The sequence below is a fragment of the Rhinopithecus bieti genome, unplaced genomic scaffold (genome assembly GCF_001698545.2).
Source record: "Rhinopithecus bieti isolate Rb0 unplaced genomic scaffold, ASM169854v2 scaffold_17184, whole genome shotgun sequence".
In the NCBI taxonomy this organism is placed as follows: domain Eukaryota; kingdom Metazoa; phylum Chordata; class Mammalia; order Primates; family Cercopithecidae; genus Rhinopithecus; species Rhinopithecus bieti.
Genome location: NW_016809106.1, coordinates 2,442,211 through 2,512,095, shown reverse-complemented (window position 1 = coordinate 2,512,095; position 69,885 = coordinate 2,442,211). Strand labels below are relative to the sequence as shown.

The following is a 69,885-nucleotide window of genomic DNA, read 5'->3' as shown; positions in this document are numbered from 1 at the left end:
TATATATATACAGTAGAAGGAATACATTGATTTTCAGTTTTAAGCTATCTCCTATCTAACTGTTAATGTGTTTAGGGGCTGGATTTTTAAAATGTTTTTTACTGAGGTTTATTTTTTATTGTGAAGCATCTCAGACAGAGTGGAGTATCATATACTCAATATCAGTATGCCTGTTTCATTAAGTCATAACATGATGCTGTATTCGCTTCACCGTCCTTTTTTCATCTAAGAAATAAAAGGTTGCGGCTTACTGCCTTCCCTGCCTCCCCTCGCCAGGGCTGACAGAACCCACTGTCATGCATTTGGAGTTCATCTGTCCCTGCATGGGGCGGGTTACTCGGTGTATGCTGAATTTTCACAGCATTCTAGTGTTTCCCAGGTTTTAAAATGTGCGTAAATTGTCATGCTGTGTTTTCTAAACAGTGTCACCACAAGCAGTATGTGGAATTAACAGATCTTGAGCAGAAGTGGAAGAACTTGTGCCTGCCGAAGGAAAAATTCAAAGCGCTCTTACAACTGGATCCTTGTGAAAACAAAATCAAGTGGATAAACTTTTTAGCACTTGGGTGCAGCATGCTTGGTGGGGTATGTACCTATAAATGCATGTCAGTCATTCTGTGTCAGCGTGGTCCCAGCTTAAAAATCCTTTCGGTTTCAGTAACTAAAGGAAACACTTCAGTAACTGTGTCTTAGAAGAGCATTTCCCCCTGCTGTAGGCCTATCATATTAATATTTCCGGGCTTATAGTTATTTTCATTTACAGAAATTACTTATGAATGCCTCAACTTAAAGGTTAACAGTAGATGAAAGATATGGATACTATTAAACTATATTTAGGTTTTAGAAGAAAATGCATCAATGACTTTTTAAAACTACAAATCATTTTGTAAACTGATAACTGTTTTCCTCATCTGTGGAAAGAGGCATACAGTTATTTTCTACTTTAGTAGAAATCTATCATTATTATTATTATTTTGAGATGGAGTTTTGCTCTTGTTGCCCAGGCTGGAGTGCAATGGCACAATCTCAGCTCACCGCAACCTCCGCCTCCCAGGTTCAAGCAATTCCCCTGCCTCAGCCTCCCGAATAGCTGGGATTACAGGCGCATGCCACCATGCCTGGCTAATTTTGTATTTTCAGTAGAGACGGGATTTCTCCATGTTGGTCAGGCTGGTCTCGAACTCCCGACCTCAGGTCATCTGCCCACTTCGGCCTCCCAAAGTGTTAGGATTAAAGGTGTGAGCCACCACGGCGGCCTTAGAAATCTATTATTAAAAACTAATAGATACAGTGCAACTTTGCTGATGTTCGAGTATAAGCCAAGCGACTTAGGAGTGAGACATATCCTCCAGGTGACGAGGCGAGCCTGGGAGGTCGGGGTGAGAAGGGAGCTGGGATGATGTTGGCAGGACTTCCTTTGCAAACCCAGAGTCAGTCTTCTCAGCTAAAGTCTTGCTGTGAGACATGGTGATTGGGTGAAGGAAGAGTAACCAGGCATCAGCCATGTGAAGCTTACGAAGAAAGGAGGCAGAGCAAGGAGAACCAGCTCTGACTACACAGATGAACAATTTGATTTTACCCCCTCCCTTCAGTCTGTGGCCCAGCGTGTATAACTGGAGGCCCCTGTGCTTGCTTCACAGCCTTCACTCAGCTTTGGTCCATGCCCAGAGCTCTTTCATTCCATTTTCATTGAAACAAACTCCTTGAAATGGGTGGTGGTAAACACCCACAAACCTACCCAATGTGGTTGCTAACGCACCCACTTCCAACCATCCGTGTCCTCCTCCCGCGTCCTGTCCCCCTGCCTGGTGGCCTGAAGCAATGACATTTCTGAAGCACCTGCTCGCTCCCTGGCCTCTGAAACGCATACTTCTGTGTGTCCCCCAAGAGGTACATTGGGAATTGTAGTTGGTTTTGACTTGATGAAAAGACAATTGTGTTGTTAGTGATTTTCTGAAATGTTCATTCTAAATTATATGACTAGATGTATTCGTCTGTATATCACAGACTGCGTTGTTCATTCCCTTCCTCTGCCATGTCACATCTGAGTGCAGCGCAGCTCACCAGCTCTGCGGATGGCCCCAGTGGGAAGCTGTGTGCCCTCAGGGAGTCGGGTGTGGTGTGGCTGTAGAATGAGCAAGAGTTTTGTTGTGTAACTGCTCAAAGGCAATGGAGGTGCTTCCTGTCAGCCCTGGGCTACTTGTGCCAAGGCCTGGATGTTGGCAGGCCCGGTACCCTCCAGTAGTAAGAACAGGTGCAGATGGCACCAGGGGAGTGTCTCAGGGGTATTATCAAGATAGACAAAGGCAAATACATTTAATTATTGGAGACATTTTTATGTCACTTTGTTAATCTGGAACTCTGTGAAATCTGTCTATCTATCTATCTATCTATCTATCTATCTATCTATCTATCTGATCTATCTATCTATATCTGTATCTAACTATATATTTTTTGAGGTGGAGTCTCACTGTGTCACCCAGGCTGGAGTGCAATGGTGCGATCTTGGCTCACTGCAACCTCCCAGGTTCAAGCGATTCTCCTGACTCAGCCTCCTGAGTAGCTGGGATTACAGGCATGCACCACCATGCTCAGCTAATTCTTGTATTTTTAGTAGAGACGGGGTTTCACCGTGTTGGCCTGGCTGGTCTTGAACCCTTGACCTCAGGTGATCTACCAGCCTCGAGTTCTGGGATTACAGGTGTGAGCCACTGTGCCCCGCCTAAATACATAAATAAATAAATATTTATTTATTTATTTATTTATTCAGAGCCTTGCTCTGTCGCCTAGGCTGTAGTGCAGTGGTGCGATCTGGGCTCACTGCAACCTCTGCCTCCCGGGTTCAAGTGATTCTCATGCCTCAGTCTCCCAAGTAGCTGGGATTACAGGTGTGCACCACCATGCCTGGCTAATTTTTTGTATTTTTAGTAGAGACGGAGTTTTGCCATGTTGGCCTGGCTGGTCTTGAACTCCTGACCTCAGGTGATCTGCCCGCCTCAGCCTCCCAAAGTGCTGGGATTACAGGTGTGAGCCACCTCTCCCAGCCCTGAAATCGATATGTTAACAATATAAAATTGTATGCAATATTTGAATTAATGTTGGTGGTTTCTGCCTCTAAGCTTAGTTGTAAAATTTTGATTTTAACAATGATGAGAAAGTAGAATAATTCATGTTTTTGGATCCATCTTTATAGTTTTCACCTTCCTAATTGTGAAAATTGAGCAATAGATTTAAAACAATTGAACGTGTTGGAAAATAAGGCCTCTTGTCCATGTAGAGTGTGTGACACTAGATGGAGACATTGTGTTAAGGATAGAGCTTGGCCATCTAAACTAATTCCTGGGGAAGAGACATCACACACAGCACACATTCTTTTGTGTTCTTCCTGTCATATGTTACTTGACCCACAGAGAATAAATTGACACCAGGAAGCAGGCTGTGTGTCACTGCGGGTTCCTGCCTGTCTCCTAACTTGAGCCACCTTTGCCAGCAGGACTCCAGGTTTGCCCTTGACTCCTTCCATAGGTGCTGGAGGCCCCTCCTGGGTGTAGAGAGCCACGGTCACCCTCTGCTGTGGTCCTGTGCACCTGTAGACTCAGGGTCAGGTTCAGGTGTGAGAACTGACCTCTCCTCCCTCAGAGGAGTGTGTGCTCGTCTGGGGTCCTTGTCTGCTACCAGGGATGCCTGCTCTGCCCTGGCTCCCGCGGCCCACAGAGTGCTGAGCACGAGCTCAAACCCCTGTTTCGGGGTGTGCCGGGTAGACAGGAGGGGCTCGGACCCGCCAGGCCTTGGTGTGGACACTTGTGTTGTTGACCTTGTTGGCCCTGGGTGGCTTGGAGGTGTACTAAGAACACAAAGCTGTGAATTCAAGGAGGGGTTTCATCATGTTGCTCGGCATCATGAGCGTTCATTTTTATGCTTTAAAAAATACCTTCAAAAAGGAGGAGATAAAGAAGTGAAGTGCGATGAGAAGAATTTGTAGTGGATTACCGCCTGCGGATGTTTACTTCACATAGGGTGCTGTGTCATTGGTGGCTAGCCGCTGCCTGCGTGAGTGGGATAGATGTCATTCCTGCTCCCTGCGTCTATGGCAGGGCATGGCTTGTGGCAGGTGTCATCTCTGTGCTGTTACATTTATTTCTCTTAGAAATCACTCGAGTCAAATTCGTCGAATTGAAGCTCTCCAAAAAGACTGGAAATCTGTTTTAATTTCTGAGTCATACGTATCATTCATTCCACAAATGTTTACTGTGCATTATTTTGTGCCAGATCCCGTTCTAAGTGCTGAAGGTTCTGGAGTGAACCAAATGGGCAAACGTCACCAGGTTATTGGAGCTGATGTCCTGTTACATCCTTGAATCCCTGAACACTGCTCTAGTTATTACGTCAAAAGCCATCAATTCAGGTGAAGGGGCACTGTGAGCTGCCCCAGGCAGGTGATCAAGGACATTAAATTGCCATCTGGGTGTTAAGAGATTCCTGTCCTCTTTCTCAATGTTTTGATGTGCTTGCATGGTGAAATGACCATATTTATATGTTGTGGCTTTTATTTAAATTTTTTTTTTTTTCTATAAGAGACAGGGTCTCATTCTGCCACCCAGGCTGGAGTGCAGTGGCATGATCATAGCTCACTGCAGCCTCAACCTCCTGTACTCAAGCGATCTTCCCACCTCAGCCTCCCAAGTCACTGGGATTACAGGCCTGCGGCACCACACCCAGCTAATTATTTATTTTTTGTAGAGACAAGTATCTTGCCATGTTGCCCAGGCTGGTGTCAGTTCCTGAGCTCAAGCAGTCCTCTCGTCTTGGCCTCCCAAAGTTCTGGAATTTATAGGTACAAGCCACAGAGCCTGGCTGACTTTTATTTTTCCATTTCTACAATGCCATTAATGATCCTGAGCATTAAAGCTGTGGATCAAAATGTTTTGTTTTGTCTTTTAAGCATGGAGATCTTTTTTTAAGATAAGAAAATTGTGAACCAAGTCTTTCATCCCCATACTCACACTGACAGAGTCAGTCCGTTATGATCAAAACAAATAACATAGACTTCAGTGAGGCTTTTTTTCTTTTTTTTTTTGAGACAGACTCTCGCTCTGTCGCCCAGGCTGGAGTACAGTGGCGCGATCTTGGCTCACGGCAACCTCGGCCTCCGGGTTCACGCCATTCTCCTCCCTCAGCCTCCTGAGTAGCTGGGACTACAGGTGCCCACCACCACGCCCGGCTAATTTTTTGTATTTTTGGTAGAGATAGGGTTTCACTGTGTTAGCCAGGATAGTCTCGATCTTCTGACCTTGTGATCCACCCGCCTCAGCCTCCCAAAGTGCTGGGATTACAGGCGTGAGCCACCACGCCTGGCTAGTCAGGCTTTTAAACACATTTGAACTTTCTTAATCACAGAAGCATCTCTCTTCGTTTACAACCACAGATGCACACATGTCTAGCGCAGCTTTCCATCTGAACACGGTGCACGCAGTGGGCATGATTTCTAGGGTTTGACCATGTGAGGGAGTGTGCAGAGCCCTGAATGTGTATTCTCTGGAATCCTCCCAACAGCTCTTTGAGGAAGGCACCGTCAGGTTTGCAGGCTGGTGCCCCAAGGCAGAGAGAAGCTGAGTCACAACAGGTGACTTGGAAGTGGGGAGAGGAGAGGATTCCTCCTAATGGCTCCGTAGCGCAAGGAGTGTGCAGCCCACAGGTTAGGACCACCTTATTCAAGTTTACGCCTGAGATTTCCTGTCTTGGAGAAGAACAACTCCTTGGGACAGTCGTCAAAATCATTTTGTGTCCTGAAGTGATTCATTCCCTGGAAGGCATTCAACCTCGGCCTTCTGACAACACACACTTTGGAGCTCTCAGAACATCGCCCCATCCAGTCGTGCTACAGCATGTCAGATTCAGTGACTGACCTATCACAGTACCCTGTCCACCCGATGTGATGGCCACCTGTGCCAGTGACAGAGGCTGCATCCTGGCTTACTCCTTCTGCCATTTCCTTCCAGGTTTCCCCAGCTAGGGCTCGAAAGCCCATTTGGACATGTCCAAGAAAGACCAACAGAATTCCTCGTAGCCCCTGCAGCTGGTGGGAAGACACAGCCATGCCCCCACTGCTCAGTGGGAGCCTGAGGCCATAGGCATGTTTAGGAAGCTGTCCCTGAAGACAAAGGAGCTGCTCGGGCTCCTGACTCCCCTGGCCCCAGCTCCAGTTTCCCTGATTGCTCATGTCCCTCCCTCTGTGGGAAAGAGGCAGGGCCACACTCCATTGACCAACCTTGCCCCTTCCGCTGGAGATTCCCATGGGCCGCTGATGTGGGTCGCTATGGCCTCCCCACCCCTGTCCTGGACAGGATATCACACCCTAGCCACGGGGTGAACTGCTGCTTCCCATTCGGGGCCTCCTACCCTTATCTGCTGTCAGCCCCCGAAATGGTTTTAAATTAGAAAACTCTAGAGGATAACAGAATTCGATGAAAAGGCCCTTAAGCTTTTGAAAATGCAGTGCTGGGTTAGAGGCTTTTGAAAATGCAGTGCTGGGTTAGAGGCTTTTGAAAATGCAGTGCTGGGTTAGAGGCACGGCTTCACTGGAAGTCCAGTCTCTACCCCCAGCACAGGCAGCCATGCCTCGGAGGGGGACTTCTTTGTTCTGATTCTGTGTAAAACGGGCCTATTTTCGTTTCCATGCCAGCTGAGAAGTGCCCTTGGGGAGGTGTGAGGTGACTGTTGAGGGGCCCTGTGTCATCATGAGAGCAGCTATAATTTGGAAACTGAAAAATCCCACAAAGTTGGCACGCCGAAAATGCCCAGAAAATAGTGGGTGCCCCCGTGCCTGTGTTCTTCACACATCCCCGTTTGAATTTCAGATTATGGATCACGTGCAAATACTTGGTTAAAAACTAAGTGCTTGGCTGGGCGCAATGGCTCACGCCTGTAATCCCAGCACTTTGGGGGGCCGAGGCAGGTGGATCACCTGAGGTCAGGAGTTCGGGACCAGCCTGACCAACATGGTGAAACCCCCGTCTCTACTAAAAATACGAAAATTAGCTGGGCATGGTCGTGGGCACCTGTAATCCCAGCTACTCAGGAGGCTGAGGCAGGAGAATCACTTGAACCCAGGAGGTGGAGGTTACAGTGAGCTGAGATCACGCCATTGCACCCTAGCCTGGGCGACAAGAGTGAAACTCCATCTCAAAAAAAAAAAAAAAGCAACTAAGTGCAGCTTGCCAATCACCTCTGCCCAGCATGTATCGCACACAGGAGAATAAATCAGCAACACGGCGGAGGGCAGCATGGGGCATTCATGCCGAGGAGAGGGTCTTTTGGCTGGTGTACAAGTGACTGTGCCACCCACAGGCCTTTGGAATTGAGAAATAAATTTGAAGAAATGTAACTCTCTGCACAAGATCAAGCAAGTTGCCTTATGAATCCTTCTGGATATAAAGATTGCTGCAGATCTTATTGTCAGAAGTGTTGACGTGGGTAGTGTCATCATGCCTTTGCAGAGGCAGTGATGCTCGAGTGTTTTGATGTCTTTTTCCTTAAATACCACTTCCTCTGAAGCCTTGGAACAGCACGTTACACAGATCTCATCTGCCTGCTCCATCCACGCCAACTCCTTCCTTCCCGACTCATCCTTCCTGAGGCCCCGCAATCCTGCACACGGTGGTGATGGACTTCCATTTGTGTCGGGTGTAAAAGCAAATCCCGTCATAACAACATGTCTTTGAAAGTTTCAAGCAAGGAACATGGATTGTGAAATACACGACTCTACTTTGAGCAAGTCCTCTCTTGGGGACAGTCTTTTAGGGGAGCCACGTGTGCAGCGGTCCTGGAGCAGTGCCTGCAGCTCCGCAGAGCGGGTTCTGCACTTTTCCTAGAGAGAGCATCATGTTGCCCTGGGGGCTGCACTCACCTGCTAACCGTGCTGTCCACCTCAGCAGCACCACGTGCAGCCGCCAGCCCACCGGCACTGCTGGCGTGGGAAGGGGGTGGAAATGGGAGGAACTGCCCCATCAGGCTGCTGGGGACGGGGAGCTCAGTTCTGTTCAGGGCTCCATCTCCTGCAGCCAAATGTCTGGGTCCCCAAGTAGGTGACGTCTCTGCCCCGGGTCTTGTTCCTGGAGCCCACCTGGCAGCTGCTAGACATAAAAAAACAGAGTAGTCACTGGGATGAGCTCAGAGGCCCACCAGCTGCGCTCCAGTCCTGGCTGGGTGACTTGGGTGATTGCTGAGACCCTCTGGGCCTGGCCAGGGTGTCTCTCTGTGCCTCACAGTAACCACATGAGGTGACTGTCGTTATTCTCACTGCCAGAGGAGGACAGCAGGCTGTGTTATCAGCCTTGCTGTGACCACGGTATTCTGTAAGGGAGGCTCATTTTGTCCCATAGCCTGGAGCGGGCTCAGAGCCCTTTCCTGTCCCTGAGGATGTGGGGTTTATTCCTGACACAGCTGCTGTGGAGCCAGACAGGCTTGGCCTTTCCCTGCGTCTGCAGGCCCTTTCCCTGCGTCTGCAGCTCTCCTGTGGGGACAGTGCTCGGTGCTGGCCCTACTGTGTTTGTTTCTTGCGCTTCCCTCAGAAGCACAGCCCCGGATTCATCCCTGCAGGCGATTCCCCAGGGATGCCAGCCGCCTCCGTGGCTGCTGCAAGTCGGAGCTCTCAGTCTGCCCTCACACCCCACCCCAGCAGCGTGGAGGGTACCAGCCTGCTCGGGAAGGTCCTGGTTCTCAGCCATGTTTGCCAAGTGATGTGGTGTAAATACTCCCACTGCAGCTGAGTTCAGGCTGCCAAGGTGAAGTCCTCCAGCTCACACAACTGCTGGAAACTTCGCAGTTGGCTCATGAGCCGGCTCCAGCACAGCACTGGTCTCCGAGGAAATCCTGTGCCACCCACCAGCCCTTGTCCTTCCCGGCCTGTCTCGTGTGCTTTGACACAGGAGATTGCTCTCTCCACCAGGAAACACTTTTCTTCACTCACCAGCAGCCTCCCTCCTGGCCGTGCCTTCCAGGTCCCCTTGGTGGTCCCTCACTCCCCAGCTCTTGGTGGTATGGTGTGTCCATGCACTGTCCTCCCACCTCGGCAACCTCATGGGGCTCAGCTATATATACCATCCTGCTCATACACACCATCCCCCTGTGTATACCATCCCCCCCATGTATACCATCCTCCCGTGTATACCATCCCCCTTGTGTACACCATCCTGCTCATGTACACCATCACCCCGTGTACGCCATCCCCTGCTGTGTACACCATCCCACTGTGTACACCATCCTCCTTGTGTACACCATCCCCCGTGTACACCACCCTGCCCGTGTACACCTTCCCCTTCATGTACACCATCCCCCCATGTACACCATCCCCCTTGTATACACCATCCCCCCGTGTACATCATCCCCTGTGTACACCACCCCGCCGGTGTACACCCCACCCATGTACACCATCCCCCCTGTACACCATCCCCCTGTGTACACCATCCCCCATGTACACCATCCCCCACCATGTACACTATCCCCTCGTGTACACCATCCCCCAGTATACACCATCCCCTGATATACACAATCCTCTCGTGTACCCCATCCCCCCCATGTATACCATCCTGCCCATGTACACCATCCTCCTCCCGTGTACACCATCCCCTCATGTACCCCATCCCCCCAGTGTACCCTATCCCACCTGTGTACACCACCCCGCCTGTATACACCATCTCGCCTGTATACACCATCTCGCCCATGCTCCCGAGTCTCCTCTGTGAGTGCTAGGCCTACTAAGTAGCCACCTGAGTCACCAGTTCCACTGGGTGCCTGACAGACATGTCAGTGGAAGCCATCCCAAACTCAGCTTCTCTCTGGAACTTCCCGGTTGATAGCACATCTACCCTTGCAGCTGTTCAGGCTCCAAACATTGGAGCCACTTTTCATGGTTCTGTCCCGGCCCACATGCAGCCAACAGCGAGTTCTGGTAACTCCACCTTCAGGAGAGGCTGAGTCCAGTCCTCCCAGTGGCTGCCGCCACCCAGGTCCCTGGCTGTATTATTCCAGCAGCCTCCTCCCCAGGTTCCTGCCTTCCACCCTCATCACTGGGTTCCTGCCTTCCACCCTCATCACTGGGTTCCCGCCTTCCACCCTCATCACTGGGGCCTCCTCCTCTTCACACATCGGCAGAAGGACTCCTTAGAAACACTCACAGTGCTCTGTCTTTGTTTAAAACCCTTTGACACCTTCCCATAGAACCCAGCCAAAGCCCAAGTCCTCCCTGGGTCTGTAAAGACCCCTGTGATCTGCCCCCACCCCATCCCACTGACCTCATTTCCCACATTCCTGCCTCTCCATAGCCTGCTCTAGCTACCCGGAGCTCCTGGCGGTTTCTGGAACACACAGAAGTATCCCTGGAATTCTCCCAGCATCCCACATGACTGGCTCCTTCCCCCTGGGTCTGTGCTTACATGCTACCTGCTCTGACCTTCCCTGACCACCCGATTGAAAATGTCACCCTCCATCCCGACACTGCCTGCCTGCTGCTCCAGGCATGCCCCCTTCCAGAGCACCCTAGAATCCAGGTGTTGTGGCTTTCCCACTCGCCTGTGATCTCCACCTGAGCAGGGGTTAGTCGTCTATTCATTGCTACATCCTGGTGTGTAACAGGCACTTGGCAAATGTGGAGGGAATGAAGGGCTGTTGCCATGTGTGTGTGTTGGCGAGGGGGGTACATTTAAGCCGCCACCCGTGTGAGCTCACCTTCATCAGTAGGCAGCGTGACCATCCAGGCAGGTACGAGATAGCCACTCTGGCAAGGACGGGCTTCACAGAAGGGACTTGAGGTGGGGACTGAGGGGAGGGTCCCATAGGCCAGCTGCGGAATTCGGACACCTGCCCCCCAGCTTACCCTGGCCCGGGTGTTGAAGGCTGCAGGTCATGATGTCTTGGTGCAGAAGGAGAAAAGGAGACCTGGGCTATGTATTTTCTTTTGAAAAGATAGTAATCTTATGTTACAAGGTTTCCCCCGCCTCCTTCAAACAAACACACACACAAACAGCTCATGTTTTTTCAACAAGGATGAATTGAGCAAGTTGGAGGTGGGAGGCCATGGGCTGGCCCGGGGGGGCCCTGGTGCCCAAGCCCTGCAGTTCCAGCACCACGAAGCCTCTGGTCTTATGAAGATGACCTTGGCCTGTTAGCTGCCCCAACCAGGGCCTTGGCTGGGAAGGCAGGTGCTGAAAGCGTCTGCCGTGTGGAGGCAGGAAGGTTGCTCAGAGGATGGGCCTTCCCTCTGAAAGTGGAGGGTGGACTGCTGTCTGAGATGAGCCCAGCAGTTTGGAAGAGTGTGAGGGAGATGAATGGTTTGCAGGGAGGAAATTCAGGTGTTGTCCTGGAGCTAAGACAGAGCCCAGAGCCTTCTGTGTGAACAGGGATGGAGCCAGGACAGAGCCCTCCCTTCTGCCTGGTGCGCATCGGCAGGCACCCAGGGCCTCCTTGTAGGCATGCAGGCTGTTGGCTGCCAGCCCTGCCCTCTGCAGGCAGCACCTCTGGCTAGTGGCAGAGTGTATTCAGCCCCTGGGCACATCCCCGGGTGTGTCTCTGGGCCAGTTGGGTGGCTGCACAGTTCTGCATTAGCTTAGGAAGTTGGTTTTAAAGACATTGATGCTTCCTTTTGTCTGTAACAGTCATTTCTATTTGAATAGAAAATAAGATCTGTGAATGAGAATTTTTTCCTGGTCAATTGCACTCCATTCAAACCTTTCCTTTTGATTTTTCATTATGGCAATTGTACATTCCCCTAGTTCTCAGTTCAGATGGAGAGCGCACTTTTTGGAGAATTTCTGTCAAATATGCTAGAGTGTTGATTCTGCTGGTGCCTGTTTTCAATGTGAGTGATGCCAGGAGTAACTGTTTTTCTACCCACTTGGCTGTGGTGCTCCTAGTCCTTGAACACTGCGCTGAAGCACCTGTGTGAGATCCTCACGGACGATCCGGAGGGCGGGCCCGCTCGCATCCCCTTCAAGACGTTTTCCTATGTCTACCGCTACTTGGCCAAATTAGACTCAGACGTGTCTCCCTCGGAGACGGAATCCTACCTTGCCTCTCTAAAGGAAAATATGTAAGTATGCACACTCTCTAGGATTCAGGTATGTTGACCATGGGAGAATTTCCTGTTTCACTTCCCCCTTGTAGGGAAAACTCAGTTTTCCTTTGCTCTCACACCACAACAAGAATCAACACAGAAGACTGCTATGACCAAATGTGTGGAGGTTCTTCCTCACCAAAAAGCAAGCAAGCAGTCCTGCAGCAGACACCAGCTCTGCTCCTGTCTACCTGGAGATAGTGTGAGATCCCACAGGTTGAAGGCTCCATCCCGGAGACTGCCCCCACCCTGCCGCATTTCTGATGCTAGTTGCAAGCCCCAGGTTATTTTGCCTGTGCTTCTGACTGACTGGCTATAAATCAGGGTTCCCACAACCCCTCCTCGGGTCAATTAATTTGCTAGAATGGCTCACAGAACTCAGGGCAACACTCATGTTTACTAGTTTATTAAAGGATATTTTAAAGGCTACCAACAGTCAGAGGAAGACAGACACAGAGGTCTGGAAGAGTCTGGAGCATGGCGGCTTGTGCCCCCATGGAGTTGGGATACGTCCCCTCCCTGGCCATGAATGAGCTCCTGTTGGCCTTCCTGTTGGTCTCGAGGTGTTTAGCTACTGGGAAACTTTCTAAGCCCTGTCCTTTTAGGGTTTTTTTTTTTGTTTTTTTTTTTGGTTTTTTGTTTTTTTTCTGGAAGCTTCATGATTGATTAAATCATGAAGGCCATTAGTGATTACCTAAGCCATCAGCCCCTCTCCCCACCTCCAAGGTTGGGCTGGGCTGAAAGTCCTACCCCTCTAATCCTGCCTTGGGCTCTCCAGTGACCAACCCCATCCTGAAGCTATGTGAGCCATCAGCCAATCATGAGCATGAAGAAAGAACTCACTTTGGAGATTCCACAGGTTTTAGGAGTTGTATGCCAGGAGGCAGGGTTGAAGACCAAATATATATTTCACAATATCACGTCCCTTGTCTGCAATCACTTTGTCCCAACAAATCCCGTGTTTGGCAGGTTCAGGCACACCTGATGGTATTCAGATTGTGCGTAAGTGGAGCTGCGGATCAAAGGCCATCAGCGAAAGCAGGCAGCACCTCAGAAGGGAGCCGACCTCTCACGTGGCTCCCACCCATGTGCGCTGAGGCTCAGGTTTCTTTAGACTTTAGAGGGAGAGAATGTATCCTTTCATTAAGACTCGTTTATCCCAAATCTATCCTGATTCCTATGTACAGCATGTCAGGTGGTATTAAATTGTAGCATGTTAAAAAGTGAGATAGAGGCTGGGCACGGTGGCTCATGCCTGTAATCCCAGCATTTTGGGAGGCTGAGGCGGGTGGATCACTTGAGATCAGGAGTTTGAGACCACCCTGGCCATCATGGCAAAACTCCATCTCTACTAAGAAAAACAAAAAATTAGCCAGGTGTGGTGGTGGGTGCCTGTAATCCCAGCTACTCAGGAGGCTGAGGCAAGAGAATCTCTTGAGCCCTGGGGGCAGAGGTTGCAGTGAACCGAGATTGTGTCATTGCACTTCAGCCTGAGCAACAAGATCGAAACTCCATCTCAAATAATAATAATAATAATAATTTTAAAAGTGAGATAGAATTCATTTCTCCACAATGAAACATAGACATGGATTACTGCTGGTAGACTGCCTGATGGTAGTGCCACGGACACAGGATCATTTGCAGAAACTTGAGGATGTCACTGACATCAGTCACGCAATTCTCACTGCGACAAACTTGCTGTATGACCCTGACACATTGCATGGTGTATTGTATTTGCACCAGGCTGCATGTGATGTAAGGGTGGTTCTGCTCTGCAGCATGACTTGGAGCTGACATTTGAATATATTGTCCAGTGTTCTGATCACCTGCAACATTTTTTAACAAGATGAATGAATCTTCCCTTTAAAGACAAGATGCAGAGTAAAAAGGAACAAAACTCTTGGGTCCTACGGAAGTTCTCATCTGTTCATTTCTTAAACCACCATCGGGTGCTGACTCTGCACCCTGCACTACCTATGGGGAGGCAGAGAAAGCAGCCCGGGGCCTGTGGGGTGTGCAGAGGCGGTGGTAACAACAGAAGGGCAGGGCCCGGGGGGCTGTGGTGCTGCAGGGTAAGCCTGGTTAACAGAAGAAAGGGCCTTCAAGGTGCAAGGGCAAGAAAGGGCCCAGGTCCTCCAGGCTCCAGCCCCGAGGGAGATGGGGCCCCTGAGGTCTTCCCAGCACTTCCCCTTGGGACCACTGCCCCCCCAAGTGCTGGTTGTGGTTTGCCCCTGAGCCCCATACCTCTCATCTCGAATTGCCCACAGTACAGTTTACTGAGCACCTGCTCTGTGCCGGGCACTGGCGCAGGTGCCAGGGATGAAGGCAGTGAACAGGCCATGCCCCGAGCCCTGGAGTTTTGCCCTGTGAAGCAGACAGACATCAGACAAGCAGATTTTAAGACAGCAGGTCATGCTAAGTGCGGAGAGGACAGTAAACCAGGGACAGGGACTGATGGGGGCTGGTCCCAGGGCCGCCTTCTGGCACAGCACATACCCCTGCTTGCCTCGGCCTCCTGAGAAGCCTCCTGGCCTGTCATCACACCGAGACTGTTGTCCTCTCCTCCCACCCTTTCTAACCGGCCATGGTGCCACCTAGGATGCAGGCTGCGGCACCAGGAGCTGGTGCTCTATGATCCGCCAGCCTTCACCTCCCTTCCTGCCCCAGTGTAATCTGCATCCTGCGCCCTGCCCCACCTGTCCCAGCCTCCGCATCTCCTTGTCCCTTCCACACCGTTTCCTCTCCTTTCTTCAAACTCACATCCCCTCTGGGATACCCACCATGGGCTGAGCCTCTGGACTCCATGGTCCCCCTTTTTCCTCTTTCCTCTGTCATCCACTGTCACTCCAACCCTCCTGTCCTCATGGAAGATGGCAGCTCCCAAACTGTCCCTTCTCTCCACCTTATTCTTGACACCGTCCTGGCTGGTGTCTGCAGTCACACGGATGACCCGGCACTTTGTCCCCAGCTCTCCTCCTGATGCCCACAGGCTCTGCTTCTGCACCGCCATCCGGATCATGCCGGGCCCCTTTTCCTGCCCTATCTGCTCACCTCTTCTCTTCTCTTGTGCTCTCTGACCCGGCTACTCCACCTGATGGAGGCGCCTGGGACACGGATGGTTCCATCTCATCCCAAATCCATGTCCCCAGCCTCCAAAAAACTGGGACCCTGTGCAGCAGCCTCCTCTCCCACCACTTTCCTGAGACCACCAGTCATGAAAAAAGAAAAACCTATGTGTATAGTACCCATCTTTTCACCTAGATATAAAGGTACATTTATTATACGTTTTGGTACATTTTACACAAGAAAATAGAATCCTTTATTTTTGGAGACAAGAATTACTGATGAGCAACCATAAACAGGTTTTTAAAGTAGACTTTTTTTTTTTTTTGAGACGGAGTCTGGCTCTGTCACCCAGGCTGGAGTGCAGTGGCGCCATCTCGGCTCACTGCAAGCTCCGCCTCCTGGGTTCACGCCATTCTCCTGCCTCAGCCTCCCAAGTAGCTGGGATTACAGGCGCCTGTCACCACGCCCGGCTAGTTTTTTGTATTTTTAGTAGAGACAGGGTTTCACCATGTCAGCCAGGATGTTCTCAATCTCCTGACCTCATGATCTGCCTACCTCGGCCTCCCAAAGCACTGGGATTACAGGTGTGAGCCACTGCACCTGGCCAAAGTAGACCTTTTAAATTATATTGCGTTTTATAAAAATGTTACTAAGTATACGATGAGAAATTACTAATAAGCATCTTTATCTGTTTCCAATTTAGAGACACCAGGAGGAACGGCATGATAGGACTTTCAGATTTCTTCTTTCCAAAGAGGAAACTTTTAGAAAACCTTGAAAACTCTGAAGATGTAGGCCATTAATACAGAGAAGAATACATTTTAGTGTCAAAATAGTGCTCTTTAAAATTCTGGCATCAAATACAACTTATCCTGAATCACATACATGTGTAGTGTGTTTCTCTTCATGGGAATTTAGTGTGACAGTGCTTCATGGGGTCTGCTTCATGATTGCTCTTCACTGTGCCTTTTAAGGACCTGAAGTATAAGAAATTGTTGACAGTAAAATAATCTCTTTTAGTAAATAATCTATTTGGTGACTGCAGAGTTGGAAGTAGGGCTGGGCAGTTTTAAAAGTGGCTTTTTGGCTGGGCACAGTGGTTCAGGCCTGTAATCCCAGCCCTTTGGGAGGCTGAGGTAGGAGGATGACTTGAGGTCAGTAGTTCGAGAGCAGCCTCGCCAACATGGTGAAACCCCATCTCTACTAAAATAATACAAAATTAGCCAGGCGTGGTGGTGGGCACCTGTAATCCCAGCTACTCAGGAGGTTGAGGCAGGAGAATCGCTTGGATCTGGGAGGTGGAGTTTGCAGTGAGCCAAGATTGTGCCACTGCACTAGAGCGAGACTCCATCTCAAAATAAAAAACAAAGTGGCTTTTCTTCTCCTTGACTCTAAGCTGGTGGAGGGGCTTGCCCTCTGCTCCCTGCCCACCCTCCTAAGACTCCCTGGGAAGGGCATTGGCAACTGAGGCTGGATCTTTTCTATGAAAGGTGGACCCCAGGGACCTTGCTGTCTGGCCCAGCGTCCGTGGCTGGAGAAAGTGTACTGGACAGCAGCGTGATCCATTTGAATGGAAATAAGCATCCAAGATCCTTTATTTGCTTTCCTTTTATAAAGTCTTCAAAAATACCAGTACCAATGAATACATTTCAGGTTAGCTTCCAGGCCAGGGCTCAGGCCATGGAGAGAACTCATGCCAATGCCTGTCTGGAGGCCCAAGGAGTGAGCGTGGGCCTCTCTAAAACTTAAAGGGACAGATTACATGACGACTTTGGGGACAGCTTGCTAAGTGTCCATTTGGCAGCACTTAGGATGAGACATGCTTTCACCGTGACTATCTTATAGGGAGGTGATGGGGGAGGGTGAATAGAGTGCCTGCTTCCTCTAACCCTGGAGGCTGCCCACATTTACCAAGAGAACCTCATCCAACTGCTGACCAGCTCCGCATGCAACACAGCATCCCTGGACCCAAGAAAAGACATTTGGAGAGGAGTTTTGTAAGCGTGAGCATAGATGAGTATCACTGTAGATAAACGCCAACGTGAAAATCTGAATCTATAAAGTATAAATCAGGAACAGCTTTTCACTCAATCGAAAAGGCATGTGGTGTTTCAGTAATAAAAATCATGAAGTGTGGAGACTTGGGGCAGCGCGGGTGTGATTAGGCCCCCTCCTGCTGGTGAACAGGCCCTGGACTTTGTCCCTTGAAAAGGCTTTTGTCTCAAAAAGCGGGTTTTTCTTGGGAACGACTTGGTCATAGAAGGAGAAATAGCATTCTGTATGAATCGGCGAGGGCTGCCAGAACAAAGTACTGCGGACCCAGTGCTTATGTAACAGAAACACTTCCTCACTGTTTTGGAAGCAGAAGTCCAAGGTGAAGGTGTCGGCAGGGCTGGTTTCTCCGGAGGCCTCTCTCCGTGGCTGGTGGATGCTGTCCTCCTCCTGGGTCCTCACTTGGTCTTCCCTTGTGCCTTTCCGAGTCCTCATTTCCTCTTCTTAGTAGAACACTGGTTATACTGTTTTAGGGCCCATGCTAATGACCTCATGTTAACTTAATTACCTTTTAAAGATCCTGTCTCCAAATACAACCACAGTCTGAGTTACTGGGGGTTTGGACTTCAGCTTATGAATTCTGTTGGTGGGAACACAAGTTCCTCTATACCACATTGCTTCTCCCAGCCCCTAGAATGGTTTTAGCCTGACTTAGCAAGTGAGAGCTCTGAAGTTCAAACAGAAAGATTTTCACATAGAAACATGTACTGGCGCTACAGGTATAAAAAGAAACCTAAATAGGAAAAACAAAACAAAACAAAACATGAACCTGCCTTGTCTAGTTGACACTGTAAACCAAAAAGTATGTGAGACAGATCTCAATCAACTTAGAAGTTTATTTTGCCAAAGTTGAGGACATGCCTGAAAGAACAAAACCATAGGATCACAGAGGCAGTCTGTGGTCTGTGCCTTCCTTCAAGGGCGATTTCAAGGGCTTCACTGTTGAAAGGGGAGAAGCTGGCTGGAGGGGACGGGGAGGGTGTGGCCTTACTGAATCCACAGGCTGCAAGGGAAAAGGAGCAGACAGGAATCCTCAGTTACGTATTGTATGATCTTGTGCTCAGACGCATCGTGTGGTCCTGTGCTCAGTAAATCCGCGCGTCACCCAAGATAAGGTGAACGCAGAGCTGCTACCTGAGGAAATTTTAACCTTTTCCCTGTAGCTCTCTGCTGAGGAGCGAAAGGAAAGGCAGCTTCCTGCATGACTCAGCTTTCAGCTTCATTTGTTTTCCTTCTGGCAGAGTGAACTGGGGTCCCAAGTTTTTATTTTCCTTTCATGACACTGTCTGAACACCTGTGTGACACAGTGGTGACCAAAATGCCAAGGCCTCATTCGGAGGATAAGTACTTATCTGCCCAGCCAGACCCAAAGTTTCAGAAAGCTCCTGAGAGTGAACTCTGGGTCTGGAGCAGAGTGGGGGTGGGCGCCCACCCAGGTCCTGTCCCCTGAGTGCTGGGCCGCTGGCCAGCTCAGCACGAGACTCAGACGCACAGCCTTAGATCACCCACACATAGGATTCTCCTGCTTAACGCTCTGTCCCTGTCCCTCCCCCCAACACAGTTGGGGATCTTCGTGTGGTTCCTGGTCACTCTCAGCTCAGTTCCAGCCCCCAGAGGTTGTCCCCACCTCACCACTGGGGCTGCAAGTGCCCAGAGGCCAAGCTCGATCAAGGGTGGAAGATGAGCTAATTTCATAATTAACAAAGCATAATGGATCACTCTCCATGCCATTTAGTCGGGGGGCTTTAAATATCTTGCTCTAACACCTGATTAAAGTGCCATGCTTCTGTGAGCAAAAAGTGGATTGTTTGTGCCTCATAAACCGGGTTCCTAATCTCGGAATACCCAGGCAGAGGGTTTCCTCTCATCAAGGAAAACGCGTTCTGCTGTTGATTTTGACTCTTCTTGTTACAAAGCTGAATCATCTATATTCCCCTTCAGAGCCTGCAGTTATTTCTTGTTAAAATAGCCAGAGGTAGTTGGGCTTTCAGCCAGATTGTTACTTGTCTTTAGGGGGTAACTCAAATGGTTTATTTAGTAACTACGAGCTTTGTTGCAGATATCATGAACTGGTCAAGATGTTGAATAAAATAAACTGTTCAGGTGGCTGGTGTGTTTGAAGAAAGTGGCTGTGGGAGGAGAACAGCAGAAACTCCTTTGCTGCAGTGAGGATGGGAGGGGGTGCCTGAGGACCCTAACGGGGTTGGTGGGGCTCCGGTACGAGAAGGGGGGATTTGCTGGCACATGAAGAGAAAGCCACATCTGGATGTAGTACCTCGAGAGACAAAGACGATTTTTCCAGTTGAAGTCACTTTAAAAATAAACTCTGAAGATGATGGAGCCTTTGCTGGCACCATGGCTCATGCCTTAATCCCAGCACTTTTGGAGGCCAAGGTGGGAGGCTTGTTTGAGCCCAGGAGTTTGAGACCAGCCTTGGCAATGGAGTGAGACCTCTTCTCTACAAAAAATAAAAAAATAAAAAAAAATTAGCTGAAAGTGGTGGCATACGCCTGTGGTCCCAGGTTCCTGGGAGACCAAGGTGGGAGGATAGCTTGAGCCCAGGAAGTTGAGGCCCCAGTGAGCTATGATTGCACCACTGCACTCCAGCCTGGGCGATAGAGTGAGATCTCTTCTCTAAAAAAGAAAAAAAAAAAATCCTTGGCATTCATATGGTGTGACTTTGAAAAATATCTGCTTTTCCTTCATTGTAGTGTGGGGAGGGGGGTGGTGGGAAGCAGAATTGAAAAAGCTACAAGATGCAAATCAGTGGACGGTGGTTTTATCTTACGACTTAAAGAACAGTCTGTCCCTTTGAAATATATACCTTAAGTCTTTGTCCAGGCAGCAACAACCAGTGACTTACTTGGCTTCAGGCTAACTTTATTTGTTGGCTTCTGTAGTTTTCATCTCTAAAGAAAGTGGAGTGTATTTCTTCTATTGGTTTATGAGGTATAGGAAAAGAATGAAAGCAGGGATGACTCCAGAAATAAGTGCTTACCCAGCATGGTGGAGTTCTGAGGTGGCTGGGTGGGGCCAATGATTTGCTTTTGAAATAATTGTGCTACAAGTCACTCAAACTTACGATTGGTTATTATTTCTTGGCAATCACTAGCATACTTGTGAATTCTCATAGTGTGAGAGAATCTAACTTACAAATCGTTTCCAAATGTAGTGAGCTTTTTATGTATACTCAATTTAGCAATTAATGAGGAATGAACACAAATTAATCATTTATTGAGTCTGATTTTGCTATTTCCATAATTTGCAGCCAATAATTTTTTTCAAGTCTTAAACATTCTCAGAGGTCGATGAAACCCTTGTAGGCCTGCGGCTTTGTGCCTTAGCGTCTCAAGAATGAAATGGGTTCAGGTCCCCCGTCCCCCAAGGAAAATCCCAACTCTATTATGTTGCTTTGTACAATCGGGTTTTCCTGGTTATTGAAGGGGATTCCCCACCAGGACTCCGTGAAGTGCACAGAAGTAGGATTAACCCCCCTTTAGAGGGGCCTGGCCTAGAACTAAGATGCCAGGGGCAGCCAGGTCCTCCTTCTGCCCAGGGTCCAGGCCCACCCACCTGGCCTCACACTCCCATCCCTCTCAACTCTTCCATCCAACAGCATTCCCCGTATCTGCCCCATTTCCCCGTTCTGGCTTTTGGTGAGGTCAGGAGCCCCCACAGGTGAGAGGAACTGGATGGGCGGGGCTGGGTTGATGTGCACTGTTTCCCGGAACCTTCATGCCTTCCCCGAGGTTGGAGCAGGGGTCCCACGCTTTCCTGTGCTGAGTTGGAGCCAGTTGGCCTGGGATAGAGAATGGCTTTCCGGGCACATGTCCCACCTCAAACCCCAGTCCCATTCTCGAATCTCACGGAAAGTATTAGCAGGGCGTGATCAGGAGAGCCACACAGCGTCCATGAAGTGCCCTGGCCGTGGGGCCTCAGGGCTGGAAGGACATTTGGGTTGGGATAATATTCAGGCTTAGGTGAAAATGCATTTACCCAGCACCTGCTAAGGGCTGGACTCCCTGCCATGTGCGGATTTTGCAGCTAATTAAGTTCTCGTCCCAGTGGCAAGGAAGGCTGCTGTCATTACCCCTGTGTTATAGAGGCACACTTCAGCCATTTCCCTGGTTGTAGTCAGTTGAATAGTGTGACTCCCAGAAAGATATGTCCATGTCTTCACTCTGGAACTTACAAATGTGGCCTTGTTTGGAAAAAGGGTCTTTGTAGATGTCATTAATTTAAGGATCACAAGATGTGAGCATCCTGGATTTAGGGCAGACCCTAAATCCAATAACTGGTGCCCTTAAAAGAGAAAGGCAGAGGGGAGTTTGAGACACCAATGCAGGGGAGAAGGCCATGTGAAGGCAGAGACAGAGATTGGAGTGATGCTGCCATCACTAAGGAGCGCTTGGAGCCACCAGAAGTTGGAGGAAGCAAGGAAGGAAGGATTCCCTCCTAAAAGCTTCAGAGGGAGCACGGTCCTGCTGACACCTTGATTTTGGACTTACAGTCCCCAGAACTGTGAGACAAGAAATTGTTGTTTGAAGCCACCAAGTTTGTGGTAATTTGTTTCAACAACCATAGGAAATGAGCATACTTATTACCTCTTTTCATGTAAACTGAGTCCAAAGGGGGCACCAGAAATGGGACAGAGCCCTGAAGCAAGACCTGGGTTTGGTTTTCTTTTGATTCTGAAAATAAAAGCCCTTTAAGGAATCAAGAGGTGGGGGAGAGGTTGAGGCTGAAGAAAGTTGAAGAACAGTGAAAGAATCTTGGCTCATTTGGAGGATCAGAGAGAGTTCTAGAATGGAGAGAAGATGGACCTGCACTAGAAAAATTTTCTGGCTGGGCGTAATGGTTCATGCCTGTAACCCCAACACTTTGGGAGGCTGAGGGAGGCGGATCTCCTGAGCTCAGGAGTTCGAGACCACCCTGGGCAACATGGCAAAACCCCGTCTCTACTAAAATGCAAAAAATTAGATGGGCGTGGTGACACATGCCTGTAGTCCCAGCTACTCAGGAGACTGCGGCACAAAAATCACTTGAGCCCCGGAGGCGGAGGTTGCAATGAGCTGAGATTGCACCACTGCACTCCAGCCTGGGCTACAGAGTGAGACTCTCTCTCAAAAAAAAAGGAAAATTTTCTAATTTCCACAGGCTTTCAATGAGTTTCTGCCACAGACAGAATCCTAAGTCCTAAGGTGGCTTTCAAGATTCCGTCCACTGGCAGACACGTCCCATTGACTCTCCTTCCTTGAGTGTGGGTAGGCCTGTGTACAGTCAGGTACACAACGGGACAGTACACGGTGGGACCACTACCCCCTCACTTGTGGTCTGTGACATGACTCAGCAGTAGGAGACTAGAGAGGGGTTCTCACACTGGCTTCGAAGACATAAGCTGTCACTGCGAGGGCGCCAGGTGCTGAGGACCTGAGGATGGCCTCTGGGATTTGAGAGTGACCTTCAGCCGACTACCAACCAGCCAAAAAACGGGACCTCAGCTCTACACTGCCAGGAGCTGAATTCTGCCAATGACCTGGATGAGTTGGAAGCGAACCTGGAGCCTCTGCTGAGATTGCAGCCTCGGCCCACGCCCTGACAAGCTTTCTTGCCAGGTGAGCAGAGGACTCGGCCAAGCTGGGCTTGGACTCTCCACCCATGGAGAAGGTCAGATGATGAATGTGGATCATGTTGCTAAGTTTATGATACTTTGTTATACAACAATAGAAAAGGAATGCAGTTTCTGAGCAAAGTTCCTCCCAAATTGTAACTGAATAGGAGCAGCTGAGCTTGAGCCTTGACTTTGTGCTTTTTTGCTGATTTGGTGGTTTTTTTATGACCAAGTATTAAAAATGGGTGTATATTTTAAAGTCATATTTTGAGACAAATCACACAGTTAAAAAAAAGTTTAAAAGGCTCTGAAGAAAACAGAACAGATGAGCAAAAGTTGATCATTGGTTAAACATAAATGTGTTCCACATGAGAATGGAAAATGTTTATTTCCATCGGTGTGGCCAGCAGTTCCCCTCAGAAGCCCCTCAGGTGAATTTGTAGCAGAAAACCTCCAGAGAGACATCTTCCCACGGACGCCTTTCCCTGGTGCCATCTAGAGGGCAGACTTCTAGCAAGTTCCACTAGCATGGTACCACCGTCACTTCTCTGCAATTCTACAAGCCACAGTCACACCCTCTTCAACAAGACCTGGATCTCAGCCCAGGGCAGGGGGGTTTCTCTGGGTGTACCATTCGAGTCCTTGGGGTAATGGCTGTTATTCATATCTGCTATTAATATATTCTGTAAAATTCTCTTTACTTCTTGCCAGCCAATTCCTCGTACCCCGACCCTGTTGTAGTTACTGATCATTTATATAAAACTTTCCCTGTTCAAATCACTCAGTGGTTTCTCTCTCCTGATTGGACCCAGACTGATGCACGTTCCGAGCAGCAAGTGGCACTATGTGCCAAGCACCAGGTGATAATTTCAGAGAGCTGAAGTGACACAGGCCTGTCTCCAAAGAGTACACACAATGCCCAATTCAACACTTGAGAAAAGAAGGGAGAAGTATAAAATAAAATATATATATAAATTAAAAAATAATGCCCAAGTTAAGCAGACAGAGCATGGGGCTACAGGGTAAGAGACTGGATTCCAGACCTGATTCTGCAACTAAGTATGGAATCTTAGTTGGGGAGGACTGTCCAATCACTCTGTTTCCTTGTCTGTAAACTACAGAAGGTAATGGACTCAGAGGCTTTCTGTTGGTTAGAGTAAAGCCAAGTAAAGCCAAGCTGCAGTAACAAAGTAACCAATTACACAGTGGTTTAAAGCATATAGAAGTTTATTTTCTCTCAAATACCCGTCCTCAGATGAAGGATCCTTGGTGATGGAGCTGCTCTGCTCCACATGATCATTCAGGCATTCAGGTTCTGTCCATCTTGTTGCTTTGCCATCATATGGACTTTCACTCTCATCTGCATGGGTGCAGTTCATAGGAAGGTGAAGAGCAGGGAGGAGGTCAGTGTCTTAAGGCCCAGACTTAGGAGTGGTGTCTATCACCTCCACTCACATGCCAGCAGGGGGTGCACTTAGCCACGTGACCACATTGAATTGCGCAGCAGGTTGGGAAATGGAGTCTCTAGCTGAGTAGACACGTGTCCAGCCGCACCTTGATCACATGGAAGAAGTGAGAGTGTGTTAGGGGGCAACTTTCAATGTCCCCGGCCCCTGTTCCAGCTCTGCCAGACCCCTCTATGTGTTATGGAACATGACTGCATGTAAACTCCAGACTCCATTTAGGTAAGGAAGGAAAACATCTCTGGCAAGGTGGGAAATACATGCCTCATCATTCTGCTTTTGCATTTCAGAATCAAGATCTGAAGAGCTTGCAAAAAGTTCTTTTAGTGCTGAAAAGTAGGAAGGTGGCAGATGTGACTAACAAAACAGTCCTTGTGCATCTGCTAGGGAATACAGATTTTTTTTTTTTTCTCCAACATAACAAGTTAGAATCCATCTGGGATTTGAGAAGTCTGAGCTAAGGTTTCCTGGATCTGTTTGCATGTGGAACAATGATGAAAAGAAGAAAATGATAAGTCAGTTTTAAAGAACTTTTCTTGTGTTTCAAGTAGAAAGAAGGCTTGAGAATTTTTTTACATTTTACTCTGGTGTAGAAGGATGGTGATATTTAAAGAGAAAGAATGAGCATTAAAACGAAGACATGAAAATAATTTAACCCATCAATTGTATTTTTATATGCTGGCACTAAGACCTTAAAATCATAATGTATCTAATTCTCACAAAAATATGTTAAAATAAGGACTATCATGTCCATTTTAAAGAGATGAAATGGAGGAAGATAATTTGTGTAAAGCCAAACAGCTAATAAGTCTTGCATCTAGGAGTTGAAGTTAGATCATTTGGCTTGAGTCCGTCAGAGATGAGCAACCCTTTTCTGTAATGCATCAGATAGTAAATGTTTTGGCCTTTGCAGGCATGCAGTCTCTGCTGCAACTGCTCAGCTCTGCTGTGTGAGAGCAGCCATAGACAATGTGAAAAGGAGTGAGTGTGGCCGTGTTCCAATAAAACTTTATTAATGAACATAAAATTGAAGTTCATAGAATTTCACATCATAAAATATTTTCTTTTTGAATTTTTTCAACTACTTACAAATGTGAAAACCATTTTTACCTTGTGGGCCATTGTTTGCTGCCCTTGGGTCTATGCAGTTCACCTTGACCTTTTTCAACATGTTAAAGAGGTTAACCCACATTTACCAAGTGCCGCTACTCTGGGCACTGCGTAGGGCACTCCGTGTCCTGGTCCACCAACTTGCTACCTGTATCTAGAGGTAGCTCCTGCTACCATTATTCACACTTTATAGATGAAGAAAGCAAAGCGGTCCTACCACAGGTGGAACAAGGACATGCAGCCAGCCAGGAACTGGGCTGATATCTGTTGATGGACATGAAGGAAGGATTTGGGTTGGCCATTAAGACTCTCTCAGGACCTGACGAAAAGGGTGGGAAACTTAGGCACAAGATGGCAGGAGGACAGATGCTCCATGAGGATGGCAGGACGAGGACATGAATGCTTAATATTCTGGAAAATCCTCTGAGATAAGGCTGGGCACGGTGGCTCATGCCTGTAATTCCAGCACTTTGGGAGGCCAAGGCAATCAGATCACTTGAGATCAGGAGTTCGAGACCAGCCTGGGCAACATGGTGAGATCTTGTCTCCACTAAAAACACAGAAATTAGCCAGACATGGTGGCGGGCATCTATAATCCCAGCTACTTGGGAGGCTGAGACAGGAGAATTGCTTGATCCCAGGAGGCGGAGGTTGCAGTGTGCCAAGATCGTGCCACTGCACTCCAGTCTTGGCGACAGAGTGAGACGCTGTCAAAAAAAAAAAAAAAAAACCCTTGAAATCCTCCGGGATAAAACTCTCTGTTGAAGGAAGCTTTGGTCAGCAGTGAGCACATCGGGCACACTTGTCACTGCCCCTTCTCATCCCGCCTTCTCTGCTTTGGTCAGGTGGTGCCCTCCTTCCATGGGTGGAGCCAGAGATGGCGGGTTCTGGCTGGTCAGATGGGAGTGGACAGAGAGGTCCGGGATCCTACCGGCTTTGTGACTGCATTGTGTGTCTCCTGGGAAGGATCAGGTGCAACCAGAGAAACCTTGAGCCTTCTCCAGATACCTGAGCGGCAGCTGAGTTCCCACAGCCTCTGCGATCTCCCTTCTGAGGCTCTGGCCCCCAGTTTCCCAGTACCCCCTCTGTATTAGCTTCCTGGGGCTGCCCCGACAAAGTATCACAAACTCAGGGGCTTCCGCAACAGAGATTTATTCTCTCACAGTCCTCTTTGATTTGGACTTCTAGCCTCCCAGACCTGACTGGCAGGGCCACACTTCCTCCTAAGGCTCTGGGGTGGGGTGGGGTCCTTCCTGCCTCTTCCAGCTGACAACCCGTGGCATTCCTTGGCGTGTGGATGCATCACTTCAATCCCTGCCTCCCTCTTCACATGGTCTTCTCTGTATGTACGACTGTGCATCCTCTCCTCTTGTAAAGGGCAGAAGTTGTTGGGTTTAGAGCTCACCCTACTCTGGTATTACCTCATCTTACTTACATCTACAACAGGCCTGTTTCCAAACAGGGTCACATTCTGAGGTTCTGGCTGGACATGAATTTTGGGATGGGGGACACTCTTCAACCCAGTACACCTTCCTCCCCAAATCTTGCTAGGTTTCCCATGCCTAAAAGAAGTGCTAATTGGAGAAAATAAGAATAGTTTTCTACTTATCTCAGGAGCACAGAAAGATGGCAAAATGGCATGGCCAGTTTTGGAAAGAATATGTAGTGTGTTGTAAAGATATGTGATGATGTGGAGGATGATGTTTTCACTGATATTTGCAGCCTCTTGTCCACACAGAAGAATTAGAGAGATTAACGCCTTCGAAATCAGCTATATTTTGGCACTCTCTTTTTACTCTTATGATGATTATCCTAGTGTCCTTGTTTTTGAGGTGGCTGCTATAATTATGGTAACTTGTGTGAGTATGTTAGAAAGATGTTACAAATGATTAAGCTAGAAATTAGTCACTTTGGAGTGTGTAATAGTTCTTTCAAGTCCCCAGCATGTAAGGGAAGGTGACGCTGGTCTACAATGACTGTCTCCATGCATCCATGCAGAAATTGAGACCCAAAGAATTGAAAGACTTGTCCAAGTTCTGTGAGTGAGTCAGTGCTAGAAAAATCTTGAGCCCAGCGCCCCAGATGTGATGACTAGTCTCTTTCAAATATTTCTACAGGGTTAGAATGGGGGCTCAGGCTTGGCTAAGACCCATATCTTTAGGTGAGTGGCTTTTAAATTGCCACTTGGTCACCCCCACTTGAAAGAGCTGCAAACACGGGCTGCAGAGTTCAAGCCCGCACCCTCCTCTCTGGAAGTGGAGCGAGAACAGGGTGGGCAGAGGTGGGGCCGCCACACTTGCTTCCCTGGAAACCCGAGGGAGAGCACAGGATGCCAGGAGAGCACAGGACTCGGCTGGCGGCTGCTTCAGGAGCAGCCCCGCCAACTCTTTAGGCCCACCCTTGTTTGCCGTCTCACCTTGTGACTATTTCCTGGGCATTGTGGGAGAGGAGGTCTCTTGCTTGAGCTCCTGTCCCTACTGTCTCCTCTCACTAAATGCACGGCATGGCTTTGCGGTTATAGGCTGAGACATGTCAACTCTTTTTTTTGTTTGTTTGTTTGTTTTTGAGATGGAGTTTTGCTCTTGTTGTCCAGGCTGGAGTACGGTGCGATCTTGGCTCACACAACCTCCGCCTCCTGGATTCAAGCAATTTTCCTGCCTCTGCCTCCCAAGGAGCTGGGATTACAGGCATGCGCCACCACACCCGGCTAGTCCTGTATCTTTAATAGAGACAGGGTTTCTCCATGTTGGTCAGAATGGTCTTGAACTCCCGACCTCAGCTGATCCGCCTGCCTCGGCCTCCCGAAGTGCTGGGATTACAGGCGTGAGTCACTGCACGCAGCCAACATGTCAACTCTTTAGGAGAGCTTGGAGACAAAAAATAACCCAGGTCTGAGCATGGGAGGCGCAAAAATAGGAACTTCTCAGCTTCCACAAGAGCAGATAAACGAATACATAGGCCATAAACCAATGTAGTGATTTCGGCTGGGGGATTTATTTTCTTTTGATTGTCCCCTGGAGCTACAAAATACACAAATACAGATTGATAGATTTTTTTCATTAATTCGAAAAGCATTTAATGGCTGTCATCTGTGTGCCAGGTAACTGATGCACAGCCAGACTTCCAGGAGGCTGGAGGGGATCCAGATGAACCTCCTGGAGTAGGATTATCAGGAGGGGACTGGAGACCAGGGCCATCCTGACAACCCCATCTTTGTTCCAGGAAATTCCTAGGGTCCCCTGGGAGGCACAGCTTTGAGAATCCTATTTTGGTGGCTGAACGGATGCACACACTGGAATCGAGGCTGCGTGTGCTCGGGGTGCGTCGGTGAGTGGGAGGCAGTGGGGTCCGGGTGGGAGCCATACGGAAGCCCTCCCCTCCCCCTCCTCCAGGCATGCCAGTGAGTGTGGCCTTACGTTGAGTGTATCTTCCAGTGTGAGTGGCTCCTCCGAGTGTGGTCCAAGGAGGACCCGCAGCATCGGCATCCCCTGGGAGAGCTTTGGAAATGCAGAATCTTGGGACCCAGCCCGGACCCACAGTCAGAATCAGATTCCCAGGCGATTCATGTGCGCGTTGAAGTCTGAGAGGATCTGCTTGAGAACTCCACAGCTGGGGCTGACAAATCCTCCTCTGACCTCAAACTTCCTTCCTCCTTCTAAAAAACCCAGAGAACCCAGCTCCCTGCCCACCCATAGCTCTTTCCAGTGGATCCAACTTCCTCTCACACCCAGTTTGAGCAGGGGGAGACGGGAAAGGCATCTTCTCTGCTTCCAGATCGTCTGTTTCTTCCATCGAACGCCACAGTTCCTGTGAAACCCACAGCAGTAGCAGACCTGGGTCTTGTCAAGAGCTATAAAGGGTCTGAGATTTTACCTACTCCTAGGCTAGCAGTTAGCCTGCCAGTTTGACAAATGCTGCCTAATGATGCGAGACTCCCGGGGCAGAGACAAAGGACTTTGCTACTCACAGCACAGCAAGCAGCATAAGTTTTGCTATAAAATATGGTGTATTAATGCAATATTTGAGTTACAGTAAGGCCAACAGATCAGGGGATGATTGTCATTGAAAGGACAGTTTGTTACTCCCAGCTCCCAGGAGGAGGGGCCACGCTGAGCTATTCAGGGCCACATGCGTTGTCAGCAGGCTCAGGAGACAGCGGACATGTGGGCAAAAGCCTTGTTGTGTCCCTACCTGTCTGGTACTTGCTCCCAGGGTGATTAGGCAGGTGGATAGTGGCCTGGAGTGTGAAAACCCAATAGAGGAGGTGTCTGGGGCATGGGCTTAAGATTGGTCAGTTTGCATTTGAGAAGCGTGTTGGCAGGAGCCTGGTTCACTATCTCTGGGGATGGGCTAGTACTGGGTGGGGCAGTCCCTCCAGGGTCAGCAAGGTCCCAGATACCAGAATACAGAGGATGGAAGACATGGTTAATACAAGCTTAATGTTTGCACTGGTTTCCTATGTCCCAAAAACCCCATGGGGGTGACGTGGAAGGCCCAGGTGGATGCTGCCATGCGGTGAATTTGCATCACCGAGGGAAAACCCTGAGCTCAGGGGATGCAGATGTTTTATAATGGGTGGTAAGAAAACACACCTAACCTTTGCCCCAGAGGGAGACATTATCTTTAAAATATTAGGTAATAACCAAACCTGCTCTCTGTGCTGTAGGGAGACACCACCTCTTTCCTTCTCCAAGGCTGTTTGCTGGATCTGAAAAGACAATCTGGAACAAGAGGACAGTCAGGCCAGTCATGGTGGTTCCCAGCACTTTGGGAGGCCGAGGCAGGTGAATCACTGGAGGTCAGGAGTTTGAGACCAGTCTGGCCAACATGGAGAAACCCTGCCTCTACTAAAAATACAAAAATCAGCTGGGTGTGGTGGGTACACCTGTAATCCCAGCTACTCGGGAGGCTGAGGCAGGAGAATCGCTTGAACCCGGGAGGTGGAGTTTGCAGTGAGCCGAGATCGTGCCACTGCACTCCAGCCTGGTGATAGAGCGAGACTCCGTCAAAAACAAAACAAAACAAAAAAACCTCAAACCAAAACAAAACAAAAATGGTTAAAATGCTACACTTTCTTATATTTTACTGCAATTAAAATCAAAACAAAACCTTAAAAGATATAAACCTTTCCGAATGCTGCTGTTCTTTTCTGTCATAAACAGTTCCTCTTATGAAGGCCTTTCTGGTGTGTTAAAGACCTGCTCCAGAGAACATAAAATGGATCAGAAGAACAAAAAGTGGATGTCACTTCATGGACATTTTGATAACATCAATGTCATGTACATTTCTTTCCCATAAATTCTGGGGAATTTTTAAGTGGCATGTGGGGCTCTGAAATGTTGGGAGAGATCAGATTTTAGGGGAGTGGGGAACTCTTATGTAATGGTCCAAGGGCCCAATAAACTTGGGTGCCAGGGCCCTGGCATGAGGGCAGAGAAGGGGCTCTTGGAACTGGGGTCCTGGCAGTAAGGGGAGGGATGGACACGGTAGTAGGTAGAATGTTTCCCCTCAAATTTCAGGTAAACTCGGAATCTGCGAACGTGATCTTACTCGAAAGTACTGTCTTTGCAGTTGTAATCAGTGAGGAATCATGAGATAAAATCATCCTGAATTTAAGGTGGGCCCTGAATCCAATGACTCTTGTCCTTGTACGAAGAGAAGGATGACAACACTGAGTCACTCTGAAAGCTCAGCGTGGTGGAACTTAGTAGCATGATCCAGCTGTGAGGAAGCAACTTCCAGGTGTGCTGCCAGCTGCTGACCTAGGGGGTTCACCAAGAGGGCCCCTCCCTGCCCAGTGCCCTGACTCGGGTCCAGGGCTGCACACTTGGATGACAGAAGGACATTCTCAAGCTCACCTGGCTGCTCAGAGAATACAACCAGACAGTTGGCACTGACTACTCACACGCTCATGTTTATTAAGAGATTCTGACTGGTGGGAATTGAGTCATGAGAGCCAAAAGCACGTGTGCAAAAGAAAACGAGCGTTTTCACCTTTTAAGCGAACACTGGGGGCTGAAAGAATGCTGGAGCCTGTGCTAACTCCCTGAGCCAGCGCAGCTGCCGCATGTCCTCTGCAGGGGTCTCCACCTGGTGCTCCCAGAGAGATAAACCAGGGATTACATCTAGACGGTCAGAGATCAGCACCTGTCTAGACAGAGGCTCTAAACTGGGGCAGTGGGGGTGAGGTTGGAAAGAAGCAGATGGGATAGATACACATAGTTGGAGGGAGCCTTCTTCTATTTAGGGGCATCTCAGCAGATCTTCTCAGCTGCCAAACAGCCAGCCCCAAGCATTTCCCTGTTGCAGAGGTGGGTGCCCATGCTATCCAATGATTCCCTCGGCTGACAGACAGGGATGGGGTGAAGAAATAGCAGGAGAAGATGAGAAGGAAATGGTGAGCGAAACAGAGAAGGTGGGGGAGGACAGAAAATGTAAATGACACACAAAATGCTCTGAGATGCTTACTGGATGCCAGACACTGTCCTGAATGTTTCGCGGACACTGAGTCCTCCTGACAAGCCCATGAGGGAGAGCTTTTATTTCCTGCATTTTCCAGAGGTGGAGGCTGAGGCAGGGAGGTGGGTTATGGCCTTTCTGAGAGTATTCGCAAACATTCACCGAAACATAGTATGTTCACCAACACGGAGTTCAAAATCCACACTGAGGGGCTGGGTGGTCCATTAATAACACGTGTTGGGCATGTTCTATGATCCGAAATCCACTAGGACCCTGGGCTACCAGGCCCAATGTCTCTCTGGAATGCCTACAGCCTAGCAAGGGGACAGAGAGATGCTAATTGTAAACAATGAGATGGGATAATGTTGTTGTCGAAGTGCCGACACTTGAGCCCAGGCGTTCTAGAACAGCTTGGGCAACATTAGTGAGACGCCCGCTCTCTACAAAAATTCAAAAATTAGCCGAGCGTGGTGGTGCATGCCTGTAGTCCCAGCTACTTGGGAGGCTAAGGTGAACAGACTGCTTGAGCCCAGGAGCTTAAGACCAGCCTGGGCAACATGGCGAAACCTTGTCTCTACACAAAATACAAAAAATTAGCCAGGCATGGTTGTGCATGCCTGTAGTCCCAGCTACTCGGGAGGCTGAGGTGGGAGGATCACCTGAGCCTGGGAGATCAAGGCTGCAGAGAGCCATGATTGCACCACTGCACTCCAGTCTGGATGACAGAGTGGTACCCCGTCTCAAAAAAGAACCACCACCAAAGAACTGGAAAAGTCCTGCAGGTAGTTGGAATTGCTCAACAGGCACCCGGGAGAGCCTCACAGGGGTCTGGAATAGTCCAGCAGGTGCGTGAAAGAACCCTGGCTATATCTGTACCTTGGAAGAGTCAAGTGCAAGAGCTAAATTTCCATGGGAAGAGGTGAGGGACATGGAGTGAGATTGGAAAGGTCTCCGAATGGCAATAAGGAGGATGATATCCTGTACTCCAACATGGCTGCTATCCGAAGATTTCCAAAATGGAAATGTGTTAGGACTTTTTCTGTTGCAAAAGTCAGAAATCAAATTCAAACTAGTTTAGACAGAAAAGGGAATGTGTTAGGACTCTGGGGAGCTCTAAGAACTGTAGTGAGTGCAGGGACATCAGGAAGTATAACGTGGCTCTGGAATGGAGCCCAGATGCCCTGCGGCTCCGACTTTGACCTAGGTTTCTCTGTGCCTGGTGTCATTCCTCCCCCTGCAGGTGGGCATTCTCCATGTGGCAGGGAACCTCTGTGTGGCAGAAAAATTCTGCAGGGCAGGGTACCAGGAGGCAGGTACCTCCATAGGGCAGGCTACCATGAGCCAGCACCTCTAGGTAGCAGTACTTCTCTGACATCATTGCAGGTTAGAGATCCCTGAAAAGCAGACAATTTCTCACCTTTGACTTTAAAAGCCCCAGGGAAGGAAGAATTCTGATTGGTCTAGTTTCAGTCACGTGTCAACAGCGGACCAATCAACTGTGGCCGGGGCACAGATGCTTTACAGAGGCTGGCCTGTGTCATGTGACCACCACATGACCTGCATCATGTGATGGGTGGAGGAGAGGGTGGGCCTGCTGTGATTGGTAGCCTCCTCCCCCTGGGAGGAGACCTTTTCTAAAGGGAAGTGAGGAGAGCCATGTGGACAAACAGCAGATGTTCACTGCAGGAAGGGCCCGAACCAGATGGGTTTTGGAGATTACTGGGAAGGCAGCCACACAGAGGGTGGGTCTGAAGCTCCGTGATCAGCCGCAGAAATGTTTCTCAACTTTGTTCAACACGAGCGCACTCCAGATAAGAAAAACAAGCGAAGCCTTTTTAGAATGTTATCTGAAATTCAAAATAGATTAAGTCTCAGGAAGATAAATAAACCAAATGAGCACTGCTTGGCTTCCAAAGCACACGCCCATCCCCTGGGGAGGCAGGCAGCCCACACTCCTGCCAGGAGAGAAGAGACCAGCTCTGGAATGGAATGAGCAGTTGCACTGGTGGGAGGGGAACAGGCACTGGAGTTGGTTCTACACGTGTTTCTCACTGTCATGGGCCCAGGACTCCCGGGCATCTGGTAAACATGCAGGTTCTGAGGCAGAAGGGCTGCGGCTGGGCCTGAGGGTCTTCTTTTCAAGCTCCCACGTGAGGGGGGCTGCTGCTGGCCCTGGCACCCCACTTTGAGTAGCGAAGACTTACGGTCTAGAATCTGCAGATTTGGATGAGATATTGGCGAAGAGCTGCGAGCTGGCCCTCAGGGAAGCCACCCAGGTGGCCAGCGCTGGTGGTCCCATCTCACATGGAGCTGGGCATGACTGCGCCAGGCAGATGTGTGGGCCTTGGCCGAGCCTGGGCCGGCCCCTACTCTGGGCTGCTCACACCCATCCCTGGCCACCCGGAAAACTTGTGCCAGAGTCAGCGGGGAAAGGAGTGGACTTGCTGTCACGTCATACTTGGATCAGAGCCCGAGGACCTCAGTGGCGGCTCCCTTGGGGTACCTGTGGGGGCTGAAAGAGACAGAGAAGGCTTCCTCCAGGCTCCCTGGGCAGCTTTACCCGGCAACAAGGACGGGTGTCCTAAGCCAGCCCCTCTGTGTAGGCAGAATAATGGCCTCCAAATATATCAGGTTTTAATTCCTGGAACCTGTAATTGTTACCTCATGCGGCAAACGCTTTGCAGGTGTGATTAAATTAAGGAGCTTGAGATGAGGGGATTATTCTGGTGGAGAGGGACGCAGAGGGACGTTTGACACAGAAGAGGGGAAGCGATGTCACCATGGAGGCAGAGGTTGCAGGAGTGCTGCCCTGAGCCCGGGAAGCCGAAGAGCAAGGAACGGATTCTCCCCGGAGCCTCCGATGGGAGGGCGGCCGTCCAGCACCTTGACGTCACCACCTCTGGCCTCTAGGATTGTGTGGAATAGACTCCTGTTGTGTTCAGCCTCCCTGTGTGTGGCAGTTTGTTCCCCCAGCCACGGGAAGTGCGTGCTCCCACCCTGGGTGCTGGGGAGAGGGGGAGGTCTGGGGGGCGCGTCCCGGGGCCTCTGCTTCTCTGCTCTCTCTTAAGAGCCAGGGCTTCTCTTCGGGCTGTGGGGAAGGGGCTTTGGGGTGTCTGCGTCTGTTGAAATGGGGGCTCCGCGTGGGGTAGCAGAGCTTCAAGGCCTGGAGGGTGTTCAAGGCTGAGCGCAGGCAACCCAGGCAGCTGCAGAGGAAAGAACGCAGGAGGCTGAGGCTGTGCCTCCCGGAGGGAGGGCCAAGGAGCAGCAGGGAGGTCTGTGCCCAAGGATGGGTCAAGCTGCAGCAGGCTGTCCCCACTCACTCCTCTCTAACCACCCCCAGGCCCTGGCCCAGGACCTGACCTCCTCCATGGCTGCGGTCCGGCCCACTGCTGCCCCAGTGATTCCCACATAGTCAGCTGTGGGCAGGGCCAGGGGCCTCCATCCCCTCCAGGGTCTTCCCTGGGACGCCAGCCTGCTCCTTGGGCCTCTCCAGAGCCTGCAGAGTGAACGAAAGGCCCTGTTAACTCAGGCCTTCTGCATCCTACCGCCAGGAGCCTGCTCAGTAAGCACTTAGGGGAGGAAGGGAAAAAAGCACAATAGGCCTGGCAGGTGGCTCATGCCTGTAATCTCAGCACTTTAGGAGGCTGAGGCAGGCGGATTACTTCAGGTTGGGAGTTCGAGACCAGCCTGGGCAACATGGTGAAACCCCCGTCTCTACTAAAAATACAAAAATTAGCTGGGTGGTGGGCACTTGTAGTCCCAGCTACTCGGGAGGCTGAGGCAGGATAATCGCTTGAACCCGGGAAGCAGAGGTTACAGTGAGCCCAGATCACACCATTGCACTGCAGTTTGGGTGGCAGAGTGAGACTCTGTCTCAAAAAAAAAAAAAAAAAAAACCCTCAGGTGGAGTGAATGAGCCTCATTAATATTCCAGAAACAATTTTGACAAAAGTGGCATTACAGATTGAATTTTGTGTCTCCCCAGAAAAATACGTTGAGGTCCCAACCCCCAGTATCTCAGGCAGTGGTCTTATTTGGAAACAGGATGTTGCAGTTGTAAATAGTTAAGATGAGGTCCTGCCAGAGGACAGTGGGCCCCTAATCCATGATGACTGCTGTCCTTACAGGAAGACAGCCAGGTGACGATAGAGACACAGGAAGAATGCCATATAACAGAAACAGAGATTAGGGGGATGCAGCTGGAAGCCCAGGAATGACGAGGATTGCCAGCAACCCACAGAGGTGAGGATGAGGCAAGGAGAAATTTGCCCCACAGGTTTCAGAGGGGACAAGCCCTATTCACACCTTGATCTTGAACTTCTGGCCTCCAGAACTGTGAGACAGTAAGTTTCCATTGTTTAAGCCCCGATCTGTGGTACTTCGTTAGTGCAGCACAAGCAAACTGATAGGGGCGATGTCTGCCCCTTCTTTGCTCTGCCCTCTGCCACCTGCCATGGCAGCCCCCCATAGCCCCTTCTCAGGTGGTGACCCCCTTTTCCTTGGTGGCACCCTCAATAAACCCCTATCTTGTGTTTGAAAATGGGCAATCACCTTTATGAAAGAAATGAGGCTTTTCTCGCTCCCAGGCCATCTTAGTGGCTGCTCTCAGTTGGGGGTCATCCTGCACCTAAGGCAGGAAGTTGGTGGCCACAAAGAAGAAGAAAAAGTTCCTGGAGTCAATCAACTGTAGGCTCCAACTCGTTATGAAAGGTGGAAAGTACAAGCTGGGGTACAAGCAGACTCTGAAGATGATCAGACAGGGCAAAGTAAAATTGGTCATTCTCACTAACAACCGCCCAGCTATGGAATGTTGGCCAAAATTGGTGTCCATCACTAGGGTGGCAATAATATTGGACTGGGCACAGCATGTGGAAAATACTACAGAGTGTGCACAATGGCTATCATTGATCCAGGTGATTCTGACATCATTAGAAGCACACCAGAACAGACTGGTGAAAAGTAAACCATGCAAAATTTTCCTGTAATAAAATTTGCCCAAGCTTGTTGAAAGAAAGAAAGAAAGAAAGAAAGGAAAGAAGGAAGGAAGGAAGGAAGGAAGGAAGGAAGGAAGGAAGGAAGGAAGGAAGGAAGGAAGGAGTGGGAGTGGGAGTTGGATGCAGGGAATGTGACCTTCGGGTACCCGCTTTGAACAGCCCATCAAACCCACTTTTGCCCTTCAAAGGAGGCATCTTGAGAAGCTCCATGCTGTTGTCCATGCAGCTGTTCCTGCTCAAGCCGCAGCTGGGACTTTTATAAGAAACTGCCTTCTAGAGCCAGGTGACAGCCCACATGAAGAAACCAGGCCCGGTGCAGTGGCTCATGCCTGTAATCCCAGCACTTTGGGAGGCAGAGGTGGGAGGATCACTTGAATCTAGGAGTCTGAGACCAGCCTGGGCAACATAGCGAGACCTCGTCTCCACAAAAAATAAATAATAAAAAAATTAGCTGGGCATGGTGGCACATGCCTGTAGTCCCAGTTACTTGGGAAACTGAGGTGGGAGGATGGCTTGACCCTGGGAGGTAGAGGCTGCAGTGAGCCGTGATCATGCCACTGCACTCCAGCCTGGGTGACAGATAGAGACCACCGTCTTAAAATAAATAAATAAACCAGGAATGTCACTTATTGTCACATTTGGATTTGTTTCTAACATCGTGCTGTGTTTGGTCACCCACCTCAATCACCTGATGTGACTTGAAACCACTTTTGGCTATTTCCAAAAATCAGCTCCGCCTTGGGAGGGGTTAGGGCTGCCCTTTAAGGAAACATTAAAAGCTCAGTGTCTTCCTTTGGTGGCTCCCTCAGGGGCGCTGGCTTCTGACTCATCAGCGTCATTTTAGCTCTCTGTAGGTTCAGAAATAGAGGAAACAGCACTTCCTTTTGCTGAACGCTTTTGTATTACTTTTTTTTTTCACCACGATGCTGAAACTAGCTCATCCTGGGAGAGTCAAAGGAAGCTCATATGTTTTCCCTGAGCTGGGCTAAATTCCTATTTCTTCTAATAGGAAGGATCCAAAACTTCCCATGGAGTTTCCCCTCGTCTGCACTGAGTCACATATCTGTGGGCTTCGAGCTCACAGACCTTTTTTAATCAAAGAGAAGATGAAAAAGGCACCTTGCTTCTGTCCCATTTTTAGATCTTTTTTAGCCCCATTTCTTCTCTTTCCTTTCTACATTTTTGGGTTTGGTTTCATGCGTGAATTAAATGTAACAGGAGGAGCAAGTTTTATACCTTGCCTGAAATCATCATTGTCAGAGAAACAAATGCAGTCTTCAGTGAGACAAGCAAGGGTGGGAAGAAGGCACTTGGGTTGCAGGCAAGCGCAGTTCCTAAAGCTTTTTGCATTGAATAGCTATGGGGTCCAGGACCCCATCTCTCTGGACCTCACTTCCTCATGAGCAAATAGAGGCTTCAGGTTGTAGTAAGTTGTCTCAAACTAGGGACATATATTCAACAAGCCTGCACCTTTTTCAAATGTAGATTCTGATCCTTAGGTTCTGGGTGGGGCTTGAGATCCTGCACCTCTAACAAGCTCCCAGTTACAAGCATCCAAGAATCACACTTTTCCTAGCTCTGGATCACACTTTTCCTAGCTCTGGATCACACTTTTCCTAGCTCTGGATCACACTTTTCCTAGCTCCTAGCAGAATCTCAGACTCATCCAAGCCTCTTGAGCCAGAATTCAAATTTTCACAAGCACCCCGATTCGTTCAGATGCGCATTACGGTGTGAGAATCCTGCACTGGATTACTGAAGGAGGTCCCAGCTGCACTGGGGGAACCAGGAACCGCGGAGGCACGAGCCCATCCTGGAGACCCCGATTTAGTTGGTGGGGAGTGGCCTGGACATCGACCGCTGCCTGTTCACTGGCAGCAAGGGCTCTGAGGGCCAGTGGTTCTTGATTTTGCTGCCTACTCACATCACCTGGGGAGCCGTGACAGGGCCCCCGTGATGTTAATAGGCAGCAAGATCGGGAACCGCTAGACTGCACGGTCCTCAGGTTCTAATCCATGATGTCATTGGTTTTATCAGGGTAATTTTTCCTGGCCACATTAGGCAGGAAAGGTGTCTGTGCATCTCAGAAGTGTCTATGGAACGCTACTACTGAACTTCCCAGCACGCCCAAAATAGGACCTGGTTTATAGCAAAGGGCCAGCTCCTGGCACCATCGTGAAACACGCACACCCTGTCTTCTACCCAGGGTTCTCTTCAGCCCATAGGTGTCCTATGGCCCCTGCTCTGTGCTCCAGCCTAACATCAGGACACAAATGAATGGGAGAAAATCTCATGTTGCCTCTTTACAGGTGAGTGAACAATTAAGTCAATGGGTTGCCCTCCCCTCAGAAGCTCTAATTGTAGAATTTAAGAGGGCAGAGTGAAGCCAGTGGGCTCTGGAGTCCTGCCACGTTTGAGTCACAGCTTGGCCACGTATGAGTCCCTCTCATCACCCCACAAGAGCCCGGCATCCTGATGCATAACACCCACCACCCGGCTTAGGGAGGGCTGACAGAGTGAATTACTGACAGAGGATGGCCCTTGGTCATTTCTGCTTCCTTCACTTTCCCATCACTGCCTTAGAATCTGGAGAGACTCCCACTGGCTTCACCTGGACAGGCATCCTGGCACACAAGCAAGGATTGCTTCCATCAATTTTCTGCGACAGAAACAAGGCCTCGGTTGATTCCTGGCAGCACATGCATGTGGGGATGCATGTGGGGGTGCAGGGCTGGACTCGGGAGATGCTTCAGATGATAGCACACTTTTTCTTTGGGGAGTTTTCTTCCTGCTGTTATAACACCTGTCTCCAAACAAAACCTTCATTGGTCAACAGTGAATCATTCATTTATTCTGTGCATAGACCTATGGCGTGAGATGCATTTGGAAACCTTGAGAACAGCAGTTCCCAACCTCGGTGCTTGGAGTAATGTCCGAGGACATCTTTGCTTGTCACAACCGGGGCAGGGAGCTGTTGCTGGCATCTAGTGGGTGAGGTCCAGGGATGCTGCTAAACATCCTGCAGGGCAGAGGCTGGCACCACTGCAGAGAATGATCCAGTGCAACAGATCGCTGGTGCTGAGAATCCCACTTCAGACCCAGGGCAGGACTGATTGGATGTGTTCATTTATATCTGCTCTTGTAGCTGTTCAGTCAAGAAATGAGCACCTTGAATGACTATTAGATCAAGACAGGTTGGGTGTGGTGGCTCACACCTGTAATCCCAGCACTTTGGGAGGCCGAGGCAGGCGGATCACTTGAGGTTAGGAGTTTGAGACCACCCTGGCCAACATGATGAAACCCCATCTCTATTAAAAATACAAAAATTAGCTGGGCATGGTGGTGCACGCTTGTGATACCAGTTAATTGGAAGGCTGGGGCATGAGAATCGCTTGAATCTGGGAGGAAGAGGTTGCAGTGAGCAGAGATTGCACCGCTGTACTCCAGGGTAACAGAGCGAAACTGTCTCAAAAAAAAAAAAAAAAAAAAATCAAGACATCTCTGAGACTCCACAGGTCAATGGAAGATGAACAGAGGGGCAGTGGGGCTGCCCACCACCCATGTGGGAGGCGTGGGCAATGCCTAGGTTGACCAGCTACCCATGCTCTGAGGCAGTAGTCTCAGGACAGGGCGTGCACACCCCCAGGCAGGGCAGCACTCACTTATGGTACAGAAGGAATCTTAAAGCTTCCCCTACTCAGGAATGAATGAGCTCTAGACCCTGCCGTCGCCTCTGCTCAATACTCACCCACTCCAGGTTTCAAAAAGAGGCTGCCCACATGGACAACTCGGAGAAACTCCAGGGCTGTTGTTGATGGAGAAGCCAGATGCAGAGCGGTGCACTTGGGGGTGCAGTTCAGGAAGCCGCGGGGTGGGTATGAGGGTGTAGTGGAGCGTATCAGTGCAAGGATACCCTGAGACTGGGGGTGACATTAGCTCCACAGGCACAGGAAGGGGCTTGGAAACAGATTGAACTCAGAGCATACATATCATGTGGGGGAGGGGCTGGGAGCTTGGGGTTGGGGGAAGCTGCCTCCACCGCTGAGGGCCCCACCTCATGGTTCATCCCTGGCAGGCCTGCAGATCCCCCTATACCCTCTCCCTGAAGATGGCCCATCTGTGCCTGGACAGGTTGGCATGTGTATTAGATTCTTAGGGCTACCACAGCAACGAACCACAGACTGAGGGGCTTAAATAACACAAGTATATTTTCTCACAGTCTAGGAGGCTGGAAGTACAAGGAGCTCAGGGTGTCAGCAGGGCTGGTTTCTCCTGAGGCCTCTCTCCTTGGCTTGCAGGTGGCCGCCTTCCCATGGTATCCTCACGTGGCCTCTCCTCTGATGCCCCTTCCTCTTCTTGGAAGGATACCAGTCCTATTGGATTAGAGTCTGCCCTAAATATCTCATTAGAACATAATTACCTCTTTAAAGACCTTAACTCCAAATATAGTTTTATTCCGGGGTTCTGGGGGTTAGGGCGGCAACATGTTGATTTTGGGGGACATACTTCATCCCATAACAGTGTGGGCTGCCATTCTCCACTGGTGCTCTATCCTGGAGACACACCCCTAGGGAGTTTCGTACAACATGCGGGTCATCTAGTTAAATTTGATTAAATTGTATTTCAAATGCTGCATGGGATACACTTACACAAAAAATTATCATTGATCTGAAATTTGCATTTAACCCAGCATTCTATATTTCTAGCTGCTAAGTCTGGCACTCCTACCCACTGGGAAACCTCCTACCCATAGCTTCTCACCTGGGCTGCCTGGGTCTGGGACGGGCACAGAAAGGTGGAGGGTGGAACTGGTGCCTAGAGGAGCAGCTGGAGTCTGGGAATCCCTCAAGGGCCCTGGCCTTGTGGCTCTCTCAGGACAACCTGTAGAAGCCACTGAGATGCTGGGGTGGCCTGTGGTTTGATGGAAGCCACAGCATCTGTTTAGGCGAATCCTGGAGGTACTGCCCGTTTCTCTTCCAGTTTTCACATCTCTGTAGAATGGGAAATGTCATACAAAACTGGACCATACACAAATCATCCAATTTCCAGTTGCAGAAAACACATGACATCATACATATCATGATGATGAAAATATGGGTGCCCAATCCCTTACCCACAATTCTGAAATCCAAAATGCTCTGGGAACATTTTTTGTATGTAAATTTGGAGACAAAACCCATTTAGGGATAAAATTGATTTGAATGGACTTGGGACTATTTATAGACTTTCTTTATCCATTGGTGAGAATAGTGATACTGTGTTTTCTGGGGGGCACTGTCCAGACATGTGGGGGGTTGTAGGAGATTGGTCAGGGTGGTGGGAAAAATTGTAGAAAGATGCAAACCTTCCTGGAAAGCCAGGAGGTTTTATAAAAGCTTCAGAAAAGGATTTGGGCTGAAGGCAGCCAGATTCTCTTTTCTGGTACCTGAAAGCTTAGGTTAGATAACAAGGGGATGTAAAGAAACTGATCTAGATAAGTTAATTTACTTAGGCCTTGGAAACTGGCCTTTAATCATCTGTGTGCAGGACTGCTCTCTCTAGGGGAGCAACCATGTTAATTACCCACAAGTGTGTTGACTCGAGGCCTTTGTCATTAAATCTGTACTAAATAAATGCCTGAAGCACCAGCTTGTCAGGGCCACAGATGCTGACTCTTTACAGTACCCTCCTTGGTGTCTGCGAGTGGTCCAGTCCCCTAGCCCACTCTTTCACTGGATACCTGTGTCTGAGTGCATGTGTTCATCTGTCATTCGGCCAGGATCTGCGGGTCAGACCCAGCAGCAGGTGGTAAGTGATATTCAGGATATGCCCTGTATTACCAGCCTACAGCTCCCCAAACTCGAATGCCAAAAACCCACAGCTTTCTGGATAAGGGATTGTGCAGCTACAACAGCAGACAGGCACCGAGCTCTTAAACCATGGGAGGCACAATGCTAAGTGCTTTAGGTTTCTTATCTCTTTAATCCTCATAATCTGTGAAATGGATACTTTTATTTGCATTTTTGGTAAGTTATTTTTGTGTTGAAGTGTGACATGCCCACAGAAAAGCCCACGAATCAGGTACCCAGCTGGAAGAATTATTAGAAAGTGAGCCTGCGCCCATGACACTGCCCAGCGCCATCTCTCAGTAGCACCCCAGAGGCTCCCACCACAGGCTGCCATCATTACCTCCCAGATTCTCACTTTCATCACCAAAGATTCATTCTGCCTAGAAAAAAAAAAATGCTGTCATTTATTGAGCAGTTACTATGTTCCAGGAAATTTTATTATTTCTCACATTGACTCTATCAGGGTGAGTACTCTTTTTTTTTTGAGATGTAGTTGCGTTCTTGTCACCCAGGCTGGAGTACACTGGCATGATCTTGGTTCACTGCAACTTCTGTCTCCTGGGTTCAAGCGATTCTCCTGCCTCAGCCTCCTGAGTAGCTGGGATTACAGGCACATGACAGCACACCTGGTGAATTTTTTTTTTTTTTTTGAGATGGAATCTCACTCTTCACTCTGACACCCACGCTGGAGTGCAGTGGCGCGATCTCGGCTCACTGCAACCTCCGCCTCCTGGGTTCAAGTCATTCTCCTGTTTCAGCCTCCAAAGTAGCTGGGACTACAGGAGTGTGCCATCATGCCTGGCTAAGTTTTTGTATTTTTAAAAAATTTTTAGTAGAGACAGGGTTTCACCATGTTGACTAGGTTGGTCTCAAACTCCTGATCTCAGGTGATCCACCTGCCTCAGACTCTCAAAGTGCTGAGATTACAGGTGTGAGCCACCATGCCTGGCTAGGGTGAGAATTCTTATTATTTCATTTTACAAGCAAAAAGAAGCAAGAGTTGAGAGATGTTATGTCATGTTCTATTCTATATCATATTATGCATCATATCATGTTATGTATCATAACCTCAGCTCAGTGAATTCTCACAAACAGAACACACTTTTCTAAGTAGCACCCAGATTGAGGAACGGAATGTTAGAAGCAGCAGAGAAACTGCCCCGTCAATCCCACAGCCCCTCAAGTTGCTGCCCACTCCCAAAGGTAAGCACTGTTCTGACTCCTGACACCTTTTGCCTGTTTTTGAACTGCCTGTCAATGGAACAAAATTGTCTATTCTTTTTGGTGCCTGATTTTCTCTCAGCATGATGCTCATTAAGCCCATCCACATTGCCACGTGAGGCTGCAGTTTGCTCTTTTCGAGTGCTGAGTAGAATCCCACCATTTGAACACACCTCTATTTATTCACCCATTTTCCCCTTGGAGGATGGAGGTTAGAAATGTTTTCAGTTTTTAGCAATCACCAGCAGTGCCACTCTAAATTCTTGCAAGTCTTTTGGTGGACATGCACACATTTCTGTTTAGTGTATGTTTGGGGTGAATTGGGAGCATCACAATAGTGTGTGTGTGTGTATGTTTAGCTTTTCAAAAACTTCCAAACTGGCCTGGCATGGTGGCTCATCCCTGTAATCCTAACACTTTGGGAGGCCGAGGTGTTCAAGATCACTTGAGGCCAGGTGTTCAAGACCAGCCTGGCCAACATGGTGAAACTCCATCTCTGACAAAAATACAAAAAAAATTAGCCAGGTATGGTGGTGCATGCCTCTAATCCCAGCCACTCAGGAGGCCAAGGAAGGAGAATCACTTGAACCTGGGAGGAGGAGGTTGCAGTGAGCAGGGATCGTGCCACTGCACTGTAGCCTGGGTAGCAGAGCGAGACTCCATCTCAAAACAAACAAACAAACAGGCCATGTGAAGATGAAGGCAAAGATCAGGGTGATGCCTCTACAAATCAAGGAACCCCAGGTTTTGCCTGCCAACACCAGAAGTTAGAGGAGAGGCCTGGCAGATTTGCTCTCACAGCCTCAGTAGGAATTAACCCTGCGGACACCTTGCTCTTGCACTTCCAGCCTGCAGAGCTCTGAGGCGAGGCACTTCTGTGGTTTAAGCCCCTCTGCTCGTGACACTTTGTTACTGCAGCCCCAGCATACTCCTCCATGGAGTGATGCTTCATGTTTAAAAATACCTCTGCTCTGTAAAGAACACTCATCTGGCTGGGCATGGTGGCTCATGCCTGTAATCCTAGCACTTTGGGAGGCTGAGACAGGCAGATCACCTGAGGTCAGAAATTTGAGACCAGCCTGGCCAACATAGTGAAACCCCATCTCTACTAAAAATAAAATTTAAAAATTAGCAGGGCGTAGTGGCAGGCACCTGTAATCCCAGCTACTCGGGAGGCTGAGGCATGAGAATCGCTTGAACCCAGGGGGCGAGGTTGCAGTGAGTCGAGATCACACCACTGCACTTCCGGCCTGGGAGACAGAGCAAGACTCTGTCTCAAAAAAACAAACAAATAAACAAACAAACAAAAACCACTCATCCTAGTGTTCCTCGAGGTGGTCTGATTAGCAGCTGATGTGTTTACAACAGCTTTCCCTTTTCAAATGTGATTCCAGAAGCCATCAGATGCACGAATTGTTGTATGTCTGAATGCTTTAAGTGAAGGTTGATGGGAGCTGGCTGATTCTGGTCTACATGTGTGGCTGGGCTGACAAACAGGCATCCACTCACTTGGGCTGGGTCCCAGGAGCAGCCTCAGGAATTGAGATTCCTGCATCTGCCTTCATGGTCTTTATCTTCCAGGCCTCCCTCTCCCCGTCATGGCTTAGGCGGGGACCACAGCAGAGGGCGGGCCACGCCATCTTTCAAGGGCAGCTGGACCCGTGCTGGCAGCCGGACAAACCCTATTTGGCCAGGTGCAGTGGCACATGCCTGTAATCCCAGCACTTTGGGAGACTGAAGCGGGTAGATCACTTGAGGTCAGGAGTTCAAGACCAGCCTGGCCAACATGGTGAAACCCCCATCTCCACTAAAAATACAAAAATTAGCCAGGCACTGTGGTGCATGCCTGTGGTTCCAGCCACTCGGCAGTCTCCATCTCAGAAATAAAGAACCCTCTTCTTCCTGGGCAGAGAGTTTCTCTGTTCTGGACGTCGCCCAGCAGCCCGGCCCCAAGGTGATCTCTCTGAATGGGTGAGGGGAGGGTCTCTTCCAGCTGAAAGCATCAAATCAGGACTATTGCTTCCTAAGAGCACGTGGCCCAGAACTGGGCTACAAATAGTACAATTTTTAAAAATTACACTAAGCTTTGATTTCAGAGTGTGTTGGTCTCCTGGGGCTGCTATAACTGAGTGCCACAAACTGGGTGGCTTAAGACAACACACATTTATTCACTTATAGTTCTAACAGAACCATATATCTCTGCCTTTCAATGGTAGATTCAAAACACACGATGATGGTGCCGTGATTGCAAAAATTAGTCAAGTGTGGTGGCATGCACCTATAGTCCCAGCTACTTGGGAGGCTGAGGTGGGAGGATCACTTGAGCCCAGGAGGTTGAGGCTGCAGTGAGCTATGATCATGCTGCTGCATCCCAGCCTGGGCAACAGAGTGAGAGAGATCCTGTCTCAGAAAAACAAACCAAACCAAACAAATTTGAAAGCCACTGTCTTATGTGGAAGAATTTGGAAGTCAATGATAACACAGGGAGGTAGTAATTACTTTCCAGGTTTCAGACGTTCTTGTGGGTCCCGAGAGGAGAGATGCTGTGGTGGTGTGAGGTCCAGGAGGACTCTGGGCTGGGTTGAATTGGGGTTGTACCACTTTCATCAGGAGGTCCTTGTGAGGACGACTCCATTGCCTGGGCCTCCACTTTTTCATCTGTAAAATGGGCTAAATATCTACCTTGATGGGGAGGAGGAGGATGAAATATCTCCTCACATTTATTGAATGCTGCCTGTCCTAGGATTTGTTCTGAGTCTTTTATGTGTGTTACATCAGTCTTTCTTCACAATACCCCTCTGGTTAAGTGCTAGTACCATTAGATTTATCAGTACAGGTAAGGACACTAAGGCACGGAGAGGTGAAGTCACCCGGCCAAGTCAATGAAAATCTGTATCATGTCAAATACTGTGTCTGGCACTTAGCAAGCACAGAGCGAATTTTAAGTTTCTTACCCTTAATTTTGTTAAAGGATCCTCAGATATAGGCAGACGAACAAGCTGGTGGAAGATGTGTGAGAAGCACGCTTCAAACTGCCAGGAAGCTGGCTTCTACGGAGTCCCAAAGTGTGAAATTAGCTCCTCTTCTGGGAGGGTCCCTGGAAACAGTGGCTGCTCCCTGCAGGAGGCGGAGTCCCTGCAAGCCCTACTCTTCAGCATCAGAGGAACTGCAAGGGGAGTCAAAGAAAGGGGACCCTCCCTTCCAGCCCTGAGGGGAAGACTCATCGATGGCTCCAGGGAGGAAAGAGAATGATGGGTCTGGCTCACAGTAAACTACCTTATTGCTGGTTTTTAAAGATGAGAGGTGCAGGAACCCCCAGACCTACTCCACACCCTGCAATACAGATCAGCTTCGAGGGGTCTCCACACCCCCTGCCCAGATGGCCAGCCCCACTCCTCCAGGAGAGTCTGTGGCCCCCACTCTCTGGAGGCCAAGGGAGAACAGAGCTGCATCTCCCTGGGGAAGATCAGACAAGTAATTAGACCAAACTGCAAGAGGCAGGTGCGTCATTGCTTCTCAGAAATGATAAACAGAGCACAAAGGGAGAATTGCATCACTTCTTCCCAGGGGCACTGGGACATTTGCTCTCAGAGTCCAAGCTGGGTCACATTTAAATCAGAGGGGGACTATGGACTGATCCTCTGCCGAGTGCAGAAATGTTTCATCAGCAATTAGTGTGAGCACTCTGAAAGGAAGCTAAATGTTCTCCTTGCCTTGTTCCCACGTTTGCTTGTTCCAAGTCGTGTCTTTATACTATCTTAACTATATAATGTCATTTATGCCATATTTTAAAATAGTTGTCTTTTTATAGACTCCATGACTTGGTTTGACTTCATTAACAAAACTTAGTAATTTACCTTGCACAGAGCCTGCCCATACTGGACATGAAATTAGTATTTGCAGAATAAAAAGATGTTGATGACAATAATAATATACATAATTACATAATAATTTTAAAGTAAAAGCTAACCTGCTGGGGCCCTCTCTTCTGCCTCCTGTCTGAAGAGGGCTGCCTCTGCAGTGAGCCTGGACGTGGACTACTGCACCCATGACCTTGCAGACATCAGGCTGGGAGCAGGTGGAGGCGGTTGGCAGAGGAAGTGGTAGAGGAGGAGAGGCCAGGAGCTCCCTGAGCCAGTGCTCCCAAGGAAGGAAGTCCATCAGAAAATCGCAGAGGGCCTGGGACCCAGGGTCCCCCATCCTTCTCCCCACTCACCCCAGCAGAGATTTGTTCCCGCAGAGCACCTATGTTTTTGTTTGTTTGTTTTTATTATACTTTAAGTTCTCGGGTGTATGTGCATAAGGTGCAGGTTTGTTACATACGCTGTAAGGCACCTGTGTTTTAAAGTGTCCAGGTGGTCTCCAGCTGCCCGCTCCAGCTGCCCGCTCCAGCACTCGCAGGTTTGGAGTCCAGGGTCCCCAGGCTGTGGGATGGCAGTGAGCACACTGGCCTCCTGAAGTAGTGGGCAGGGCAGAGGATCCCAGGCCAGACTGCTCAGAGCGCTGTTTGCCAGCTAGGGGTGACATTCCTGTCCTGGCTGTGACTGTCCCCTCAGCTTCCGCCTTATTCACCCCTGATGGGAGGCCAAGGTGGAGCCAGGAGAGCTCTGTCCATGACTCTGCTCCAAGAGGCTCCTCCTCTGTGTGCACCCAGAAGGCCCACGGGGGACATGTTGTAGCCTGCAAAGCACTACTGCCTACACGACTGCACAGCCAGCTCCACAGGCTCCTCGGAAACGAGAGCGGGAGCAAAGATGAGGGCTACACGGCCAGGTGAACACCTGGGAGCAGTCTGTGTCCATCTCCAAGTTCTATTCATTTGCTAAGGCTGCCTAAGAAAGTGCTACATACTGGGAGGCTTATAGCACACATGTGACTTTCTCACCGTCCTGGAGACTGGATGTCCAAGGTGCGTCAGGCTGGTTTCTCTGGAGGCCTCTCTCCCTGGCTGCAGGTGGCCATCTTCCTGCTGCGCCCACTCTCGGCCTTTCCTCTGTGCACCAGCATGCCTGCGGTCTCTTCCTCTCCATATAAGGACCCCAGTCCTTGTGGATTAGGGCCCACCCGAATAGCCTCGTTTAACACCCATTCCCTCCGTAAAGGTCCTGTCTCCAAATACCGTCACACTGGGGGTTAGGGCTCCAGCGTATGAATTTGGGGGGACACCATTCAGTGCACAGCAAGAGGAAAACCACTTTCACAGTCACACTTCTGAGCACTTCCGAGCTGTGTGTTGCCTTACACGCCCAGCACCATGCATGAAGTATTGTCGCAGCTGTTTTCATTAGGATGTGTGGGAAGAGCATATCTGTCACCAGTTCCAGCACCCAGTGACCAAGAACACTTCCCTTTGGCTCTGCCTCTGCCTCACACTGGACTGGGGCTAGAACTCATGCCTGCAGGTGCCAGGCCTGAGGGCCGCGGGCTCGCTGCCATGCCCAGGGCACGGGCCATCCATCCCATATTCCACCCAGGTACACAGCAACATGAGTACCCAGGAGGGCTGCAACCCCTGGCTGCCACCAAGACCCCTTCTTAGCCTGGCCCCCTCGGTTCTTTCATTTGAGTAATGCAGGTTCTCTAGGCGCTATATACAGTGCTGTGCAAACTCAACTTCCAGCATCGTGCAAACAGACCCTTGTGAAGGGAGTCCTAAGACTACCTTTGGATATGGCGACTCGCTAGTAGGACTCACAGCACTAAGAAAGGCTATTAGACTTGTGCTTACACTTTGAAAATACAGATTTAAATTAGCAAAGGAGAAAGGAACATAGAGCAGAGTCCAGGAGAAACTGGCACAAGCTTCTGGTGTCCTTGCCCTGCGGGGCTGAACGGATAGCGCTTATTTTTCCCAGCAACGATGTGTCACTTGAGGTGTTAGCCACCATGAAAGCTTACCTATGCATTGGTGTTCAGGGTTTTCATTGCAGTCAGTCACATAGGCATGCAGTGCCCATGTGACTGACCTCAGCTACTCGGACCCCAGCCCAACAGAGGTGAAATTAATAGAGCATGGCCCAGAGCCTCGGGCACGTGTGAACAGGCTTTCATCATAAATCACACTGTTGGCATAAACTAAGGATGTGGCCCAAGGCCTCAGACACATGAAGCCACCCTTATCAGGAGGGATACTCCAAGGATTCAGGGGTCATCTCTTAGGAGCTGATCAAGGCTGTGTGCAGGGTTTGGTCAATTCAGATCTGCTGAGTCACCCTTGACATCACAGCTGACATCTCTACGTCCCTTTGGCTGGAACATGTGGGAGCTGCTACTGTCAGTGTCAGAGGCTTTCGATTTGATTCATGTTTGACAGTATGATTTGGGAGAAATTATAGATTTTATCCTAATCTTCATTTATTTCATTATCAGTGAAGCAGAACAACTCTCTACATGTTTTATTGCCATTTGAATTTCTTGTGTGCTTTGTCTAGTCATTCATTCATACATATATTGAGTTATTTACATGTTTATAATTTATAGGAGCCCTTATGAACTGTGCATATAAACTCTTTGTCATATGTGGCAAATACACTTCTACTATTTCTTTTAACTTTATTCTTTTTTGTGAGCAATACAGAAATGTATATTTTTAATGTAGTCAGCTGGTCAAACTTTTCTTTCATGATTTCCGATCTTAGTGTTAAGATAACAAAGGTTTTCTGCTCCCCAAACTATACGCTGTCCAATATATCTTCTCATGCTTTAGTTTTAAACACGTAAATATCTGACCTTTTGGAATATTTTATTGTAATATATTATATTTATTATGTTATGTTATATTATATATTGTATTGTATTGTATTGTATTATATTATATTATATTATATTATATTATATTATATTATATATTTCCTAGGGCTGTTATAACAAATTACCACAAACTGAGTGACTTAAAACATCAGAAATTTATTTTTTCACGGTTCTGTTTGCAAGGAGGCAGTAGGTTTGTGCTTTCTTGGACGGCTCCAGGGGAGCATCTGTCTGTTCCATGACTTTCTCTTCGCTTTGATGTCACCAGCAATCTTTGGCTTATAGATGAATCACTTGAGCCTTGGCCCCTCTGTCTTCACACGGCATTCTCTTTGTGTGTTTGTGTCTCTTTTCCTCTTCTTATGAAGATGTCAGTCATATTGGATTAGGGACCTCCTAATGACCTCATCTTAACTTGATTACAACTGCAGAGACCCTATTTCCAAAAAGGCCACATTCACTGGTACCAGGGGTTAGAACGTCAACATATCTTTTAGGAGGACACAATTCAATCCATAACATATATGGTGTAATAAAACTTCATTTGTTTTCCCAAATGCTTACCTAATTGTCGTAATGTCATTTTTTGGACAATCCACCCTTTATCCATGGGTTTATTTCAAGACATTATTCTGCTCTAGTAATGTATTGGTCAGTTCTGCTGAGGTCATATACTGTTTGACAAAGCATTGGTGTATAACCACCCAAGATAAGCAATTATGGAAGGATATTGGAGGGAAAAGTCAGCTAGCCTCCTACTGTTAGTATGATCAGTCTTTCCCAGTCGTGCAGTCTATAATGGGAGGCCTGTCTGAAAATACTTGCACTTCTCATTTTTATGCCCTTGTTTGGACTTGGGCTGTTCCTGCAACAGTTGGTTATGTTTGATTAAAAAAAAAGAGAACCGGCCAGATGCAGTGGCTCACACCTGTAATTCCAACACTTTGGGAGGCTGAGGCTGGCAGATCACTTGAGGCCAGGAATTTGAGACCAGCCTGGCCAACATGGTGAAACCCCGTCTCTACTAAAAATGCAAAAACAAACAAACAAGCAAACAAAAAATGAGCCTGGTGTGGTGGTGCGTGCCTTTATTCCCAGCTATTTGGGAGACTGAGGCAATGAGAATCAGCTGAGCCTGGGAGGTGGAGGTTACAGTGAGGTGAGACTGCGCCACTGCACTCCAGCCTGGGTGACAAAGCAAGTCTCTGTCTCAAAAAAAAAGAAAAAAAAAAAGTAACTTTTTTCTTTCGTAACCACTACACTGACATAGGGTTTGAATATTAAGAGATATTAGTTTTAAACATCTGCACAGAGTATTCCTCCAATCCCTGGAACAATCCAGGAGTGCATAAATTCTGACAGAGCTATTAGAGGCCATACCAATACTAACGGTTTAATGACCAGGAGAAACTCAGTCATTCCTTTAACATGGATCTATTGAGTGCCAGGCACTGTTCTAGATGCAGGAGCTACAGCAAAGCCTGGAACAGACAAGGGCCTCTGTTTCTTTTCAGCTCACATTTCAGTGGGGGAAAGACAATGATAACACAAACCTAAAGAGGTACAGAATACCTTCTCCAGAAGTAAAGGGAAGGTATGTCGCCTCAAAGTCCTGGGCAGAATCTGATCCTTTTCACAGCTGTATCCATCTTGTTGAAATCTACATTATTGGTGACATCCCCAAAAAGAGAAACGCACCGGCAGAATGACAGACAGGATGACACTCGAGTGTAAAGACATTCTTAACAGCAATCTCCCATTGGTAGCATACTTGATTAGTTCATCAGAATTTCCATTCCCATTTGTGAGAAAGGAGAAACTGAGGATCAGAAAGATTATCTGGTTATTTGATTTCGGCAAAGATAATGCTTTTTAGCAATTCCTCAAGGAAGCCATCAGAGCCCTCATCCATATGACAGATGCGCAGTAAGTGATGAATTTTGCTGTGAACACCTGAGTTGGAATTAGTCATTGACTGGGCTCCGCTCCATGAGAAAATGAGGTGAAGGGGCCAGATACACACAGATAATATATTTTCTTATTTCTTTCATTGCTTGTCCATGTTCCCACGGATTATTATTGTTATTATTATTATTATTTTACAGAGTCTCTCTCTGTCACCCAGGCTGGAGTGTAGTGGCATGACCTTGGCTCACTGCAACCTCCACCTCCCAGATTCAAGTGATTCTCCTGCCTCAGCCTCCTGAGTAGCTGGAATTACAGGCACCCACCACCACACCCAGCTAATTTTTGTATTTTAAGTAGAGATGGGGTTTCACCATGTTGGCCACGCTGGTCTCGAACTCCTGACCTCAGGTGATCTGCCTGCCTCGGCCTCCCAAAGTGCTGGGATTACAGGCATGAGCCACCACGCCCGGCCTCACATGGATATTTTTAACATTTTATTTTGAAATAATTTCAGACTTAGAGAAATTTACAAAAATAGTATACAGAATTCATGTATATCCATTATCTAGCTACCTATAATGTTATAAATGTGTATAACTACGGTACAATGCTCAAACCCAGGGGAAAAATTTTGATACAAGACTTACTAACTAAGCTACAGACTTATTTGAATTACCCTAGTTTTCTCCCTGTGAAGTAAAGGATTAACTCAGCAGGCTTGGGGTGTTCAAACCCTGCATCTCGCAGAGAAAGGACTGGCCCTTGACTACCTTCCGGGAGAAAAACTCCTAAGCCCTTGAAATATCCTGCCTGATGACAGTCTTTGTTTACTTGGGCCCTTGGGCCCTATCAGATAGTCTGTATTAACAGCGTGATTTATGGTGGAGAGCCTTGGGTCTTGCTGTATCCGTTTGACCTCTTGAGGGCCTGCAGACGGAGTAGCTAAGGTCAGCCATGGAGGTGCTCCATGCCTCTATAACTGATCCCTAATAAAAAACCTGGGCCCCAGGCTTTGAATGAGCGTTCTTGGTTTGGCAGTACTTTCTGTGTGTTGTCACACGTCACTGCTGGGAGAATTAAGTGCGTCTGTATAGTTTCTCTGGGCAAAGACAACTAGAAACTGGTGTTTGTCTCTCCTAGAGTCTGCCCTCCGTGCCTTGTTCCATGCTAACTAATATATATGCTTTCACTGTAATAAACCGTAACTGTGAGTGTGACAGCTTTTTAAAGTTCTGTGAGTCCTTCTAGTGATTCACTGAACCTGAGGGTGGTCGTGGGGACCCTTGGCATGCTACCTAATATCCTCTCCTTTTCTTTTTTTTTTTTTTTTGAGAGAGAGTCTCACTCTGTCGCCCAGGTTGGAGTACAGTGGTATGATCTTGGCTCACTACAACCTCTACCTCCCAGGTTCAAACGATTCTCTACCTCCCAGGTTCAAATGATTCTCCTGCCTCAGCCTCCTGTGTAGTTGGGATTACAGGCCCACACCACCATGTCCAGCTAATTTTTGTGTTTTTAGTAGAGATGGGGTTTCGCCATGTTGGCCAGGCTGGTCTCAAACTCCGGACCTCAGGTGATGCACCCAAATTGGCCTCCCAAAGTGTTGGGATTACAGGCATGAGCCACCATGCCCGGCCCTAATATCCTTTTTCTATTCCAGGATACAATCCAGGGTCTTTTATTGTTGGTCTCCTTTGTCTCCTCCAATCTGTGACAGTTCCTCAGTGTCTTTGTCTTTCATGACCTTAACACTTTTGGTGACTACTGGTCATTTTGTAGAATGATCCTCAATTTCAGTTTGTCTGTTTGCTTATGATTCATTGAGTTCATGTAATGTGGGAAAAATGCTTTATACCAGATAACTGGGAATTTTAAGGAGAATAAGCTCTTCAATACCCCTGTACACACACACACACACACACACACACACACACACACACACACACTTTTTCCCTATCAACTGGAATTCCCCGCGGCACTAAGCCTCTCTTGTAACATTGGCTCTCCACCTCTACTTTCACTATTCAGTTTGATGGTCAAATCTTGGGTGAAAGAGAGCCAGTGGCGGCCACTGTTATAGAGAAGAACTCCGCTTTCCCTGTTAACAGAGGCCTTTGTGCATCTGGTGGTCACAGCACTCCTCACATTCCTTAACTGACTCTCACCCCAGGTAGCTGGAGATCACTGAGGCAGGAATGTGGCAGACATTGACTCTTTTGTCTGCTGAGGGTAATAGTCAACCTTCTTCTGGGAAATGCTCCTTCTTCCCACCACGACTACATGGCTTGAAAGAAAGCTGCCATGATCTAACAGATTTTGCCCGCATGACCACCACTGATTGCTCAGAGCTGGGCACCTGAGCCTATTGGGGCCAATCAGAGCTCTTCCCTGGGATTTCTGGGCTTGGGAGGAAGCAGCACATTCTTCCCCTTGGAGGGTCCTTGCTTGTGGAAGAGCCAGGCTAGAGCAGGAGGGGTTGAATTGAATTCAGACAGAGGCGGAGATGAGCACTGGAGAGGGAGCCTGGCTTTGTCCCAGGTGCATTGGGAGGCCCAGGTATACCCTGCACACTTCCTCGATGATGGGAGCCTCACTAATACATGGACCACATTCCATCCTGTCTGCATACATGACACGTGGAAAAGGCTGGACACTTCCTATATCTCATGATTAGCCAGTGAATGAAACGAAAAGGGCCGGGTGATACTTCATCAACATCACAGTTTTTCTTAGGGTCGTCTCTGCCTTTATGTTTCCATATATGGGATGTGGTAAATCAGAACCAAACATGTTGAACAGCATTCATTTTAACAGGCGTCTTCAAGAGACTGTCTACGTGATTAGCAAATACCATCTGCCCGCCTAATGAAATCAGAAGAGCCAGTGTTTTCCATCCTCAACTCAGGGATTAAAGAGGAAAAGCCAGTGTAAGCAGGTTACCTAGGTTAGCACAGCTGTGGAGAGGTGCATTGAACAGATTGTAGAGCTCAGTCCCGCCCCAGTCAAGAGGAGTCAGTTAGGACACAACCCCAGATGCCAAAGGAAAAGAAAGGAAAGAAAGAAAGCAAGAGAGAAAGAAGGACAGAAAGAGAGAGAGACAGACACAAAGAGAGAAAGAAAGAGAGAAAAAGAGAGAAAGAGAGAGAGAAAGAAAAAGACAGAAAGAGAGAAAGAAAGAAAGAAAAAGAAAGAAAGAAAGAAAGAAAGAAAGAAAGAAAGAAAGTCTAGATTTTACTTCCCCAACAGCCCATTTTATAATAGATAAATAATTCAAGAAAAAAGAAATTGGTTAGAAAATGATAATGTTTGTCCACTCTATGGCTATGGCTATGCAAGGGGCAGAAATAGGAAACCTGTGTGTTTTGCCAAAAGAGAATCTGTTTGCTCATTTAAACTTTTTCCTTCTGATTATAAAACATACAAATTCTTTTATGAATAACTTTCACAATAAGGGAAAATACAAAGTGTGTGGGGCAGGTGTCACTGAGTGGAGGGAGAGGGCGTGGTCATTTTCTGCTCATGCCCACCCCGGTGAGGGCTGTGCCTGGGTGACAGGCAGGGTTGGGAGTGCTTCTGGAACCCGCTGAGGGGGCTCTTGGGAAGGGGATGCACCGGGGAAGAGAGCTTGGATCTCAATAATCTATCAGCTTTTGGAACAGCAATGTTAGTTTCCTTAGGCTGTGTTAGTTTCCTAAAACTGTCCTTAAAAAAGTACCCCAAATTGGGAGGCTTAACATGACAAAAATTTGTTCTTTCACAGTTCTGGAGGACAGAAGTCCAAAATCAAGAAGCTGGCAGGGCTGTGCTCTCTGAAGCATCCAGAAAAGATTTCTCCTGGTTTCCTCCTAGCTTCCAGTTGGTGCCAGCAAGCATTAGCATTCCTTGGTGCCCAACTGGATCTCTTGAATCTTCTGTTGCTCGAAATCTCTCGAATCTCTGCTTCTGTTTCCATGTGGTGTTCTTCCCTGTGTGACTCTCTCTGGGTATCTTGGATAGTCATATTGGATTAAGGGTTCATCCTACACAACTATGACCCTGACCTAACTTAACTAATTACAGCTGAGTGCGGTGACTCACACCTGTAATCCCAGCACTTTGGGAGGCCAAGGAGGGCAGATCACTTGAGGTCGGGAGTTTGAGACCAGCCTGGGGTCTCAAAGTCCCGACTCCTGAGGTCTTTGCAGTAACTGATACTCAAGGGAAATGCTGAAGAAAAGAGAAAGGCGGCCGGGGGCGGTGACTCACATCTGCAATCCCAGCAGTATGGGAAGCTGAGGCGGGCAAGTCATTTGAGGTCAGGAGTTTGAGACATGCCTGACCAACATGGTGAAACCCCATCTCTACTAAAAATACAAAAATTAGCCAGGCGTGGTGGCGTGTGCCTGTAATCCCAGCTACTTGGGGAGCTGAGGCAGGAGAATCACTTGAACCCAAGAGGTGGAGTTTTCAGTGAGCAAAGATGGCGCCCCTGCACTCCAGCCTGACCGACAGAGCAAGACTCTGTCTCAATAATAATCATGATCATTTAACTCATTATATACACCACGATCTTCTTTTCAAATAAGTTCACAGTCTGAAGTTCCAGGAAAGACATGAATTCTTGGGACACAATTTCAGTCCAGTGCAGCCTCTCTTCCCCACACAACCTCCCTGGCACTGTGGAGCGGAGGGCAGCATGGCCCCATCATGGAGAAGGGCTCCTCCAGGTGGTGGGGGGTGTTCTGCTGTGACCCTACCAGGCTCTGGGGAAAGCAGGGCAGATCCACAGTGGCAGTGGCCTCTGCCGGGAGATTTGGGGCACTGCTGTTCTAGAATACCACGGGAAGCTCTGGCCTTGGCTCCAGAGGCAACAGGTCTCAGGGGCCCACCCTGTGAGCCCCCAAAAGCAGTCTAGGTCCTAGGGAGTGGTTCCAGGGGGCCACTAGAGGCAGTGGCTTTGGTGGGGCTGTGTTCCCGATCTTTTAGAAGCCCTCACAGCACTCTGCACTCCCTTCATAATACCGATAACAATTCCAAGGAGTAAATAACCATGAGGTTAGTTATTTAGTGTCTGTCTCAGCAATAGGGTGACAAGCTGTCTGCTAAGTGGGGCCACCAACTTGTCTAGTTTGTGCTAGGCCGGATTTGTTTCAGCACTGAAAGTACTGCATCCTAGAAACCCCCTCAATTCCAAGTAAACCAGGACAGCTGGTCACCCTCCTTAGCAGACAGACGGGAATCTCACGCGCAGAGCCACGGTGTCTGTCTAATCCACTCTATCTCCTGTGTTCCTGTTTGTCAACGGTACCTTGCACAGAACATGCATCCAATAAATATTTGCTGAAGAACAATCATAATAATGATTATCCAAAATGCTCAGTAAATATTTGCCGAACGAATGCCCCTGCCAGTAAATAAAGAATTGTTTTCAGCATTTTAATATATTACCAAGAAATGAGACCAACTGGATTTACAGACTCATCCAAGAAGCAAAGAGATTTTTGTCCAAGTAGAAAATGCCAAGTAGGGTAAGTTTAGCAGCGTTCAATCCTCTAATAAAAGATCAGCAAATGGCCTAGAGGGGTTGGGTCTGATTTCCTGAATCCGTCTTTAAGTGGAGATTATGGATTTCCAGATCCTCTCAGACAGGAGGGACCAAAGCAGGAGGGACAACTGCCGGACAGCCGTAGCAGTGGGAACCAGAGCTTGCATTGCACATCCCCATACAGCAGTTTCACAGACGTTCCCTTGGGTGGGATATATTAGACTGTAGATGTGGAGGGATGATGTGCTTCTCTGTTTTTTTGAAAATGAGTTTCACTCTGTCACCCAGGCTGGAGTGCAGTGGCGCAGTCTCTGCTCACTACAACCTCCACCTCCCAGGTTCAAGCTAGTCTCTTGCTTCAGCCTCCCAAGTAGCTGGAATTACAGGTATACGCCACTATGCCCGGCTAACTTTGGTACTTTTAGTAGAGTTGGGGGTTTCACCACATTGGCCAGGTTGGTCTCAAACTCCTGGCCTCCAGTGATCTGCCTGCCTCAGCCTCCCAAAGTGTTGGGATTACAGGCGTAAGCCCCTGTGCCCATCCTGATGTGCTTTGACTTGCCTTGCCTTTCCTCTTACTTTCTTTTCTTTCTTTCTCCTTTCTTTCTTTTTTCTTTCTTTTCTTTCCTTTCCCTTTCTTTCTTTCTTTCTTTCTTTCTTTCTTTCTTTCTCTCTCTCTCTCTTTCTTTCTTTCTTCTCTTTCTCTCTCTCTCCTTCCCTTCCTTCCTTCCTTCCTTCCTTCCTCCCTCCCTCCCTCCCTCCCTCCCTCCCTTCCTTCCTTCCTTCCTCCCTTCCTTCCTTCCTCCCTTCCTCCCTTCCTTCTTTACTTCCTTCCTTCCTTCCCTTTTGTCTCTCTCTCGCTCTCTCTTTCTTTTGAGGCAGAGTTTCACTCTTGTTGCCCAGACTGGAGTGCAATGACATGATCTCTGCTAACTGCAACTTCCGCCTCCCAGGTTCAAGTGATTCTCCTGTCTCAGCCTCCTGAGTAGCTGGGATTATAGGCACCCGCCACTACGCCCAGCTAATTTTTGGTATTTTTAGTAGAGACGGGGTTTCACCGTATTGGCCAGACTGGTCTTGAACTCCTAACCTCAGGTGATCTGCCCACCTCAGCCTCCCAAAGTGCTGGCATTACAGACGTGAGTCACCATGCCTGGCCTGATGTGCTTTTCTTAAGGACGCACACAAAGTAGGGATTTGCAACCAGGCCATCTGTGTGCTTTTTTACTGCACTGTTCTCCCATTTCACTTTATCACAGCCACAGCAATGAAGCCCAGTGGTCAGTAATTTCCTGAGCTTGAGTCCAAGCTCCAAGTCATCTAGATGAATCTGTAACTAAGCAGTGGCCACTTAGATAGTTGAGATGTGAGGAAAGAGCCAGCCCAGCAGGTCTTGCATGTCTCCAGGGAAGCCTAGAACAATGACCCTTGGCCAGCCCTGGGGAGTGCGGTCCCCAGGAAGGTTCTAATGTCTGTGATTAATGATTTTGTTCTATACCCCTGGAGGAACAGGTCACATGCAACCAGCTTGTCAGGGTAGTTTGCACAAACATCAAGATTGATGATGTGTACGTGGCTTCACTGCTGGGGTCCTGAGTTTCACTTGGCATACCTGATAGCTAAGCAGAATGTGTCTATGTGATCAACCACCTGAAAAACCTTGGACCCTGAGACTGGCATAGGTTTCCCCGGGTCTTCCACACATGTCCTTGGAGTTCTCTGCGAGACAAAAACTACATTCTGAGTGGTCTCAGATGAGGAGGCATGAAGGAGCCTGAGTTGGACTGTCCTGGAATGCAACCAACGCATATCTTTTCCTGTGGCTTTTTCTCTGCATCCTTTGCTGGAATAAATGCTAGCCATGCGTATAACTTGCTATTGAATCTTGTCAGTCTTTATGGAAAATCACCAAACTTAGCACCTTGACACACAGAAGAAAACAGGGATGCTCCGCCCCGGCTTATCCTGCCAGATGCTGCCCTTCCTGCTTCCACCCTGACTCCGCCCAGGTTTGAATGAGGGCTGTGGGAAACAAGGTTTAGAATGGTTACAGCCAAAACCAGAGCTGGATTTGTAACCCCCGTGGAGGTGGGTTTCTGCTTCAGCTCACAGGCCCAGTGTACACCTAGCTGGAAAATGTGGCAGGAAAGCATGACGGGGCAGGAGGGTGCAGATGCCTGGGTAGCAGACTTCAGGGTTGACTGACTTTTGGAATCTGTAGGATTTGTGAACTCTGGTTAATTTCCATAACTGGAGCCACAAGGTCTTCCCTGGATCTCTGTTACTTATTACTGGCTCAGCCAAGCAAACACTTTGGGTTGAAGTATCCTCTAGTCCTGCAAGTCCCCGACATCCACATGTGTGCAAATTTCTGTTTTACAGTCCAGAGGCGAAAACCGCAATTACCTTTGCACCAAACTAATAAAAAGCAAGTCACCCAAATAATTACATACACACTTGCTATTCAGATAAACCCCTGACATTTATTTTGCATAAAAAATAAATAGCGTATAGGCCAGGCTCACACCTATAATCCCACCAGTTTGCGAGGCTGAAGCAGGAGGATTGCTTGAGGCCTGGAGCTTGAGACCACCCTGGACAACATAGCAAGACCCTGTCTCTACAAAAATAAATTTTAAAAAAATAGATAGCTTATCCAGAATAGCCAAAACAATTTTGATAAAGGAGAACAAAGTAAGAATACTCACACCTCCTGATCACAAAACATGCTGCAAAGCAATGGTAATCAAGGCAGTGTGGCACTGGCATAGAATAGACATATAGACCAATGGAACAGAACTGAGAGTCCGGAAATAAGTCCATGTGTCTATGGTCAACTGAATTTCAACAAGAATGCCAAGACCATTCAGTGAGGAAAGAATTTTTTTTTAACAAATGGTGCTGAGACAACTGGAAAGCCACACGCAAAAGAATGCATTTTTGACCCATAATTTACACCTATACAAAAATTAACTTAAGGACCAAAGATGTAATTGTAAGAGCTAAACCTCTAAAACACTTAGAAGAAAATATAGAGGCAAACCATGACACTGGATTTGGCGATGGCTTCTGAGATAAGGCACCAAAAACACAAGAAACAAAAGAAAAAAATAGGTAGATTGGACTTTACTACAATTAAAATCTTTTTTCCATCAAATGATGCCATCAAGAAAATGAAAAGACCACCCACAGAATGAGAGAAAATATTTGGAAACCATGTATCTGATGAGGGCCTATATCCGGAATATGTAAAGAACTCTTACAACTCAACAACAATAAGACCAACAACCCAATTCAAAAGTGGGCAAAGGGGCTGGGTGCAGTGGTTCACACCTGTAATCCCAGCACTTTAGGAGGCCAAGGCAGGTGGATCACTTGAGGCCAGGAGTTCGAGACCACCCTGGCCAACATGGTGAAACCTCGTTGATACCAAATTGGCCATGTGTGATGGCTCACACCTATAATCCCAGCACTTTGGGAGGCCGAGGCGGGTGGATCATCTGAGGTCAGGAGTTCAAGACTAACCTGGCCAACATGGTGAAACCTCGTCTCTACTCATCATACAAAAAATTAGCTGGGTGTGGTGGCATATGCCTGTAATCCCAGCTACTCAGGAGGCTGAGGCAGGAGAATTGCTTGAACCCGGGAGGCAGAGGTTGCAGTGAGCCAAAATCAAGCCATTGCACTCCAGCCTGGGCGATAAGAGCAAAACTCCATCTCAAAAAAGAAAAAAAAATTACCTGGGTGTGGCGGTGCACGCCTGTAGTCCCAGCTACTTAGAAGGCTGAGGCAGGAGAATTGCTCAAACTCAGAAGGCAGAGGCTACAGTGCTGAGTTCATGCCACTGCACTTCAGCCTGGGTGATAGAGTGAGATTTTGTCTCAAAAAAAAAAAAAAGAAAAGAAAAAGAAAAAAAGGGCAAAGGACTTGTGTGGATATTTTCCCAAAGATGATATAGAAATGACCAAGAAGCATATGAGAAAATGTTTAATATTACTAACCACTAGGGAAATGCAAATAAAAACAACAATGAAATACCACTTCACACTAGGATAGCTATAAAACAAGAAACAAAACCCAACAGAAAACAAGTGTTAGCAAAGATGTGGAGAAATTGGACATCTTGTAACATTGGATGGCCATATGGCCCAGGAATTCTACTTTAGGTGTGTGTATACCCCGTAAGTTGAAAACAGATGTTTAGGTAAAAATTTTTACACAAATTTTCATAGCAGCATATTCACAAGAGCCAAAAGGTGGAAACCGCCCAAATGTCCATCAGAGGATGAGCGGCTACGCAGAATGTACTATCTCCATCCAATGGAATATGACTTCACCTTAAGAAGGAATAAAGTACGGATACATGCCACAGTATGGATGAACCTTAAAAATCTTATGCTATCTGAAAGCAGATAGTCCCAGAAGACCACATATTACATAATTTCATTTTATGAAATGTCTACAGTGGGCAAATCTCTAGAGACAGAAAGTAGATTCACGGTTGCTCAGGGCTGGGGAGATGGGAGGATGAGGTGAAATAGCTAAAGGGTATGGGGTTTCTCTTTGTGGTGATGAAAATGTTCTAAAATTGGCTGTGCTGATGGCTGCACATATCTATGGCTATATTGATTTTATTTTATTGAGATGGAGTCTCACTCTGTCATGTAGGCTGGAGTGCAGTGGCGTGATCTCGGCTCACTGAAACCTCCAGCTCCCTCAAGCAATTCTCCTGTCTCAGTCTCCCGAGTAGCTGGGACTACAGGAGTCCGTCACCAAACCTGGCTAATTTTTGTAGTTTTAGTAGAGACGGGGTTTCACCATATTGGTCAGGCTTGTCTTGAACTCCTGACCTCAGGTGATCTACCCATGTGGCTATATTTAAAGCCATTAAATTGTTCACTTTATTTTTTATTTTTCAGAGATGGGGCCAGTTGCCCAGGCTGGAGTGCAATGGCATGATCATGGCTCACTACAGCCTCGAACCCCAGGGTTCAAGCAATCCTCCCTCCTGAGCCTCCCAAGTAGCTGGAACTACAGGTGACTGCCACCACCCCTGGCTAATTTACTTTCTGCTTTTTACTCCAACCCAGGAGGTGGAGGTTGCAGTGAACTGAGATCACGCCATTATACTCCAGCATGACCGAACCGACATCATGTGCCTGTGATGGGACGCACAAGGAATGCAGACTTCAGTGTTTATTCAAAGCAAACACAAATCTAGTGATGAGAAGACCTCAGATGGTCCCCACAGGGCAGAGAATCTGGGGAAGGGCATCCCAGATCTTCCATGCAATTCTCTTCAGTAACAACTTCTGTGGCTCCTGCAAAAATATCAGTGTCGTGCAAGATAAACAAAGCTAAAAGATGGTGTCAGATGAAGGGGCACCAAAGAGGACTGGCTACTAAACATGATGTAAGACCCTAGTTTGGATCTTGGACTGGAAGGAAAATGCTATGAAGACATCATTGGATCACTTGGTAACCAGGCAACCACATTCCAGCAATGAGAAATTTCCTGGCTCGGATAACTGCCCTGTGGTTATGTGAGAGAACACTCTTATTTGTAGATCTATATGGAAATATTTAGGGGTAAAGGGTATGATGTATGTAATCTGCTCCTAAATGGATCAGAGAGAAAAAGAGATGTGTATTTATATAGAGAAATAGAGATGATGTGGCCAAATGCGGCAAAATGTTAGCAATTACTATATCCAGGCTGGGCGTGGTGGCTCACGGTGGCTTGCATCTGTAATCCCAGCACTTTGGGAGGCTGAGGCAGGTGGATAACCTGAGTTCAGGAGTTTGAGACCACCCTGGCCAACATGGTGAAATCCCATCTCTACTAAAAATGCAAAATTAACTAGGCTTTGTGGTATGTGCCTGTAATCCCAGCTACCCAGGAGGCCGAGGCAGGAGAATCACTTGAACTCAGGAGGCAGAGGTTGCAGTGAGCCAAAATTGGGCCATTGCACTCCAGCCTGGGTGACAAGAGCAAGACTCCATCTCAAAAACAAACAAACAAACAAACAAAAACAATTAGTATATCTGGGTGAAGGGTACAAGGGAAGATTTTATGTTTCTTGCAATTATTCTGTAAGTTAGCCATTATTTCACATAAAAGTTATTGGCCGGGCACAGTGTCTCATGCCTGTAATCCCAGCACCTTAGGAGGCCGAGTTAGGTGGATCACGAGGTCAGGAGTTCAAGACCAGCTTGGCCAACATGGTGAAACCCCGTCTCTACTAATAATATAGAAAATAGCTGGACGTGGTGGTGGGTGCCTATAATCCCAGCTACTCAGGAGGTTGAGGCACGAGAATCGCTTGAACCCCGAAGGCGGAGATAGAGCAGTGAGCCGAGATTGAGCCACTGCACTCCAGCCTGGGTGATGGAGTGAGACCCCATCTTAAAAAAAGAAAAAAAAAGTTATTTTATGTTAAAATAAAATCGGTAAAGTTTTCATAATAAAATAAAATACAATAAAATGTAAAACTCCCCAAATCTCTGCCATAAAACTGTAGAGACAAAAGTCAGCTCCTTTAAGGGTAGTGCAGTCCCCAGAAGCCACCACATCGGCCAGGTGGTCGGCAAACGGCACAGACGCTCACTTGGCTTGGACACCAGCTGGAGTCCCTGAGGCCTGGAGCTTGACCTGGAGAGAAGAGCATTGTTTCCTGGCATAAGAGAAGTAGAAGAAAACCACTTCTGGGATGAAGTGAGCTCTAGAAGAATCCAAGAGCCTAGAGGCTCCACATGGGTCCTTAGTGTTAGTGGCTAGCTGTGACCCTGCCAGTCTGCAGACCAGCTAACCACGGGGCCAACTGCATTGATTGAGCGCCTATTGTGTGCAGGAGCCTGTGTGGACCAGGAGGCCCCACTGGTGGCTTGTGTGTGTGTTTGCATGTTTGTGTGAACCTCATTTCCCTGAGGAGCCAGGTGAGAATGACGATCTTGTCAAAATGCCATTGCTAGCTGCGACAGGCCAGCGTTGATGGCAGGACAGGTGCAAGAAGCCCTTTTGTGCCAAGGAATATTCAAAACATTTCACTTACATTAAGCCATTCAACACCCTCCTGCCCAGCAGCCCCATGGGGTAAGTATGACTATTACCTCCTGTTTTACAGATGAGAAGTGAAGTAATGCACCCAAAGTCACCAAGACCTGAGGCTCCTGGTCAACACAGAGGTGGCATGCCCCGCACAACAACACACACCCCACTCTTTGGTCCTGTCCTCTTGGTTTTTTTTGTTGTTGTTGTTTGGTTGGTTGGTTGTTTTGTTTGTTTGTTTTTGAGACAGAGTCTCGCTCTTGTCATTCAGGCTGAAGTAGTGGTGCTATCTCTGCTTACGGCAACCTCTGTCTCCGGGTTCAAACGACTCTCCTACCTTAGCCTCCTGAGTAGCTGGGATTACAGGCATGCGCCACCACGCCGGCTAATTTTTGTAGTTTTAGTAGAGATGGTTTCTCCATGTTGGCTGAACTGGTCTTGAACTGACCTCAGGTGATTCGCCCACCTCGGCCTCCGAAAGTGCCGGGATTACAGGCGTGAGCCACTGTGCCCGGCCTGTCCTGTCCTCTTGGAACAGAAATCAGGACGCCTCTGGGAAGCGGGCTCCAAGAAAACACAATCATGGCTGCGTCCTTGCACAGAAGTCGTGGCTCCCTCCCGACTGGGGCAGTGGGCATCTCCTGGGGTCAAGGCTCAGTTATGAATACATTGCTTAAACTTGACCATTGTGAGTTTCACACCCAATTGGGAAAAAAGACTGGTTTGGTCAGTTGGCATTTCAGGAGTATCTAAAATATTGAAGTCTATTTAATATTTCAGTGTACTAGCTCAAGCTTTTGTGCATTTTCATAAAAAAGTTGCTGCCAAACGTATTTTGAATACCATTTGTGAGGACGTATGGCTCTTTCCACACCACTCAAAGGCCAGGGAAAGCAGAGTTGGAGGAAACCTCCTTTCATCTCCCTCTAGAGAGTCATTTAAAAGTAGTGAGTACTTTGAGAAAACGCTTTTGACTCTTGGTCCCTTTTTTTGAGTATTAAATCAATTATAGACACAAAGCAAGCCTGCATCTCCAGTCTTCATCCAGGCGCCACCAAAAAGAAATAAGGCAGCTGAACAGATAGAAGATTCTGTGCCATTTCCGCCCCTCCCCACCCGCCCACAGCAGACATGCTTCTTGTTTTTGATCAATGGTCAAATGACAACCTGAATGCTCAAGTTCCTTTTTTTTTTTGAGATGGAGTTTAGCTCTTGTTGCCCAGGCTGGAATGCAATGGCGTGATCTGAGTGCACCACAACTTCCACCTCCCAGGTTCAAGTGATTCTCCTACCTCAGCCTCCTGAGTAGCTGGGATTACAGGCATGCACCACCACGCCTGGCTAATTTTGTATTTTTAGATGAGATGGGGTTTCTCCACGTTGGTCAGGCTGGTCTCGAACTTCCGACCTCAGGTGGTCTACCCTCCACTGTCCGAGCAATTGGAAGTTGTAAGAGCTTTGGGTCAGAAACGCAGTTGTCTTCTGATCACCCAACTGCCAGGAAAGATGCCACAACAACACAAGAAGGAGGCCACTGTCAGTTCCAGCGTTGTCCCCACTGGCACCACTAGGGGGTCAGGCCACTCTGGCCACCATGTAAGGAAGGAGACCGCTACTACGCCTGCTGCCCTCCTCCCTCTACCTTGCCTAGTTCACAAGACAGGAGGAAAGAGAGAAAGCAAAAAGTTAGAAAGAAACGAAAGTAATATAAATAGCCAGACAACTTTAGCACCACCACCCGGCCCTAGGAGTTTAAAAAAAGTAACAATAATAACATCAACCCCTGACCTAAACTACTTGTGTTATCTGTAAATTCCAGACACTGTATGAAAAAAGCACTGTAAAACTTTTGTTCTGTTAGCTGATGCATGTAGCCCCAGTCACGTTTCCCATGCTTGCTTGATTTATCACTACCCTTTCACGTGGACCCCTTAAAGTTGTAAGCCTTTAAAAGGCCAAGTATTTCTTTTCGGGGAGCTCGGCTCTTAAGATGCGAGTCTGCCAATGCTCCTGGCCAAATAACAAACCTCTTCCTTCTTTAATCCGGTGTCTGAGGAGTTTTGTCTGCGGCTCATCCTGCTGCACATGGATTGGTCATACAGTAGCCCTAAGTCGTGATTTTCCTTTCACAGGGACAATGTGACCATTGAAGTAAGCAGTCAATACCTTTAGGACCTCAAGGTGAACCATAATTGGGACACAGAAGTTTCTGGAAGAGGTAGGCTTGGGCAAGTCAGGTGGGCGGCAGGTTGTGTTTACCGAAAATGGCCATGACACTGCCTCCTACTCTTGTTTTTCTGCAGTGTGACCCTGTCATTCCCCCATGCAGAAGCGGAGTCTCTTTCTCCATGCCCGGGAACCCGGCCTGGCCTGTGGCTCCCTTGTGACTGATAGGATCGGGTAGAATCGATGTCGCTGACTTCTGAGGCTGGAGTGTAGTGGTGCAATCTGAGGCCAGGGCAGAACAGGCCTGATGCTGAGGCCTGGTTCCCTTGGAAGGTTCCCTTCAGGAAGCTCCTGCTCAGAACTCCGCCTCTGTGCTGCAAGAAGCCCAAGGTCCAGGAAGCAGCCAGGTACCAGGGCTTACACACAGGCTTGGCTGAATCTGGCTTCCCAGACCAGGGGTTAAGAGGGAAGAAGCTCCCAGGAGATGCCAGCCATGGCCATTCACAGCTTCCTGGATGAGGCTTCATCCTCTCCAAACTCCTGACCTGCAGAATCCCTGGGCTTGGGAAAATGGTTCTTGTTTGATGCCATCATTTGTGGGATGATTGTTACATAGATAGATAACTATGGTAAACCCAGTGTCACAGGCACCACTGGGTGATGGAGGTCTGGGAATGGGGACCCTTGGTGAGGTGAAGCCCTTCGGATTCTGGTCAAGAGAGCAAGCTCTAGAGCTGCCAAGGTTCAAATCCAGTCTCCGCCACTTACCAGCTCTGTGACAGTGGGAAAGTGACTTAACCTCTCTGTGCCTTGCACGTCTTCCTCTGTGTAGTGGAGGTGATAACAGTACCCACCTGGGCAGGCTGTTTGAGGACCGAGTGTCATTAATGCCCGAAGAGCATCAGGCTCACGGGAAACGCTTATTCGGTGTCACTTCCGACGGGCACAGGCCTAGGCCTTGATTGGACGTCTGGAAGACTGTGTAGGTCTAGAGGGTGCTTAGACTTGGCAGGCAATTGTATTTCTTCGTCTCACTAACTGAACTGGGAGAAGACAGTTATCTGTCTGTCTCTCATCATCTGTGCTTTGAGAACGTGGGGCATAAAGCAAAATGCTGTATTTTGACTGGAAGGAGTTGCAGGTTCCTGAAAAAAGCCTACTGGTGGAATTGAGGCTAACATCAGGCCTGAGAAGGGGAGGGGAGGGCATTGGGGAGTGAGAGGGCTGGGCCTGGTTGGTGTTGCTTTAGTGGGGTGCATGCATGTGTGTGTGTGTGCACGTTTGTGCCTGTGTGTGTATGTCTGTATGCATGTGTGAATAGAGAGAGGTGGCCCCTGGAAAGGGTGAGATGCTTAGTCGAAACTCAGATGTGAGCCCATTGTCAGATTTAGACAATGAAGGGCCCAGTAGGCCACACTCAAGCAAGGCTGTGGCAGGGATCATGATCTATATTAGTCAATTTCCACACTGTTATGAAGAAATATCCAAGACTGGGTAATTTATAACGAAAAAGAGTTTAATGGACTCATAGTTCCACATGGTAGGGGAGGCCTCCTAATCATGGTGGAAGGTGAAGGAGGAGCAAAGGCATGTCTTACATGGTGGCAGGCAAGAGAATTTGTGCAGGGAACTACCATTTGTAAAACCATCAGATCTCCTGAGACTTATTCGCTATCGCAAGAACAGCAGGGGAAAGACCCGTCGCCATGATTCAATTGCCCCCCAATGGGATTATGAGAATGATAATTCAGATTTGAGTGGGGACACAGAGCCAAACCATTTCATGATCCAAGCCCATGTTAGCCAGGGCAGCGGGCAGCAAGGGGGGAGACGTGGGAAGGGCACAAAAGGAAGCAGAGTCAAGTCTTCTTCCAGGTGTTCTGCCCGTGCCAGGGGGCCCCTCCTGCATCACCTCCCACTCACCTGCAGGTCTGGGCTGGTGCATCAGGAGGGAGGTGGAATCTCATTCTCCCTGTGTGAGTGGACAGTGAGTGGACATGGAAGTGCGATTTCACTTCTGGTTTAACCTTTCCCTTGCCCTCCAGCCCTCAGCTTCACTTTCTCTGGTGACCAAGTAATGACAATTTTCACATTGCCAGGTTTCCTTCAGCATCTGCTGACGGCCGACTGCCTCAGACACCAAACGCACGTTATCCAGACGCCTGAAACGGCCGAGCCCCAGGGGACTCTTTAGCAGTTTTAATGACCTTGAAAATACTTTGATGCAAACGCTTCTGCTGATAAGCACCTATTGTGCTGCAGATCTGTTGTGTGCCACCTGCAGTTATCTGCCGGGCGCGGTGGCTCAAGCCTGTAATCCCAGCACTTTGGGAGGCCAAGACGGGCGGATCACGAGGTCAGGAGATCGAGACCATCCTGGCTAACACGGTGAAACCCCGTCTCTACTAAAAAATACAAAAAACTAGCCGGGCGAGGTGGCGGCGCCTGTAGTCCCAGCTACCCGGGAGGCTGAGGCAGGAGAATGGCGTAAACCCGGGAGGCGGAGCTTGCAGTGAGCTGAGATCGGGCCACAGCACTCCAGCCTGGGCGACCGATCGAGTTTTCATCTTAAAAAT

General features: G+C 48.4%; 2 protein-coding genes, 1 long non-coding RNA gene and 1 pseudogene across 4 annotated transcripts in view; 3 read left to right on the top strand and 1 right to left on the bottom strand.

The window, feature by feature from the left end:
• Positions 1-16,057, top strand: part of ROPN1L (rhophilin associated tail protein 1 like) — a 28,822-nt gene extending 12,765 nt beyond the window's left edge. For both annotated transcript variants that reach the window (XM_017888573.1, XM_017888572.1), the window contains 3 exons: positions 424-585; positions 11,910-12,085; positions 15,879-16,057. In XM_017888573.1, coding sequence (XP_017744062.1) covers positions 424-585; positions 11,910-12,085; positions 15,879-15,978 — 438 coding nt within the window. In that variant the 3' untranslated portion in view covers positions 15,979-16,057. The remainder of the gene's footprint in view (positions 1-423; positions 586-11,909; positions 12,086-15,878) is intronic.
• LOC108539689 (uncharacterized) lies at positions 13,642-15,522 on the top strand. The gene is given in 4 exon segments (XM_017888571.1): positions 13,642-14,736; positions 14,739-14,813; positions 14,816-14,880; positions 14,883-15,522. Coding segments are annotated over 4 exon segments (723 nt in total). The 5' UTR covers positions 13,642-14,693; the 3' UTR covers positions 15,423-15,522.
• Positions 16,058-34,186: 18,129 nt separating the features above from the next.
• LOC108539676 (60S ribosomal protein L30-like) lies at positions 34,187-36,833 on the top strand (annotated as a pseudogene).
• A 4,457-nt stretch (positions 36,834-41,290) lies between these two features.
• Positions 41,291-48,489, bottom strand: LOC108539678 (uncharacterized). Its single transcript, XR_001888460.1, has 4 exons — positions 48,249-48,489; positions 46,868-48,158; positions 43,033-43,072; positions 41,291-41,855 (listed from the first exon to the last, which is right to left on the bottom strand). It is a non-coding gene; the product is annotated as an uncharacterized LOC108539678 (long non-coding RNA).
• Between the last annotated feature and the right edge of the window lie 21,396 nt (positions 48,490-69,885).